Source organism: Triticum aestivum, chromosome 6B (assembly GCF_018294505.1).
Source record: "Triticum aestivum cultivar Chinese Spring chromosome 6B, IWGSC CS RefSeq v2.1, whole genome shotgun sequence".
NCBI lineage: Eukaryota > Viridiplantae > Streptophyta > Magnoliopsida > Poales > Poaceae > Triticum > Triticum aestivum.
Window position 1 is genome coordinate 652,533,345 of NC_057810.1, and position 64,034 is coordinate 652,597,378.

At 45.1% G+C, this 64,034-nt stretch overlaps 2 protein-coding genes across 2 annotated transcripts; both read left to right on the plus strand.

Annotated features, from left to right (window-relative positions):
• The first annotated feature begins 23,288 nt into the window (after positions 1–23,288).
• Positions 23,289–32,537, plus strand: LOC123138519 (protein SEMI-ROLLED LEAF 2). The gene is made up of 20 exons (XM_044558497.1): positions 23,289–23,441; positions 23,668–23,899; positions 24,092–24,166; positions 25,099–25,214; positions 25,549–25,663; positions 25,784–25,912; positions 26,250–26,297; positions 26,737–26,939; positions 27,029–27,225; positions 27,383–27,660; positions 27,777–27,926; positions 28,129–28,560; positions 28,656–28,805; positions 29,608–29,680; positions 29,883–30,010; positions 30,613–30,807; positions 30,898–31,035; positions 31,129–31,254; positions 31,400–31,546; positions 31,842–32,537. Exons 2-20 carry the CDS (start codon positions 23,789–23,791, stop codon positions 31,989–31,991), a joined length of 2,961 nt encoding a protein of 986 aa, XP_044414432.1. The 5' UTR covers positions 23,289–23,441; positions 23,668–23,788; the 3' UTR covers positions 31,992–32,537.
• A 3,101-nt stretch (positions 32,538–35,638) lies between these two features.
• LOC123134706 (ribonuclease 1) lies at positions 35,639–37,356 on the plus strand. Its single transcript, XM_044553901.1, has 3 exons — positions 35,639–35,934; positions 36,027–36,182; positions 36,756–37,356. Exons 1-3 carry the CDS (start codon positions 35,830–35,832, stop codon positions 37,179–37,181), a joined length of 687 nt encoding a protein of 228 aa, XP_044409836.1. The 5' UTR covers positions 35,639–35,829; the 3' UTR covers positions 37,182–37,356.
• Positions 37,357–64,034: the final 26,678 nt, after the last annotated feature.

The window sequence follows — 64,034 nt, forward strand, 5'->3', positions numbered from 1 at the left end:
CATACCGATGACAAAGGGAATGATGTATGTTGTCATTGTGATTTGACCGATAAAGATCTTCATAGAATATGTAGGAACAAATGTGAGCATCCAGGTTCTGCTATTGGTTATTGACTGGAGATGTGTCTCGGTCATGTCTACAAAGTTCTCGAACCCGTAGGGTCCGCACGCTTAATGTTCGATGACGATTTTGTATTATATGAGTTATGTGATTTGGTGATCGAATGTTGTTCAGAGTCCCGGATGAGATCACAAACATGACGAGGAGTCTCGAAATGGTCATGAGGTAAAGGTTCATATATAGTACGATAGTATTCGGACACCGGAAGTGTTCCGGGGGTACCGGGTACGTTTTGGGTCACCGGAAGCGGTTCTGGGCACCCCCTCGGCAAAGATATGGGCCTTATTGGGCCTAGGGTGAGACAGACCAGCCCCTTGTGGGCTGGTGCACCCCCATATGGGCTGATCTAATTGGAGAAAGGAAAAGGGGAGGAGAAAAGGATATAGAGGGAATAGGATTCCCCCTTCCTTTCCCCTCTCCCCTCTTTCCTTCCCCCCTCCGGAGATAAGGAAAGGGGGAGGCTGAATTGGAGGAGGCCCCCAAGTGGGATTCCTCCTACTTGGGACACCCCAAAGGCTGCTCCCCTCCCTCTCCCACCTATATATACATGGGGAGGGGGCGCCTAGAACACACACCAACAATTGTTAGCCGTGTGTGGCGCCCCCCTCCACAGTTTACGCCTCCGGTCATATTCACGTAGTACTTAGGCAAAGCCCTGCACGAATTACTTCACCATCACCGTCACCATGCCTTCGTGCTGACAGAACTCTCCCTCGACACTTTGCTGGATCAAGAGTTCAAGGGACGTCATCGAGTTGAACGTGTGCAGAACTCGGAGGTGTCGTATGTTCGATGCTTGATCGGTCGAAACGAGAAGAAGTTCGACTACATCAACTGTGTTAACAAACGCTTACGCTTTCGGTCTATGAGGGTACGTGGACACACTCCCTCCCCCCCCCCCCCTCTCATTGCTATGCATCTCCTAGATAGATCTTGCGTGAGCGTAGAAAATTGTTTGAAATTGCATGCTATGTTCCCTAACAGTGGCATCAGTGCCAAGTCTATGCGTAGATGATATGCACGAATAGAACACAATGAGTTGTGGGCGATAATAGTCATACTGCTTACCACCAATGTCTTACTTTGATTCGGTGGTATTGTTGGATGAAGCGGCCCGGACCAACATTACATGACCGCGTCCATGAGACTGGTTCTACCGGCGTGCTTCGCACACAGGTGGCTAGCGGGTGTCTGTTTCTCCAACTTTAGTTCAATCAAGTTTGTCTATGGCCGGTCCTTGTTGAAGGTTAAAACAACACACTTGATGAAAAATCATTGTGGTTTTGATGCGTAGGTAAGAACGGTTCTTGCTATAAGCCCGTAGCAGCCACGTAAAACTTGCAACAACAAAGTAGAGGACGTCTAACTTGTTTTCGCAGGGCATGTTGTGATGTGATATGGTCAAGATGTGATGAGATATAAATTGTTGTATGAGATGACCATGTTTTGTAGAAGTTATCGGCAACTGGCAGGAGCCTTATGGTTGTCGCTTTATTGTATCAAATGCAATCGCCATGTAATTGCTTTACTTTATCACTAAGCAGTAGCGATAGTCGTAGAAGCAATAGTTGGCAAGACGATAACGATGCTACGATGGAGATCAAGGTGTCAAGCCGGTGACGATGGAGATCATGACGGTGCTTTGGAGATGGAGATCAAAGGCACAAGATGGTGATGGCAATATCATGTCACATATTTTGATTGCATGTGATGCTTATCCTTTATGCATCTTATTTTGCTTAGTACGGAGGTAGCATTATAAGATGATCCCTCACTAAATTTCAAGGTATAAGTGTTCTCCCTGAGTATGCACCGTTGCGACAGTTCGTCGTGTTGATACACCACATGATGATCGGGTGTGATAAGCTCTACGTTCACATACAACGGGTGCAAGACAGTTTTGCATGTGCGGAATACTTTGGTTAAACTTGAAGAGCCTAGCATGTACAGACATGGCCTCGGAACATTGAGACCGAAAGGTCGAACGTGAATCATATAGTAGATATGATCAACATAGAGATGTTCACCATTGAAAACTACTCCATCTCACGTGATGATCGTACATGGTTTAGTTGATATGGATCACGCGATCATTTAGATGACTCGAGGGATGTCTATCTAAGTGAGAGTTCTTAAGTAATATGATTAATTGAACTTAATTTATCATGAACTTAGTCATGATAGTTTTGCATATCTATGTTGTAGATCAATAGCTCGCGTATAGCTCCCTTGTTTTATTTTTTAATATGTTCCTAGAGAAAACTAAGTTGAAAGATGATAGTAGCAATGATGCGGACTGGGTCCGTCGTCTGAGGAGTGTCCTCATTGCTGCACAGAAGAATTATGTCCTTGATGCAACGCTAGGTGACGGACTTATTGCAGGAGCAGATGCAGACGGTGTGAACGTTTGGCAAACTCGGTATGATGACTACTTGATAGTTTAGTGCTCCATGCTTTATGGCTTAGAACCGGGACTTCAAAACCGTTTTGAACGCCACGGAGCATATAAGATGTTCCAAGAGCTGAAATTGGTATTTCAGACTCATGCCCAAGTCAAGAAGTATGATACCTCTGACAAGTACTTTGCCTACAAGATGGAGGAGAATGGCTCAGCCAGTGAGCATGTACTCAGAATGTCTGGGTAGTACAATCGCTTGAATCAAGTGCGAGTTAATCTTCCAGATAAGATAGTGATTAATAGAGTTCTCTAGTCATTATCACCAAGCTACTAGAATTTCATGATGAACTATAATATGCAAGGGGATAACAAAAACGATTCTCGAGCTCTTCGCGATGCTGAAATCGGCGAAGGTAGAAATCAAGAAAAAACATCAAGTGTTGATGGTTGACAAGACCACTAGGTTCAAGTAAAAGGGCAAGAGAAAGAAAAGGGAACTTCAAGAAGAACGGCAAGCAAGTTGCCACTCTCGTGAAGAAGCCGAAAGCTGGACCCAAGCCTGAAACTGAGTGCTTATACTACAAAGGAAATGGTCACCTATTATGTGTTATGATCCGACAACCCCGAAGTGACAATAGTCGAGATACTTCTTGGTGATGACCGTAGTTTGAGGAGTTCATGTATTCACTAAGAGCTAATGCTTTGGTCCGGTTCTCTATTAAAAGGCCTTAATATCCCTTAGTTTCCATTAGGACCCCGCTGCCACGGGAGGGTAGGACAAAAGATGTCATGCAAGTTCTTTTCCATAAGCATGTATGACTATATTCGGAATACATGCCTACATTACATTGATGAACTAGAGCTAGTTCTGTGTCACCCTATGTTATAACTATTACATGAGGAATCGCATCCGACATAATTATCCATCACTGATCCAATGCCTACGAGCTTTTCACATATTGTGCTTTGCTTATTTACTTTACAGTTGCTACTGTTACAATTACTATAAAACTACTACTGTTACTTTTACCACTGTTACCTTTATTATCATACTACTTTGCTACTAAATACCTTGCTGCAGATACTAAGTTATCCAGGTGTGGTTGAATTGACAACTCAACTGCTAATACTTGAGAATATTCTTTGGCTCCCCTTGTGTCGAATCAATAAATTTGGGTTGAATACTCTACCCTCGAAAACTGCTGTGATCCCCTATACTTGTGGGTTATCAGCAGTTTCATACTGTGCAAGATGTTCCATTGGTAGAAAAGGGCGAATCACCATTTGCTGTTCTAATGCTTGCATTCCTCTACAATGGTGAAAAGTTTATCAAAGACCTGGATGATTTGACAGTAAGTTTTCAATGAAAATCTTCTGCCACACAATACATAGAAAAATATTGGAATATATATTTACTTATATACACCTTTTATGCACCAACTCTAAGAATATACTTCTCTTGTCGGCCAAATTTCACAGGATGAAGTGGAAGGCTGGAGGGCAGAGGTAATGTACATTCTTTTACTTAGCGAGATGAATCAAGTCAAAGCTAATGAAATGGGTGACGAGATTAGCAAGATCTTCAGCAAGAATGAAGACTAAAACTTTTGATTTAGGCAGCAAGCCTAATTCCATCAAAACGTGACAAAAAAGTTTAACAATGACTCATATTTATATGTAATCTAGTTACAAATTGTGTGTTTATGTTGAAAAGAGAACATCATCAGAGAGTGCCACTACACTATCAACAACAGTGCCTCTTTTTAACTATGCGACAGCAGTGACTCCCAAAACGAACTCCTACCCATGACTCTGGAGACCACCTACCCGTGCCTCCAGAGGCTACATGGCCCCGTGCCTCCAAAGAATCCACGCATGTGCATGCACACACATACCTCTAGTGCCTCAACGATGGCTAGCTGCTCCACACACGTGACTGCTCATGCTTCACAGTCGTGCCTCCGGAGGATCCACACATGTGCATGCACGCACATACCTCTAGTGCCTCAACCGTGGTTAGCTGCTCCGCACACGTGACTGCAGATGCTTCACACCTGTGCCTCCGAAGGATCCACACGTGTGCATGCATGCACATACCTCTAGTGCCTGAACTGGGGCTAGCTGCTACGCACATGTGATTGCACATGCTTCAAACCCGTGCTTTTCCATGCAAAGGATCTTGGCTTTTGCACGAACTATATAAAGAATTTCTCCTGAGCCGTGAACTTCTTATAGAATATGATGAACTTCAGCAAACAACCAAATGCAAGAACCAACACGATGCACGACCAACACACACTTCGACCTATGCACCCCCTTCAAGATGTTTATGAAAATTTAAATGAGCCGAAGGCGAGCAGGAGATTCCCCGCACCGGAGGCGCAGTGTGACACCAAGAAGGAGAACGTGCCGCACAGACCAACAAGCTGCACGACCAACACACACTTCGACCTATGCCCCCCTTCAAGATGTTTATGAAAATTAAATGAGCCGAAGGCGAGCAGGAGGTTTCCTTGAAGGAAATATGCCCTAGAGGCAATAATAAAATTGTTATTTTATATTTCCTTATATCATGATAAATGTTTATTATTCATGCTAGACTTGTATTAACCAGAAACTTGATACATGTGTGGATACATAGACAAAACACCGTGTCCCTAGTAAGTCTCTACTAGACTAGCTCGTTAATCAAACATGTTTAAGTTTCCTAACCATAGACCTGTGTTGTCATTTGATGAATGAGATCACATCATTAGGAGAATGATGTGATGGACAAGACCCATCCGTTAGCTTAGCATAATGATCGTTCAGTTTTATTGCTATAGCTTTCTTCATGTCATATACATATTCCTTTGACTATGAGATTATGCAACTCTGGGATACCGGAGGAATGCCTTATGTGCTATCAAACGTCACAACGTAACTGGGTGATTATAAATATGATCTACAGGTATCTCTGAAGGTGTTTGTTGGGTTGGCATAGATCGATATTAGGATTTGTCACTCCGAGTATCGGAGAGGTATCTTTGGGCCCTCTCGGTAATGCACATCATAATAAGCCTCGCAAGCAATATGTGACTAATGAGTTAGTTGCGGGAAGATGCATTCCGCAATGAGTAAAGAGACTTGTCGGTAATGAGATTGAACTAGGTATGAGGATACCGATGATCGAATCTCGGGCAAGTAACATACCGATGACAAAGGGAATGATGTATGTTGTCATTGTGATTTGACCGATAAAGATCTTCATAGAATATGTAGGAACAAATATGAGCATCCAGGTTCCGCTATTGGTTATTGACCGGAGATGTGTCTCGGTCATGTCTACAAAGTTCTCGAACCCGTAGGGTCCGCACGCTTAATGTTCGATGACGATTTTGTATTATATGAGTTATGTGATTTGGTGATCGAATGTTGTTCAGAGTCCCGGATGAGATCACAGACATGACGAGGAGTCTCGAAATGGTCAAGAGGTAAAGGTTCATATATAGTACGATAGTATTCGGACACCGAAAGTGTTCCGGGGGTACCGGGTACGTTTTGGGTCACCGGAAGGGGTTCTGGGCACCCCCTCGGCAAAGATATGGGCCTTATTGGGCCTAGGGTGAGACAGACCAGCCCCTTGTGGGCCGGTGCACCCCCATATGGGCCGATCTAATTGGAGAAAGGAAAAGGGGAGGAGAAAAGGATATAGAGGGAATAGGATTCCCCCTTCCTTTCCCCTCTCCCCTCTTTCCTTCCCCCCTCCGGAGATAAGGAAAGGGGGAGGCTGAATTGGAGGAGGCCCCCAAGTAGGATTCCTCCTACTTGGGACACCCCAAAGGCTGCTCCCCTCCCTCTCCCACCTATATATACATGGGGAGGGGGCGCCTAGAACACACACCAACAAGCCGTGTGCGGCGCCCCCCCTCCACAGTTTACGCCTCCGGTCATATTCACGTAGTACTTAGGCAAAGCCCTGCGTGGATTACTTCACCATCACCGTCACCATGCCTTCGTGCTGACAGAACTCTCCCTCGACACTTTGCTGGATCAAGAGTTCGAGGGACGTCATCGAGTTGAACGTGTGCAGAACTCGGAGGTGTCGTATGTTTGATGCTTGATCGGTCGAAACGAGAAGAAGTTCGACTACATCAACTGCGTTAACAAACGCTTCCGCTTTCGGTCTATGAGGGTACGTGGACACACTCCCCCCCCTCTCATTGCTATGCATCTCCTAGATAGATCTTGCGTGAGCGTAGAAAATTGTTTGAAATTGCATGCTATGTTCCCTAACAGTGGCATCAGTGACAAGTCTATGCGTAGATGATATGCACGAATAGAACACAATGAGTTGTGGGCGATAATAGTCATACTGCTTACCACCAATGTCTTACTTTGATTCGGTGGTATTGTTGGATGAAGCGGCCCGGACCAACATTACATGACCGCGTCCATGAGACTGGTTCTACCGGCGTGCTTCGCACACAGGTGGCTAGCGGGTGTCTGTTTCTCCAACTTTACTTCAATCAAGTTTGACTATGGCCGGTCCTTGTTGAAGGTTAAAACAACACACTTGACGAAAAATCGTTGTGGTTTTGATGCGTAGGTAAGAACGGTTCTTGCTATAAGCCCGTAGCAGCCACGTAAAACTTGCAACAACAAAGTAGAGGACGTCTAACTTGTTTTCGCAGGGCATGTTGTGATGTGATATGGTCAAGACGTGATGAGATATAAATTGTTGTATGAGATGACCATGTTTTGTAGAAGTTATCGGCAACTGGCAGGAGCCTTATGGTTGTCGCTTTATTGTATCAAATGCAATCGCCATGTAATTGCTTTACTTTATCACTAAGTGGTAGCGATAGTCGTAGAAGCAATAGTTGGCAAGACGACAACGATGCTACGATGGAGATCAAGGTGTCAAGCCGGTGACGATAGAGATCATGACGGTGCTTTGGAGATGGAGATCAAAGGTACAAGATGATGATGGCAATATCATGTCACATATTTTGATTGCATGTGATGCTTATCCTTTATGCATCTTATTTTGCTTAGTACGGAGGTAGCATTATAAGATGATCCCTCACTAAATTTCAAGGTATAAGTGTTCTCCCTGAGTATGCACCGTTGCGACAGTTCGTCGTGTTGATACACCACATGATGATCGGGTGTGGTAAGCTCTATGTTCACATACAACGGGTGCAAGACAGTTTTGCAAGTGCGGAATACTTGGGTTAAACTTGAAGAGCCTAGCATGTACAGACATGGCCTCGGAACATTGAGACCGAAAGGTCAAACGTGAATCATATAGTAGATATGATCAACATAGAGATGTTCACCATTGAAAACTACTCCATCTCACGTGATGATCGTACATGGTTTAGTTGATATGGATCACGCGATCATTTAGATGACTCGAGGGATGTCTATCTAAGTGGGAGTTCTTAAGTAATATGATTAATTGAACTTAATTTATCAATAGCTCGCGTATAGCTCCCTTGTTTTATTTTTTGATATGTTCCTAGAGAAAACTAAGTTGAAAGATGATAGTAGCAATGATGCGGACTGAGTCCGTCATCTGAGGATTGTCCTCATTGCTGCACAGAAGAATTATGTCCTTGATGCAACGCTAGGTGACGGACCTATTGCAGGAGCAGATGCAGACGGTGTGAACGTTTGGCAAGCTCGGTATGATGACTACTTGATAGTTTAGTGCTCCATGCTTTACGACTTAGAACCGAGACTTCAAAACCGTTTTGAACGCCACGGAGCATATAAGATGTTCCAAGAGTTGAAATTGGTATTTCAGACTCATGCCCAAGTCAAGAAGTATGATACCTCTGACAAGTACTTTGCCTACAAGATGAAGGAGAATGGCTCAGCCAGTGAGCATGTACTCAGAATGTCTGGGTAGTACAATCGCTTGAATCAAGTGCGAGTTAATCTTCCAGATAAGATAGTGATTGATAGAGTTCTCTAGTCATTATCACCAAGCTACTAGAATTTCATGATGAACTATAATATGCAAGGGGATAATGAAAACGATTCCCGAGCTCTTCGCGATGCTGAAATCAGTGAAGGTAGAAATCAAGAAAAAACATCAAGTGTTGATTGTTGACAAGACCACTAGGTTCAAGTAAAAGGGCAAGGGAAAGAAAAGGGAACTTCAAGAAGAACGGCAAGCAAGTTTCCACTCTCGTGAAGAAGCCGAAAGCTGGACCCAAGCCTGAAACTGAGTGCTTATACTACAAAGGAAATGGTCACTGGAAGTGGAACTGCCCCAAACATTTGGCGGATAAGAAGGATGGCAAAGTGAACAAAGGTTTATTTGATATACATATTATTGTGTACATTACTAGTGTTCGTAGTAGCCCCTGGGTATTTGATACTAGTTCAGTTGCTAAGATTAGTAAATCGAAACAGGAGTTACACAATGAAGAGAGACTAGTTAAGGGAGAAGTGACGATGTGTGTTGGAAGTGATTCCAAGGTTGATAAGATCACCATCGCACACTCCCTCTACCTTCGGGATTAGTGTTGAACCTAAATAAATGCTATTTGGTGTTTGCGTTGAGCATGAATATGATTGGATCATGTTTATTGCAATACGATTACTCATTTAAGTCAGAGAACATTTGTTGTTCTGTTTACATGAATAAAACCTTCTATGGTCATACACCCAATGTAAATGGTTTATTGAATCTCGATCATAGTGATACACATATTCATAATATTGATGCCAAAAGATGCAAAGTTGATAATGATAGTGCAACATATTTGTGGCACTGCCGTTTAGGTCATATTGGTGTAAAGCGAATGAAGAAACTCCATGCGGATGGATTTTTGGAATCACTTGATTACGAATCATTTGATGCTTGCGAACCATGCCTCATGGGCAAGATGACTAAGACTCCGTTCTCTGGAACAATGGAGCAAGCCACTAACTTGTTGGAAATCATACATACCGATGTATGAGGTCCGATAAGTGTTGAGGCTCGCGGTGGGTATCATTGTTTTCTAACCTTCACAGATGATTTGAGCAGATATGGGTATATCTACTTAATGAAACACAAGTCTGAAACATTTGAAAAGTTCAAAGAATTTCAAAGTGAAGTGGAGAATCATCGCAACAAGAAAATAAAGTTTCTACGATCTAATCGCGGAGGTGAATATTTGAGTTACGAGTTTGGCCTTCATTTAAAACAATGTGGAATAGTTTCACAACTCACGCCACCTGGAACACCACAACGTAATGGCATGTCCGAACGCCGTACCATACTTTATTAGATATGGTGCGATCTATGATGTCTCTTACCGATTTACCGCTATCGTTTTGGGGTTATGCATTAGAGACAGCTACATCCACATTAAATAGGGCACCATCTAAATCCATTGAGACGACACTGTATGAACTGTGGTTTGGCAAGAAACCTAAGCTGACATTTCTTAAAGTTTGGGGTTGTGATGCTTATGTGAAAAAGCTTCAGCCTGATAAGCTCGAACACAAATCAGAGAAGCGTGTCTTCATAGGATACCCAAAACAAACTGTTGGGTACACCTTCTATCACAGATCCGAAGGCAAGATCTTTGTTGCTAAGAATGGATCCTTTCTAGGGAAGGAGTTTCTCTCGAAAGAAGTGAGTGGGAGGAAAGTAGAACTTGATGAGGTAATTGTACCTTCTCTCGAATTGGAAAGTAGCTCATCACAGAAAACCGTTCCCGTGATGCCTACACCAACTAGTGAGGAAGCTAATGATAATGATCAAGGAACTTCGGATCAAGTTACTACCGAACCTCGTAGGTCAACCAGAGCATGTTCCGCACTAGAGTGGTATGGTAACCTGTTCTGGAAGTCATGTCAGTAGACCATGATGAACCTACGAACTATGAGGAAGCGATGATGAGCCCAGATTCCGATAAATGGCTTGAGGCCATGAAATCTGAGATAGGATCCAAATATAAAAACAAATTGTGGACTTTGGTGGACTTGCCCGATGATCAGCAAGCCATTCAGAATAAATGGATCTTCAAGAGGAAGACGGACGCTGATGGTAGTGTTACTATCTACAAAGCTCGAATTGTCACAAAAAGGTTTTTTGACAAGTACAAGGTGTTGACTACGATGAGTTTTTCTCACTCGTATCGATGCTTAAGTCTGTCCGAATCATGTTAGCAATTGCCGCATTTTATGAAATCTGGCAAATGGATGTCAAAATTCAATTCCTTAATGGATTTATTAAAGAAGAGTTGTATATGATGCAACCAGAAGGTTTTCTCAATCCTAAAGGTGCTAACAAAGTGTGCAAGCTCCAGCGGTCCACCTATGGACTAGTGCAAGCATCTCAGAGTTGGAATATACGCTTTGATGAGTTGATCAAAGCATATAGTTTTATACAGACTTGTGGTGAAGTCTGTATTTACAAGAAAGTGAGTGGGAGCACTACAGCCTTTCTGATAAGTATATGTGAATGACATATTGTTGACCGAAAATGATGTAGAACTTTCTGGAAGGCATAAAGGAGTGTTTGAAAGGAGTATTTCAAAGAAAGACCTCGATGAAGCTACTTACATATTGGGCATCAAGATCTATAAAGATAGATCAAGACGCTTGATAAGACTTTCGATGAGTACATACCTTGATAAGATTTTGAAGGAGTTCAAAATGGATCAGTCAAAGAAGGAGTTCTTGCCTGAGTTGTAAGGTATGAAGCTGAGTAAGACTTAAAAACCGACCACGGCAGAAGATAGAGAGAGAATGAAAGTCTGTCCCTATGCCTCAGTCATAGGTTCTATAAAGTATGCCATGCTGTATACCAGACCTATTGTATACCTTGCCATGAGTTTGGCAAAGGGGTACAATAGTGATCCAGGAGTAGATCACTGGACAACAGTCAAAATTATCCTTATAGGACTAAGGAAATATTTCTCGGTTGTGGAGGTGATAAAGAGTTCATCGTAAAGAGTTACGTCGATGCAAGCTTTAACACCGATCTGGATGACTCTGAGTCTCAATCTGGATACATATTGAAAGTGGGAGCAATTAGCTAGAGTAGCTCCATGCAGAGCATTGTAGACATAGAAATTTGCAAAATACATACGGATCTGAATGTGGCAGACCCATTGACTAAACTTATCTCACAAGCAAAACATGATCCCACCTTAGTACTCTTTGGGTGTTAATCACATGGCAATGTGAACTAGATTATTGACTCTAGTAAACCATTTGGGTGTTGGTCACATGGCGATGTGAACTATGGGTGTTAATCACATGGTGATGTGAATTATTGGTGTTAAATCACATGATGATGTGAACTAGATTATTGACTCTAGTGCAAGTGAGAGACTGAAGGAAATATACCCTACAGGCAATAATAAAATTGTTATTTTATATTTCCTTATATCATGATAAATGTTTATTATTCATGCTAGAATTGTATTGACCGGAAACTTGATACATGTGTGGATACATAGACAAAACACCGTGTCCCTAGTAAGCCTCTACTAGACTAGCTCATTAATAAAAAAATGGTTAAGTTTCCCAACCATAGACATCTGTTGTCATTTGATGACAGGATCACATCATTAGGAGAATGATGTGATGGACAAGACCCATCCGTTAGCTTAGCATAATGATCGTTCAGTTTTATTGCTATAGCTTTCTTCATGTCATATACATATTCCTTTGACTATGAGGTTATGCAACTCCCGGATACCGAAGGAATGCCTTGTGTGCTATCAAACGTCACAACGTAACTGGGTGATTATAAAGATGCTCTACAAGTATCTCCGAAGGTGTTTGTTGGGTTGGCAAAGATCGAGATTAGGATTTGTCACTCCGAGTATCGGAGAGGTGTCTCTGGGCCCTCTCGGTAATGCACATCATAATAAGCCTTGCAAGCAATATGTGACTAATGAGTTAGGTGTGGGATGATGCATTGCAGAACGAGTAAAGAGACTCGCCGGTAACGAGATTGAACTAGGTATGAGGATACCGATGATCAAATCTCGGGCAAGTAACATACCGATGAAAAAGGAAATGACGTATGTTGTCATTGCGGTTTGACCGATAAATATCTTCGTAGAATATGTAGGAACCAATATGAGCATCCAGGTTCCGCTATTGGTTATTGATGTAGGGTCCGCACGCTTAACATTCGATGACGATTTTGTATTATATGAGTTATGTGATTTGGTGACTGAATTCGGAGTCCCGAATGAGATCGCGGACATGACGAGGAGTCTTGAAATGGTCGAGAGGCAAAGTTTCATACATAGGACGATAGTATTCGGACACCGGAAGTGTTCCTGGGGTATCGGGTACATTTCGGGTCACCGAAAGGGGTTCCGGGCACCCCCCCCCCCTCCGACAAAGATATGGGCCTTATTGGCCTAGGGCGGAACAGACCAGCCCCTTGTGGGCTGGTGCGCCCCCATATGGGCCGATATAAGTGCAGAAAGGAAAAGGGGAGGAGAAAAGGAAATAGAGGGAATAAGATTCCCCCTTCCTTTCTCCTCTCCCCTCTTTCCTTCCCCTCTCCGAAGATAAGGAAAGGGGGAGGCCGAATTGGAGGAGGCCCCCAAGTAGGATTCCTCCTACTTGGGGTGCCCCAAAGGCTGCTCCCCTCCCTCTCCCACCTATCTATACATGGGGAGGGGGCGCCTAGAACACACACCAACAATTGTTAGCCGTGTGACACCAAGACGGAAAACGCGCCGCACGGAACAACATGCTGCACGACTAACACACACTTCGACCTATTCCCCCCCTTCAAGATGTTTATGAAAATTAAACGAGTCGAAGGCGAGCAGGAGGTTCCCTCGCACCGGAGGCGTCGTGTGACACCACGACGGACAATGCGCCGCACGAACCAACACGTTGCACGACCAACACACACTTCGACCTATGCCCCCTTCAGGATGTTTATTAAATTAAACGAGCCGAAGGCGAGCAGGAGGTTCCCCGCGCCGGAGGCGCCGTGAGACACCACGACGGACAACGCGCCGCACGAAGCAACACGCTGCACGACCAACACACACTTCGACCTATGCCCCCCCTTCAAGATGTTTATGAAAAGTAATGAGCCGAAATCGAGCAGGAGGTTCCCCGCGCTGGAGGCGCCGTGTGACACCATGACGGACAACGCACCGCACGGACCAACACACTGCACGACCAACACACACTTCGACCTATTCCCCCCTTCAAGATGTTTATGAAAATGAAACAAGCCAAAGGCGAGCAGGAGGTTTCCCGCGCCGGAGGCGCCGTGTGACACCATGACGGATAACGCGTCGCAGGAACCAACACGCTGCACGACCAACACACACTTCGACCTATGCCCCCCTCAAGATGTTTATGAAAATTAAATGAGCCGGAGGTGAGCAGGAGGTTTCCCCACACCGGAGGCGACGTGTGACACCCCGACAGACAGTGCGCCGCACAAACCAACACGCTGCACGACCAACACACACTTCGACCTATGCCCCCCTTCAAGATGTTTATGAAAATTGAGCGAGCCGAAGGCGAGCAGGAGGTTCCCCCGCGCCGGAGGCGCCGTGCTCCAATTTAGTAAAGTTATACAAACCATGCCTTACTAGTATACACCTGTGCCTATAGAGAATTCACACATTGGCATTTACAGGATTGAGCGTTGCCTTTGCAGTCAGCACGGTCGTGCGTCAAACCATGCCTTTTCTTCGTGTGTATTAAAAAGTTGCTATTTTTTCCTTACTGGAAAGGTCACATTTGATAGTGTTGGTAGCCCCCGTCCGTAACTACCCCATAAATCTCCATTTCCCAGAAATATAATGGGAACAAAAAAGGAAAACAAAAAGGAAACAGGGAATCAATGTGGTTGGCCGTTATTTTGTTTGTGTAATCGCGCGGAAAGAGAAAATGGAAAATTCTAGTAGTTGGAGGGTTAAATTGCAAAACACGCGAAACCACAAACCGGAAGGGAAAACCGGGAACTGTCTTGGGAATGAGTCTGACAGTAAGAGTAGAGGGTATGTAGGAGGCAGTGTCCTAGCTACGACGAAGTTGTACACACAGATTTACGAGTTCAGGCCCCTCTCATAGGAGATAATAGCCCTACGTCTTGGTGCTGTGGAGGCTTGTCGACTGGATATGTGTGAAAGTTACAGGGGGTGCGAACCCTTGTGCCAGAGGGGAGGGGTGGCTTATATAGAGTACGCCAGGGCCCCCATAGCCCTCAGTTACACATGGGTTCAATGTGAGTTAAGACTAGAATGTTACGGGTAACGCCTGCTATAAATGGTCTTTATACGACGGAGTGAATGCCTGACCGTTGCCATCCTGGGGTGACTCTAGGCCTTTTGTACTCCGAGTGGGCTTTTGTATGGTCGAGTGAAGTTATCATGGTCGAGTGGAATTGGGATCTCCGAGTGGAATCTTCCGTCGAGGGAGTTGCACTTCAGGGCGATTTCAGTCGGTATCTTCTGTTGAACCTTGTAGGCCTTGGACTCTAAGGTAGTGTCCTTGGATAAGGTGTCTAGGTCAGGCCTAAGACCGTACCCTAGGTACATGTCATCGTCAGGAACCAACCGCGCCGGCTGGTTTTCGCTCGCGGGAGCGCTCCGCGCGCGACACTTGTCATCCGCGGAGCGCTCCCGAACCGTTCATTCCGAGCGCTCTGAAGGAGCGCTCGTTAACTAATTGATCTCGCTTTTCCTATAGAAGTGGCAATGCCATTTTCAATATGGCCCTTATCACGTCAAATAGAGCCATTTGGTACATGGCGCACATCCCTCTCGAAATCGGGCAGTTCATGTAACTGCAAAGTAGCTGGTTGTTTCTGTTTTTAGGAAGCTTCTAGTAGCTTTCAGTCGATTCTTCATGTTTTCCCTGCTCTGTTTTTATATGATTTATTATTGTTTTTTTTTGCTCAGGTTTTATTGTTTTTGCTTTCTATTAGTTTTTTTCCAAAAAAAATAAATTCTGCATTTTTTATTCAATTTTTTGAAAAATTCAAAACTCATGGCATTTTTGAAATACAGAAACTTTTTTCAAATACACTATCTTTTCAAAAATCATGATATTTTGCAGATGCATGTCTTTTTTTAAATCCACAAAAATTTAAACTTCATGAACTTTTTTCAAATTCATGATATTTTTAAATTCATTATTATTTATTTTGTTCAAATTTTTGAACTTCTTAAAATTGGACACTTTTTTCTAATCAATTATTCTTTTATTTTTTCAATTCAGGATTTTTTTTGTTGAATTTATGTTTTTTTATATGTTTTGTAGCAATACATAAAAAACTGGAAACGACCGACCGACCAAGACAACTTAGAGCATGTACAATGATGCTATCTTAGAAGTGCCACGTAGGATAAATGATGAGATGGAGAAGAGAAAACTCATAAAAAAAGGTTTGTCTTCTCTTATTTAAGAGAAGGCAAGAGATAATCTATTAGCACAATATGTCTCACCACGTTTTTAGGAATTGCTAGTTATTAAAGATAAGGCTAAGAGATGATCCATTGTAGACACTTTTTTATCATCTCTAGATTACATGCAAAACTTAAGATAAAACTATCTTATCAACCATTGTACATGTCCTTAGCCAGCGAGTGGCTAACTGTAGAGGGCAATAGCCGGCAGGCACGCAAGTGAGCATCAAGTCGGCCTTAAGGCGATCAAGAGGGCTCTCGCTGGCAAACCATAGTTGACGGGACCTCCTATGTGCAGCTTGTCGCGACAGAATTGAGCCCTTGCGTCGCCCCCCTGGGCGACTCGGGGGCGACTAGGGTTCCGCGGCTGCCGCCACCCCCCTCCACTCCCTTCTTCCCCTCGCCGCTACCGGAGACGGCCGCCGGGAAGCCTGCGCGGGCGCCGGTGAAGGTGGCGGCGAGGATCTCGGCGCTCCATCACCTCTCGGAGGCCTGCGGTTCCTGGGGCGGCGGCCCCAACCGGAGAGGCGGCGTCATCGGGCGGTGGGCGGCGTTCGCAGGGGTGCTGGCCAGTGTGCCTGGCCGCGCGGGCGGCGGGTGGTTGGTGGAATCCGGCCGCGGCGCGAAGATTCTTCGTCAGATCTGGAGGTTCGAAATCCCTTCCCGGCTACCTCTCTCTCGCCGTCGGCGGTGGCTTGTGATTTGCTCTCTGGCCCTGGCGTTGGTGCGAGTTGGTGGCCAGCTAGGGGACCGGGGGAAACCTTGGCCGGTCCGGCCGGTCCGGCGGCGGCAACGCCCAAGGGCGCTGCTTTCCTCCATGGCGGCGCAGCCGAGGCCCCTGCTTCCACCCCGACCCACCCTGCCCGGGTGAAAACCTTATATCCTCTCGGATTTGGCGGCGGCGGCGCCTTGCGCGCCGTGACCTTGCTGGAGGCGCCGTTAGGGAGGCGGGATGCGGTCCGGAGGCGCTGCAGGTGAGGGACGGAGCTGCCTCCTCTTCATCGTCCGATTCCACGAAGCGTATTTCCACCTAGCTGGGCATGGACCGTGGCGGAGCGGCCGGCTAGGGATATCCCAAATTGAAGTGGCCGCACTATGTCCACCTTCGATGTGAGGGCGGCATTCTTCGAGCTCTAGGGTGAGCTCCTCGAAACCCCGACGGTGCGGCGCCTACGAGCCATGGCGAGGGGGTAGGGTCCCTCTTCGGTGATTGAGATGGAAGATGTTGTTCCCCTTCTTCTCTAGGTGTTCCTGGAGCATGGCCATCTTTGAAGGTCGGATATGCCCTGCTCTGCTGCTCTGCTTTTCCTCATATGATCCTAGTGTGGAGTGCTCGGCCTTTGCAAGCTGTAATCTTAATTTCCTTTGCATTAGCTGCTTGTGGAGGTTGTAGTTAGCGTTTCAGTCCAGTGTTCCCATTGTATCCTTCTGACCGCTGTAATTTGGTTGTTTGCTGTAGCTCCTGGCCAGTTGATGGCTTTGTTAATTCAAAGTCGGGCTCCTCGCGAGCCTTCGTTCTAAAAAAAAATTGAGCCCTTGCCTAGGCCGGCACACTCACACATAGGGTGCTCCCCTGTAGCGACTCGGTTTTCCTATAGTTTTTTTTTGAAGCGATCCTATATCATGCAATTTTTCTAGTTAGTTTAAAAAATGAATTTTACAAATGTGGAAATCTTTTGAGAATACAAACATTTTTTAATAGGGTTTTTTAACTTCTGACAATTTAATAAAATAGTTTTAAAATACCAACAATTATATTGGAAAAAACCCTTTTTTTGAAAATGTGAACGCTTCAGGGAAACACGGACATTTTCGAAACATGTCTTTTTAAATAACCTTTTTATTTAAAGCACACACATTATTTTAAAACGCAAAAAGTTTTTGGAAAATATGTTTTTCTAAATTACGGGGAACAATTTTAGAAACACGGACATTTTTTAAATTATGAACAGCTTCTGGAGACAAACATTTTTTAGATTGTGAACATTTTTAAAAACACGATTTGTTTGAAATACTGAATAATTTTTGAAAACGTGAACATTTCTTAAAACACAAACATTCCCAGGAAAACACCGAATTTTTGAAACATGAAAATTTCGAAAACACATATATTATTTGAAAACGATATTTTTTTTTGGAGAATATAATTGGAATTGCTTTTTGAAACGTTATTTTTTAAAAATTGTGAGCATATTTTGAAAACCCAATTTTTTAAACTGTGAACATTTCTAAAAAACCTGAACATTTTTAGAAAACGATTTTTTGTGCAATTATGAATAATTTTTAGAAAACACAAATATTTTTTAAAAAGAGGAACTAAATTTTTGGAAAATGTGAACATTGTTTTGAAAGCTTGAACTTTTTTTCATAAAGCCATACATATTTTGAAAAATTTACAAATAAAAGTTAAAGTAGAAAAGGAAGAATAAGCGACCAAGGCATGCCGAAAAACAACAACATGAAAACAAAAGAAAAACCTGAACTTGAACCGGATCGGAACCTTTCGAAAGGTTCCCAAAACCAGGATACTAGAAGACGTACAACGAAGCTAACCATGTTGAGTGGATCATTTTTTAGCAAATAATGGCACATGGCAGCGGTAGTGTTCGTTTAATTTAGTGATCTTGGTATCTTGATATTATTTTTATATTGTTTGAGGTGCTTTGTACTTCCGGTAAACCTTGATAATGAATCTGGATTTTTTTTTTCACAAAAAAGGTCCTCCGATGATCAGTTTTAAGACAAACAAGGTACTTTACTCATGCGATGGCTTGTGGAAGATTGAGTTGACTACGAGGTTTACTTTAAGTAGCTCTTTATCTATTGGCCATATTTATGGCTCGTTCAAAAATGTATTTGCACAATATATTGGGCTTACGGAAAAATAAGTATGCTACGTGCTTACTCTTTTAGAGCTCAAAGACAGTAGTAATCCAATATGACACTTGTAATTCAAGCGAAGGTTCAAATAGGCAGTGGTCAAAGTCTGGTCTTACAACACGACCGGTTGAACAATAAATTGATATCAGCATCGAACCCTCGATGCAGACGCACATGATGAGTCATTTAGACTTTCCACTATCTGCCCGGTGCTAAATTTCTGAAAAATATGCCATGTATACATCCATGCCAGACAAAAAACTTTAGGCACCTCTCTCACAATGTTGATAATTTGGCATCGTTGGGTGGGGCAGATGAATTGAGGCGAGCCATCGCGGGGTGGAGGAATTGAGGCGAGCCATCGCGAGGCGGAGGTAGTGAACAGGGGACCTCGCGATGGAAGTTGCTGGCGACCGCTCGCGACGGTGGTAGCAGACAACCTTGGCTCGTGGCTAGAGGACGAAGGTCGCATGCAAATGGTGGTGGGCGCGGTCCGTCGCCAGCCACCTCCATCGCGAGCTCGCTGCTGGAGGTCGCCGCAGCGGCGGCGATGGAGTCAGCTGGAAGTCGACGGGGAGAAGCCGACGCGGAGCGCAGGGAGGTCATGCAAGTCCAGCTCGGTCCCAATGGCGGCAGAGTCCTCACTAGAGATGATGTGGTGAAGCAGAAGAGGTACACTTCGTGGTTGTCGGTTCGCGCGCGAGAAGAACGATATATGGATTTTTTATAGCCCTGGTGAATTTGGCATCGGAGCAGCTACTTGCTCCCGTTTCCAGAAATTTTCTTGTGGCACCGAGTGGGCTATGGATAGCACCGGTGCCAAATGACCCAAAACTAAAATTGACACCATTTTTGGCCTACATAGTGGAGGGCCCTAGGTCAACTCCAACGTAGAGACACGTTTTGGTCCGTCTGTGTCCATTTAGATTGCGTGTCCTTTTAGATTTGAATGGACAAAAATCACGGCCCAACACGGGGACGCAAACGGACGAGTGTATTTTTTTTGTCCACCGTGACCCATTTTCGGATCAAATTTGCGCCGGTTTACGTATGCGCGGACACGCTGCGGACGCTCTCAACACCCTTCCCTTGTCCTCCCCTGGCCTGCTCATTTGTGGCGCAACGGTCATTGCTCATCGAGTTCCGGCCGCTTCGCCACCGCCTCAGCCCTGTGACCGCATCCTCCGGCGACCCCGCCTCCACCGCCGCTGTAAGGGTGTGTTTGGTTCAAGTCACGGGCTGGAATGTTATGGATCGGACCCGTTTCTGGGCCATGTTCCTACGTTTGGTATGTAACTGGAACCGGAACCACATCGTTCCCACCGAGCGAATATTCGTTCTACATCCGGAACATGCCGATACCTCCAAATCGGAGGAACGACGCGGAACGGCTCGTGCTCACCCCTCGTGTCTCCCTCGGCGGCCCGCTTATCTCCCTCTCTCGTCTCTCTCTCTCATCCGACAGGAACAGGCAGGCGGCGCCGGCAGGAGGTGAGTGGCGGCAGCGGGAACCGGCAGGCGGCGGCGCTGGAAGAAGGCGAGCGGCAGCAGGCGGTGCCTGCTCTGCTTGTACTTGTCCCTGCCTCCGCACCCACCATCGGCGCACCAGGCAGTCGCCCCTCCTCCTACGCCTTGAGTTCTTGGCTGCTGGACCACTTCCTCGGCCGCAGATCAGGCCATGAGCCGCAAGCTCCGCCCTTCACCGGAAGATCTGCTCTTCCATGCCCAGTTCGAGCCCCTCCTTCCGTTTTTTTCCTCAGATCAGAAAGAGCGGCGTGATACAAGCATCAGCAAAGGCAAGCAACATCGTGGCTTTTTGGTTGTGCGCAATTAGTGGCGACTGGTGAAAATTGGCTGATGTTATATGTATGCATCGTGATTGTTCGTAAAGAGGATTTCTTTATGACTTAGACAAACTCAATCTCATATTGTAGTTTCCTCTGTTCAGACTAGATGATATATATGTTTTCTGTTTAGCACTCCAATCCGACAGTATTTGTTGTGAATTTGTTTGTTGCTTAGTAGAGTACTGATAGTAGTTTAGTTTCCAAAAGAAAATCAGAGTTTAACTGATATGCAAGAGGTGAGCTGTATCAAATTCATCTCATTTTATCTCTTCAACCAAACACTGAACTAGAACCATTCCATTCCATCAAACTGCACTCTACTAAACACAGGGATGGAACCAACCCATTACACTGGAATGGAACCATGACATTTCATTCCACTTCGTTCCTGAACCAAACACACCCTAAGAGGACTACAAGGCACGCCGAGGCGCGGGTTGCCGATAGCACCTCAATCTCAACTGACACCGCCGGAGGATGCGGGGCTACCAGAGGCCTACTGCGACGAGCCGAGGGCAGGTCCTTTCACCGGCCGCCCCTCGCCCGTGCCCGAGGCAGTCGACGCCCTTAAGGTGTTTGGCCATTTGCCTAGTCGACCCTCCTCCACACCACAAGGTACGGGTATGGATATCTCATATGAGTTTTTTTTGTCAACAACATCCTATGTTCATCGTCCTACGATGATGAATTCATGGTTGCTACTATGGTTGTCAATGAGCACATTTCGAGCCAACGCCCAATGTTTAGGGGATCCATCCTGGGCCATGCTCCGGGTTTGAGTTGTAATAGAGAAAGCGGTCATTGCCTACTCTACGACGTTTTGAGCTCACAAGCCCAGTTTTTAGTGCCAAGTTCTGGTGATGCTTCCGAATGGCGAGACATGTGTTCAACCGTCTTTGGAAGGGAGTGATGTAGTATGATGATTACTTCGATTGCAAGCCCGATGCCCTTGGAAAGGTTGGCTTCTTCTCTTATAAAAAAGGTACTGCAGTTGTTCGGATGTTTACAAGTGAGTATGTTCGCATGAGTGAGTCTACATGCATTGAGGCATTGTATATGTTCCGCAAAACTGTGGTTGCAGTGTGTTGGCAAGGAGTACTTGAGAGAACCAAATGATGCGAATACAGCTCAATTGTTGGTTATCAATGAATCGAGAGGCCTTCAGGGGATGCTTGGAAACATAGATTGTATGCACTGGCCGTGGAAGAACTGTTCATTTGCTTGACAGGGGCAATATAAAGGACATGTTAAGGCTTGCACGGTCAAACTTGAAGCCGTGGCATCACAAGATCTCTAGATTTGGCACCCTTTTTTGGGATGACAGGTTCTCACAATGATATCAACGTGCTTTAGCACTCTCCGGTGTTTGCTAGGCTTTTTGAACGTTAATCCCCATATGTCAACTTTTAGGTCAATAACTACCAATACAACAAGGGATACTACCTAGCTGATGATATCTATCCTCAATGGGCAACTATTGTGAAGACAATCTCAGAGCCCTTAGGAGAGAAGATGGCTAGGTTTGCCAAAAAAACAAGAGTGATAGAAAGAATGTGGAGCGTGCTTTTGATGTGCTTCAATCTCGATGGGCTATTATTTGGCACCCTACTAGAAGATGGAGCACTCAGAAGATGTGAGAGATGGTGACATGTTGTGTAATCATGCACAACAAGATCGTAGAGGATGAGTGTGATGACACCATCTTTGCCAAGGCTTAATTACCGGGGTGAGAACATTGAGCCTGTGTACGGAGCGACAATATGTGCACAATGCACCTAATTTTACCAAGAAAACGTGTAATTGGACAACTCATATTCAACTCCAAATTGATTTGGTTGAGCATATGTGAACTCACATTGGCAACCAATACATGAATCTTCTCTTTTTTCTTTCAATATATTTGCTACAATTTCAAATTCTTCTGGTTGTAATAAAAACTATTTGACTTATTTGTTGCGTTGTAATAGAAACTATTTAACTCATTTGTTTAATCGAGAGCGATGTTTCATTTTTATTTGTTCATTTGGTATATATATATATATATATATATATATATATATATATATATATATATATATATATATATATATATATATATATATATATATATATATAGAACGTCGAAATTGAGAAAAATTGACAACAAAACAGATGAGCTGGACCAAATGGGTCGACCGGGCACCGACAAGGCCGGACAACGGCCAAAGGGCGACCCAAATGGACGAAAACCTGACAAAGCGGACGTCTATTTGGGTTCCTGCGTTGGAGTTGTCCTTAGGCAGGGGAAATGTTTTTTTTACTGGGGTAGTAAGAAAAAAGATGTTGAAAAGGAGGGGGGGCTACCTGAAGCAATTTGATTCAAACAGACTTTGTTTAAAAAAACACCATTTGCTCACTTTTTGATGAACATTTTTTTTGAGACAAACATTTTGATGAACTTGAATGGGCATTTTGCGGTGCCTATGTCCGGCGGGCCCATCTGTCAATGAGACGAGACGTGGGCCCGGCTCAGTGCGCATGTACAAAAGCGCCCGGAGAAGCCGTGGGCGGTGTCCAGATATAGGAAAAGGCCACGCGAGCGCGGCGAGGGCAGCAATTTAGGCGCGGCGACGAAGGAGGAAGGAGCGGAAGAGGAGCGGAGCCCCCTCCCTCGCCCGGAACCCCCCTTCCCTTCCCTTCTCTCTCCCACCACCCCCCACCACCACCACCATCGATCGCCTGCCCCCGCCGCGAGGCGCGGACCAGCCGCCGCGCCCTGCGCCCGCCCGTCCCGTCCCGTCGATCGATCCACCGCCCCCCAGGTACGCACGACCGGACTCTCGGTATCCTCCGCCGATTAGAGATTCGTTTTGTGATTTTGTCGTGATGATCAGCGAGCGAACGTGGGTCCTCCACTCCTCCGGCAAATTTTGCCCCATTTCAACTTTTCCTTGTTCAGCCGAGAATTTTGGGCCATTGTACATGTGAGCGCCTGATTGGTGATTCCGTAATGGTAGGTTTGATCGTTTGGTTAATTTTTTTTTGTAGGTGACGCTGCTTGTTATAGGTGTGAGTGGGAATTGGGCGCGATAGGATTTCGCTGATGGTATGAACCGCGTACGCTGCGTGTACGCCTAATGGTGGAGTTTGAGGCGCCCTGCTGACGACCATGGAAGTGTGCGAGAGCCTATGCTTCCTCTGCCCCGAACTGCGGACCAGGTCTCGCCACCCGGTCAAGCGCTACAAGAAATTGCTCGCCGAAATCTTCCCCAAGTCGCAGGTGATCACGTGCATTATAATGTTCCAACGGATTTGAACTTTGAATTTGAGACCGCAATGCTAGCAAAGTTTTCCTGTTTTTGACAGTATTCTAGATTCGTATACCAGCACATATGTGCTCTGCAAAACGTGTGTCTTGTATAACCTCTCAGGAAACTGATGGCCTCTCGAAACTTTGGTCTCCGTTTTTCAGGATGAACCGCCAAACGATCGAAAGATAGGCAAACTGTGTGAATATATTTCGAAGAATTCACTGCGTGTACCAAAGGTGTGTTTCTCTTTTAGACTCTTATTACTTATTGTTCTAGTGCGACTCCCCGCGGTGTTCGATTGTGACCAACAGGTCAGTGTTGTATTGTTCTGGTGCAACATAATTCTCTGAGGAAGTCTAAAACTTACTTCTTACCGAATCATGTTTGCACCCTTTATATTTCTACCCAGGATGTTGTGCTGCAATTACAATCGTCTGTTTGTGCTCTTTGCTGGTTGTGACAATTGCTGCTTACCTGAAGATCTCTTCCTCTCGTGTTCGCCGCAAAATTGCTTAGCCTTGGCCTCAAACTTGTATTATTTGGGTGCCGCTAGCTGCCTATGTTACTGACCACAGCAATATAGAGTTTAATTAAATTGTGCAAAGAAAATCCACCTAAAAATTAACTATATCATACTCCATCCGTCCCAAAATTCTTGTCTTAAATTTGTCTAGATATGGATGTATCTAACACTAAAATGTAACTAGATACATCCGTATTTAGACAAATCTAAGACAAGAATTTTGGGACGGAGGGAGTACATCAAGCCGGTTTTCTTAATGAAAATAAGATGCTAGTTTTCATATACAAGACGTGAATCTCCGCATATGCACTTTAATGCTTCTAAGTCTATTTCTGCTGGTACATGTTCAATGCAAGCAAGGCATCTGGTAGTCAAAATTGCTAGAAAATAACATCATACTATAAGACAAGTAGTGGAACCCGAGAGTTATACCTCTTAGGGAGAGTTTTAGAAAGTATGAGTTTTTCCCTACCCATGGATTTGATCTTTTTCTCATTCATAATTATGCTCTTGTCTGAAAAACTGGGAAAGAGTACTGCCTTCTGATTAAGAACTAAAGAGAGTTTTAATTACAGATGAACTTGCTTTTCGAAGGGACGAGTTGGAAAGCCTAAATAATGATGCGTGTGCACTTTACTTTCACAGATTACCATTTATTTGGAGCAAAAGTTTTTCAAGGAATTGAGATCTGAGCGTTTTGGCTCAGTGAAAGTTGTCATGGCAATTTACCGAAAGGTGACATGTTCTTGTCCGGAGCAACTGTAAGTTGTTTTTGCTAGTTGCATTTTCTCTTTTGAATATATCACTGAAGGTTCTAGATGCTAAATGTTGGAATTTTGTATATTTATGATAACTTCATTGTATGTTCACTATTTTTCAGTTTCAAGACTGCTATGTCATGCCTATATAGAATAATGTCATTTATGTTACTCTTTGTCCAATTGTATATTTGAGTTATGTTTTTTTTTCTCAAGCTATTTATTTTGGGTAGACTCTGATCTCTTGCAACAATAAAAATTGTACCTGGGTGCAAATATTTTATGTGTTCTGTTTGTCTGAATAATTGCTATAATGAGCGAAGTCACTGTTTTGCAGGCCCCTTTTTGCCAATAGTTTACTGACCATCGTAGAGACCACAATGGAGCAAAATAGACATGATGACTTACGGATAATAGGGTGTCAAATGCTTTTTGACTTTGTAAACCACCAGGTATTTGGACATTCGGGTAGGCAACAATTTGTGAATTAAAATAGTTTCAAATTTTGCTATCATCAAAGACAACTCTTTTCAGCAAATTTTGAGTTGTGTGTTACACTCTTCTTGTTACAGGTTGACAGCACTTACATGTTCAATCTAGAGAACCAAATTCCTATACTATGTCAGCTGGCCCAAGAGATGGGTGAGAAGGAGAAGATATCTAGTCTTCATGCTGCTGCGCTCCAAGCCCTTTCATCTTTGGTACCTTTTTCTTTTGTTATATATGCCTAGTGAATCTACAGCTGATTATCTCATTGGCAGCTAGTCCTTCATGATGCTTTTTTGGGCGGTGACGTCAAATAGTAGGGTTAGAGAGTGTCATCATGCATGATGCATCTCCTCAAAAAGTTATCTCTTTCTGTCTTTTGTGCATCATGCCATTTGAAATATTATTTGATCCTCTCATCAAAAGATTGGGGCTTGCGCTGTCCTGCCAAGGGATGGATTCATCAGTACAAAAACAGGCCATATGTGCCCATATTTGTGTTTCAAATGTATATCGAAATACTCATATATGTCCATTTATGTGTGTTTTCAGGTCTGGTTTATGGGTGAGCACTCCCATATCTCTGCAGAACTTGACAATGTAAGTGCAGTGTTTTCTATTTCCCATTGCATTTTAGTATAAAAACAACAAAGAAACAGTTTTAGTCAAATCCTAGGTCTTACTGTTGATCTTTTAGTCTGTTTAGTTTGAATAAGCTCGCCATGCATAGTACTACCTTCCAATCTTTCCATGTTATAAGTTACTCCCTCTGTAAACAAATATAAGAAATTAGTGATGTAAACGCTCTTATATTTCTTTACGGAGGGAGTATATATGATTATTGAACATGAACCTGTCTGTCTGCTCCTAGTTTTCTCTTCCTTCGAAACATGTAACTTAAAGCTTCTACTTGCCAGTTAGTCATTAACTCTGTTGAGATCATATGGCCAAACGGGCACAACCGTGTATCAGGAATCCAGGATAACTGCTCTTCTGCCAGGCTACTTCTGTTCTCAACCATTATTTTTTGGTTGCACAGGTTGTCTCTGCAGTTCTGGAAAACTATGACAGCCCATATGCAAATTCCGAGACTAACGATGACACCATTGAGGACAGAAGGAATCGCTGGGTGAATGAAGTTCTCAAGGCTGAAGGTCATGACCCTCCTGCTGCTACCATTTTGGCGAGGGTTTCTTCATGGAAAGATATTAGAACTACCAACGGGGCATTGAATTTGACAACGTAAAGAATTTCAGGCTGGAGTTCATAGAATTTTATTTTGTAATATTTTTTCTAATATCTTATCTCTTTAAATCATTTTTCCTGCACAGACAAGAATCAGCAAGTCCTAATTTCTGGTCAGGGATTTGCCTGCACAACCTTGCTAGAATATCCAGGGAAGCAACAACCATCCGGCGAGTTCTGGAGACAGTATTTCGTTATTTTGATACTAACAATATGTGGTCACCCTCTAAGGGACTTGCACTGTGTGTCCTTCTGGATATGCAGATTGTGATGGAGAAAGCTGGTATTTCATTATTTCCTCAGCCTTTTGGATTTAATTGGTGTACACTTTATATTTTCATGTGGTATTCAAGATATCTACACATGCATGCTTATCTTCAGTGATTGCTAGTGTTGACAATTTTTCTATTCTTTTATAAGTTTAAATTATTGGCTGGCAGGACAGAATGCGCATATATTGTTGTCGATGTTAGTTAAGCATCTCGAACACAAGAATGTATCGAACCAACCAGATATGATTCTAGACATCATTGAAGTTACAGCACACCTTGCTGAGAATTCCAAAGCTCAATCTTCTACTGCAATAATGGCTGCAATTAGTGATATGGTCAAGCATTTGGGTAAAAGTATGCAAGATGGAAGTCTTGGAGGCGAAAACAAATGGAACGACAGCTATCAGAAAGGTGTAGATGAATGCATTATTCAAATGTCTAGAAAGGTCAGTTTTCTTTGAAGTTGTTTCAGAAACACCCTTTGCTGTTTGCAAGCTATGGATCGTTTGCAACCACGCCCACCCATCTATATGCTCCTTGAATTTTCTTTTATGCTCTTCAGGTCGGTGATGCTGGACCTATCCTTGATACATTAGCTGTAGTACTGGAGAATGTTTCAAGTACCACACCTGTTGCACGGTCAACCATTTGTGCAGCATATCGTACAGCTCAAATAATTGCTTCATTGCCAAACTTGACATATAAGAGCAAAGTATGTTGATTGAAAATATTTTTTCTTTCCGTTCTCTTGTACTCCCTCCGACCCAAAATTCTTGTCTTAGATTTGTCTAAATACGGATGTATCAAGTCACATTTTAGTATTAGGTACATCCCTATCTAGGCAAATCTAAGACAAGAATTTTGAGACGGAGGGAGTATACAAAATGTTTAACAAGGTATACTACACACTGTAGGCATTTCCTGAGGCATTGTTTCATCAACTGATTATGGCAATGGTCTATCCTGATTGCGAGACCCATTTAGGGGCACACCGGATTTTCTCTGTTGTTCTTGTTCCCTCCTCTGTCGCTCCATGCTCTTTCTCAGGAACTTCACAGACAAGCAAGGTTAATCTGCAGAAGACACTATCCAGGACATCGTCAGTTTTTTCATCTTCAGCAGCTTTGTTTGGGAAATTAAAAAGAAACGTGTCTTCATTTCGTGGAAGTCCACGGCGGGAAAGCTCAAATCTAATGCCCATCATCACTGAGGACGCAGATCAGGGCAGTGAAAATGAGCCACAATTGTTCAAGTCACAGACTATCCAAAGGATGACTAGTGTAAAAGATCCTTCTTTACCGTCTGCAACACAAATAAGTAAATCAAGTGGACCTGCTCCAGAAACAGTATGTATTATACTCAGCTTTCTTGTGGCTAACAGGATCATTCAGTGACTGCCTATTTCTTAGCAGAACAGAAGTTTTATTCTTTTACTTTGCAGGAACCAGTCATCCTGATACTGAGTGCACGTCAGGCAAATATTCTGCTTTCATCGCTGTGGACCCAGGCATTGTCACCTGAAAATGTTCCACGAAACTATGAAGCAATTTCACATACTTACAGCTTGATGCTACTATTTTCTGGAGACAAGGTGAGGAAGCACATTGCCCAGATCTATGACCAGTTTTTTGTGTGTTTCCTGCCAGTACTCTATCCAGTTCTCAAATAAGCGACGTTTTAGACCTTGAATAGTCTTGATTTTGTTTTTATCAAGATGCAACTATATTATATGCTATAACCTAATTTTTTTTATAATATTCTAAAAAAAATTTGTGCACAAATCTACACAGAAGATTTTCATGTTTCCAATCTAAACAGTATTGAAAATGATGTTGGCAGTCAATTAAAAGTTTGACTGAAGGTATGTCCAAAATGGCACGTATTTGTGAACTGGAGGGAATACATAACAAGGAAAACATATTTTGATATAAATCTATGTATATATATTGGATGGTAGTATTAAGGATTTCATTGAGTATTCACATAATAACACCGTTTACAAAACCCAGTTGTATGCGCAATCACTATAATACATAAGCTCTCAGCATAATGACAATAATCTAGGGTGCTATCATATCTTGTTTGGTTTGTTGCATTGCCGATTATACCATAATTCATAGGATCTTGTCTGGAAGACAAAGACTGCAGTTGATAGGAGCATGATTCTTATCTCCCATTTCCTTATTATATGACTGATTGCCAGATTATATAGATCAATGATGGTCATATTCAGCTATTGCACTGTTATGATAATTGACAACTTTTTTCTTTCTTATGTGGATCTTTATTCTTTATGTAGTTTTAACATTAAATTCTACGACTCTGAGCTGCAATATTTATTTGACATTTGATTCCATCACTCTCTGTGATTTGACCTAATTGATCTACTGCAGAACTCACATCTAGAAATTCTGGTTGGCAGCTTTCAGCTTTCTTTTTCTTTAAGAAATATGTCATTACAAGCAGGTACTTATTTCCATGATTTTTTTTTCAGAATGTTCTACATGAAACTTATTTTGTTCCACTGAATTGTGATTCATAGAAATAACAATTATTTTGGCAGCGTTATCTGCTCTTTTCTTCTTATTCTGGTTTCACTTATGGCTATATGCAGTAGAAGTCCTATGTTTAGGCTAAAATATTTTCTGCAATGTAACATGTTTTGCAGGTTTTCTGCCACCATCACGCAGGCGTTCTCTTTTTACTCTGGCGACGTCTATGATTGTGTTCTTTTCGAAAGCTTTTAGTGTTCCAACACTCATTCCAGTTGTGAAAGATTTGTTGATTGAAAGTACGGTAAGTGAAACAACATATCCTTGTTCATTACGTTTCTGTGGTGAAGACTTGTTTGCAATCCAGAAAATCCGCAAAGAGAACATTATTTCTAGGGCACAAAGAGAGCAAATGTTGACAAGAACTGGGCTCCTATTTCTTCTCTATTAGTAGAACATGCTTCTCCTACATTTTCCTTCTTATTTTTATGAGATATTTGTGTAGTCATGCCCCAACAACAGCATGGAGCAATTTCTTAGTCAAAGTTAATGAATGAATTATTTAGTTTTTTTATCCCTAGAAAAAAATGGTGCATGGTACAAAAGTATCATTTGTTTAGCCGAATACCTGTGCTACCGACCAACAGCAGCCGAGTTTTTGTTACCAGTTTTGGTGTACGGCCAATAATTTTTGGAACAGTACCAGATCAACGTTAACAAGTACAATATCGTCTCAAAATACAGTGGCCGACATGGAATTAATATGCTTGGTGGGATCATTGATGACAAAAGTATATAGTTCACTATTCTTTTTACATGTTTTTTGCTTGTACCTTTTGCTTTATAGAAATCATATGTTGTATAACTATGCAGTTTGTGCTGATTTTCGATAATTATGTTTACCAGGTTGATCCATTTCTTCGTTTAGTTGATGACCTCAGATTGCAAGCTCTCGACAGTGGTATCGAATCTGTCTTTAGAGACTACGGTTCGAAAGAAGATAACGATTTTGCTACGAAATCCCTCTCTAACATCAAACTGAATGATCAGTCAAAACAAATAGCAGTTTCTCTTATTCTTGAGAGCTTGAAGCTATCTGACGTAAGTCACAAGGATCCCTTGCATACTCGTGCTTTGACATTTTCTGTTTCTGTAGCTGTTAATTTTCCAATATGCTGTGTTTTTCTGCAGCCAGAGTTATCTACTGTAAGAAACCAGTTGTTTGAGGATTTCTCTGCAGACGATGTGTGTCCTATCGGTTCGCATTTTATTGCATCACCTTCAAAATCCCCTGCATATAACGCGAAGATGCACCAAAAATCCTTGGAGGTGACCAGCCATGTTTAGCAATAGAGGAAATATCAAATCCTGTAAACCATTAATCTTTGTTTTTCTTATATTGCGGTGGGACTTATTATGCAGGTTATTCCTATGGGATTTATTTTCGAGGATGATACCATTCCTGAACCAACTGACACCTTAGCAGAACCGACGTCGCGACAACCATTGGATAACAGTCTTCTTGATGTCGATCAGCTTCTGCAATCAGTATGAATTTATCTCCTAGTTACCTCTTGTACTCTGGTTAATGCATAACCAAAGCTGAATAGCTTTCATGAAATATGGAGGTGGTAATTAATAGCCTTTTAAGATGCAGCAATACATGCTAAAAAAGAGGTTATCACTTCTGCAGGTTTCCGAGACATCTCAGAGTGTTGGAAGATTGTCCGTGTCAACAAACCAGGGTTTGCCTTTTAAGGAGTTGGCCAGCCAATGCGAAGCTCTCTTAATCGGAAAGGAGAAAAAGCTATCTGTCTGCATGAGTACCCTTCAACAAGTGGTTAGCAACTTGAGCTCACTATACATTCAAACATGTCTAGATGGTACTCCCTCCGTCCGGAAATACTTGTCCCCGAAATGATTGTATCTAGACTTATTTTAGTTATAGATACATCCATTTTATTCATTTTGAGGACAAGTATTTCCGGACGGAGGGAGTACATTCTATGGAATGAACCGTTGGACATGTCAATCACATCACATATAGTTCTATTACTTCTATACAGCGCGGCGGTTCTTCTTGCTGTTTTGCGTGGTCATCGTATCAAGCTCACAAAGATTCCTGGGACTTGCAGGTTGGCACTGGGATGCCCGAGTCATCTGAGCCAGATTCTCCAATAGCTGGGATAATCCTGCACACAGACGATGACCAGTGCTACTCCAATTTCTGCAAGCTACCAGTCCTGAATCCCTATGACAAGTTCCTCACATCCGCTGGTTGCTAAGACCGCCTGCCGTAGGAAATGAACACAGCGACGTGCAAATATAGGGTCCCACAACACCATGAGAAGCTACCAGTTTCCAGCAAATGGTGGCTCTAGCTCCATGCATCAAGCATGACGCATTTGTTACTTGCAACAGATCGAGGGGAGTCACCGGTATGCAAGATGAGATGAGTTTGTCCTGTCATAAGAATTGAACAGTGCCTTGACAGCACTAGTCGGTTGCCTACTCCTTGCTACCGGTCGAGGTCATATGGGGGATGTAATTAATTCTGCCCAAGAAGAACCAGCTAGTCGTTTTGTGCAATCTGTTAGGGTTTTATCTTATCATTCAGTTGTTAACCAGCTATCTCGCAACTGTAATTATGCAAGCTGGGCTCATCATGCCGTGTCACATGTTGGTATTCATGTGTATATGGTCCAGGAAATTCATCTGCTCAGTGTTTTTGTTCGAGCTGAACCCGTTGATCTTTGTTTGGCTCATCAAGTTTGTAAATTAGGTGAGCACAGAGAACATTTCCACTGCTTGTAGTAGTGCACCTGGTGAAATGGACTTCAGTGCACTCATAGAAAATGAAAAGTAGTTCCAAAAAACAGCGAGCAGACAACATATCTTTAAATTCACTATGCTCCCTAATTTTAGAGCTCCCTCAATCAATTGAGGTGTCCAATTTTGAATTTTTGTCCCAATTTTGACTGGGTCGTTGGCTGGGTTCTGTGAACGGTGTGGCTGCTGGGTGGGCCCCTTTGTAACTCGGTGGGTGGTGTGGGCTGGGGTTGTCCATGAGGGAAGGGCTGCCGTGCAGGGAGCACTCCTGCCTCTGGGCGTGAGGCGGGCCCTGTTGGTCACTGGAAGATAGTTACGGTTTGAGGTATGGTTACAGATTTGGTCCTCGAACTTGCTGGCGCACAACACAACTGTCTCGGAACTTGAAAAATGCTCCAATAGGTCATCACCACATTCGTAGAGTAGACATGTTTTTTATAATTGTATTTTGTATGCGTTGTCATCATATATTGAATGTGTGCATTATTTAATGTTAAGCTCTTGAAATACAAAATTGTGAGTAAAAGAGGTGGGTGGTCGGAGGCTTCAGGTGGACCATAGCTGAGCTATATATGAAATTATGGTTGTGGCACCTTCACCATTGTTGCGAAGTGCAAGGGGACTGATGTTAGCATCCCCTTGCCTATACATACTAAGGGGAAAAAGGACATAATAAATATTCTAGTTGAACAAGACAATTTCTAGTGATGGCCAAATTGATGGGAAGTGGAGTGAGGAACAATGGAGTGGATTGGTAACATGGTGACGGATCACGAATGAGCCTGGGCACAAACCAAGAAGTGGAGTGGAGTAACAATCCTGGAGGAGGAAATAGTTCGCTTTCCCGATAGAGGAGTTTGGCCCTTCCCTTTGTACTTCTTCCCTTAATTGAGATCCCTTCCCTATAAGAAGAGTTGGTCTAGAGTGTGGCAACTATTGGATGAGCAGAGTGGATTTTCTGTTTGATCCAAGGGAAGAAAGAGAGGTGGAAATTGTTGCTAGAGCAGAGTGGTGAAGTTTGAGCCATAAGTGAGGGTGGGTGGGGTCGATGGAGAAGATGGGGAGGTGGAGGCAAATGACACGGAGGCTAGTCTCCGAGCGCAGCCATCAGGGAGGAGCAAGGGAGGTGGCGGTTTCGCTTGAAGGGAAGGCTGGTTGCGCTTAGGATGGAAATAATCAGGGTAACCTTAGCGGGCGTCGTGGGTCATATGAGAACTCGTGGATCATGCTTGATTTTTTTTTCAAGACAGATGCAGTCGGCACTAGGTGCAACCCCCATCTTGTGGGTTCGCATCTAGACATGGTTAGGGAGGGTTTGTTTGCTGAAATGGACGTAGCTTAGGAGACCCCAGACGCCTCAGAAGGGATTTGCTAGACATGCCTTTAGGGGATGTCGAGTTTCTAACTGAGCTCAAATGCTCCTGGTGTGAATAGTAAAAAAGGAAATAGAAAAACATTTCAAGAAATTCTGAAAAAATTGGCATACTTTAAGAAATGTTTGTTGTGCATGCAAAATTTCATCATGAAACGACATTGGTGAAAGGTGTGGTAAAAAACAAAATTGATGCTCTTAAAATGTTACTCTCAAACGCATTTTGGAGCTTTGATTTTGTTTTTGTTGTCATGACTTCCAGCAATGTGATTTCGGAATTGTTTGAATTTTTTTTAATTTTACTGTTCACACCAGGAGCATTTGAGCTCGGGTGTAGAAAGGTACTTTCAGACCTAAACCTTTTATTTTCAAGAAAATCCCTCACTTAGAAGAGATATGCTAGAGACGACCTTACCGTACACAAAAATGATCAAACAAGAAATATCTAAGTCTATCTGCTGGCTACTAAAACAAGTTTAGTGGCGGAGTGGGGATTAGAGCGAGAGGCGGATGCATGAAAATGACGCGTTGGTCTTCTTTGATGTCTGAAATGTGAACACCGCCGGCTCCTCCGAAGTCTGTTTTTTTTTTTCAGTGTGCTCACAATGATAGTTCAGTACTCCATTGACACGCTATTGTGACACGTATTTTCATTTTGTCCTTACGGTGGCAAGGCATCTATGATCTGTCCTGGAATATCCCTACAAAAAGGTTCCTCCGATGTGCCACAAGCTCATGATTAGGTCCCCATCAATAATCAGTCCTTCGTTGATTCAAACGTGTATCGTTTGTTTTTATTAATTAGAGAGAACCCGTTCCGTCCCGAATTGAAGTTCTTCTACACGTCAATAGTTTATCAGTTTTGCTAAAGCATACTTAACGCCATATTTGCGGCCGCAAATAGAGTGCATAACTAAGCATAACTAAGTTTGCGACGAACTAAGCATAACTAAGTTTTCTCTTTTTTTCTTTTTGAAATTAACTAAGCATAACCAAGTTGGTTAGGCTATTGCTGTCAAAAAAAAGAGTTGGTTAGGCTATTTACGGTGGAACCTGTCCATCTGAATTGAAGTCCTAAAATCACGGGCGCTTGCTTTTCTTATTTATTTGTTTATGTTAGACTCATCATTCTTTTATAGTGTTGTATTTGTCACCTAAGAGTTGCACGCGGCGATTTGGCTAATCCCAAGATCTGCTAGCCTAGGGTATTCATGTGCTTGCGTGCATGTGAGCACATGTGCCCGTGTTTTCAAATAAAACTCTACGAATGCAATGCCAGCACAGGGGGGAAAAGTAGAGTTTTTTGCAAGAAAAGAAAATGGAATCGCCATTAATCATGTACCTGAACGTAGGTACTGTACTGGCAGTTTGGCATTGACCAGGCGAGTGAGGGAGTGAACGGGCCGCAGAGTCGGCACGCCACGTACATGCACGGACCACAGGTAGGCTTGCCGTTGGCTCTCCTCTTTCTTTTTTCCCACCGTGACAAGCACCCCATCAACAGCAACAGCAACAGCAACAGCACGCCGCTGCCGGCAATACGAACGCCCCTAATGTACACAGCGCAGCAGCGGCTCTGCTCCTCCTCCTCAGGTCCCTATCCGCATCAACCACACACGGACACAGTTCGGGGCCGGTCGCTGTCGAGTCCACCGTGCCGCGCGTCCACAGCCATGCATGCGCACACGCTTCCTTCCCTGGCGCGCGCCAAAAGGAGCAAGCAATTAACCCCGCGCTCCCAATGGAATATGCCCGTGTCGTCCGCTCGTTCGCCGTCGACGCGGGCGGCATCCACACCTGCCTAAACCTGCCTATAAATCGAGATCCTTGTCGTCCCCAAGAACCATCAAACCCACACAGACAGATAGCTCTGCCTCTGCAACGACTACCAAAGAAATCGATCGATCCAATCCAAGCCAGCCATGATGAGGTCCTGCCTCCCCCTCGCCCTCCTGGTCGCCCTGAGCGCCGTCGGGTGCGCCGCGGCGCAGGCGGCGGACTACGACTTCTTCTACCTCGTGCTGCAGGTGAGTCAGTGCGCCCGGCCGGCGAGTCCAGTTCGTTGTCGATTGGTTTGTAGTATGTATTGGTCGCTGATGGTTCGTGCATGCGTGCGCAGTGGCCGGGGTCGTACTGCGACACGAAGCAGAGCTGCTGCTACCCGCGGTCGGGGAAGCCGGCGGCGGACTTCGGGATCCACGGGCTCTGGCCCAACCGCGACGACGGAACCTACCCGCAGAACTGCAACCCCGCCAACGCCTTCGATCCCTCCAAGGTCTGTCGCTCACACCTTGTTGCCAGCGCCACTAGTAATTTATCTTAATTGTCTCTGATCGCAAAGAACAAAATCCGATGGGACTTCACTTGAGAGGGACAGGGAAGAAACCCGAACCCATGCTTTGGTAGTACCACACCACACGGCACGATCCCGTCTCTCATTTGATTGCACATACATTTCATACGCAACATGAAACTTATTTTCGGTGCCATTGTAAATTCATGCGGATCTTTTCTAATAAATTCATGCAGGATTTGTTTTTGTCCGAAATCAATGCCTTCTATTTTATAGATAGATTGAAAACATTCCAAAATCGACGCTGCATGCGACTGCATAAATTTATTTCCCGTGCCATTTATCCAAATAAATTCAAATCTTTCCAAGATCAATGCCTTTTATTATTGTAATACTTCTTCCGTCTCAAAAAACTTATTTTAGATTTGTCTAGATACAAATGTATTTAGACACGTTTAATATATTGAAAGCAATCCAAAAACAGAGTGTCCAAAAAATGAAGCGCGGGCAGCAGCGAGACCTCCGCGAGAAATAACTCTCTAATTTCACGTGCAGGTGAGCGACCTCCTGAGCAGCCTGCGCACGGAGTGGCCGACGCTGGCGTGCCCGACGAGCGACGGGCTCCAGTTCTGGGCGCACGAGTGGGAGAAGCACGGCACCTGCGCGCAGAACCTCTTCAACGAGCACGGCTACTTCCAGACGGCGCTCCACCTCCGCGACCAGCTCCGCGTCCTCGACGCCCTCGCCTCCGCCGGCGTCTCCCCCGACGGCGGCTACTACACGCTGAGCGCCATCAAGGGCGCCATCCAGCAGGGGACCGGGTTCGAGCCCTTCGTGGAGTGCAACCGCGACGAGTCCGGCAACAACCAGCTCTACCAGCTCTACTTCTGCGTCGACGCCAACGCCTCCGGCTTCGTCCAGTGCCCCGTCCAGCCCGGCGGCAGGCCCTGCGGCAACAGGATCGAGTTCCCCACCTTCTGATGCGTCCATTTCCCTTTTTCTTTCCCTAATTCATTCACTCCCTGCGTTATTATTTAGCGAAGTTCAAGGGCTCGTGATGTTAATGAAGACAATGTATATCATGAAATTGTGTAAACATGTGGAGGGAGCCGGTTGCTATTTCATATTCAGATAAACAACCAGCAATACTTTCTTTTTTCTCTCATAAAATTCGGTTTAGGATGCACATGCAGCCTCTGATTGCTTGCTTGAGAGTGGACTTACAAGACATGGCGACATATGATCCTGACAATAAACGGTCGATATTATTTTCCATATATATGCCACAGTGATTTTCAAGTAGGATTCACCGACTCACTCTAGTCTTCACATGAAAATCAACAAAGATCAACAAAGACCGGTTAATTGCGCTTCGCTCTCAATGTGCTTGGCTCAGACGATAACGTATGCAATGCTGGTTATATAGGCATACTAACAACTACACATGGTACAATACCAGTACTAAACAGATCAAACCTTGATTGATCGGCTTTGTTGATTGTGGAAGGCAGAGCTAACTGCACCTTAGATGATGTAGATATTTCTATACTTTGTATGAACGAACTAGCCGCGCTTGAATAATGAAATCCCTTTTAACCCCGCCAAAAAGAAAATTGTTCACTGTAAGGAGAGAAAACCCCACTGATGAACTAAAAATAAAAGCCCATGAAAGAAATAGAAAAACCCACAAATAAGCATGAAGGCCCAGATACAATACAGTCCCACCTTATGCGGTTGTACATGCACACAACATATATTTCTCAAAAATAAACATGCACACAACATACAGAAAAATCGCCCAGATTCCAACCACTGCACAGTGGACTTAGATTTAGCAAGTCCAGAAAAGTATACATGATCTCTTTGTTCGATCGTGCAATCGAAAATTAAGTTGCCATGAGTATACATTCGAGAGATCAGTTTTTTTTTTTACGAAAGGATTCTAAAGAATGTCACTGCGCTATCTAATGTTCAAACGGTTAGTTTCCACAAACATGTCATTGTGTTTTAAAAAAAATGCCATTGCAATTATGCATGCGCATGCCGCTAGCTTTTGCAATCGTTAGTAAAACCAGGTGGCTATAAAAACCCTCTACGCCATTGCCAAGTAAGCACAAACATGTGGGACAGATTAGTTGGAATATATATATTTTTTTAAAGGGTCGCGCTATTCATCATCCTGGGTGAGAAATAGTTATTCTTCAACCCCCCCCCCCCCCCCCCCATCTATTTTAACATCAATACAACGTATTTTTATGTTCTGTAAATCTAGTCTTACTTCATACGTAAAAGGAGAACTTAAGAAAGTTATAATTGCCGTAAAAAATATTTTATGTTACCTTAAATTACAAACGTAAAAACATAGTGTAAAATATACATAAAATGCAAAAAATTTAGACTTAAGACCTATATATTTGTTTTGTTATGTCAAATTTTACGTAGTAAAATTAATATGAATGTAACTTTTTGTATACGAAATGCAATTTATATATGAAACGATCGTAAGATTACGGGATAGTTGAATATTCTTTTTAAAAGGGTAAACAGTAGCAATGTTTTTTGTTACATTGAGTAAACTGAAGGAATTTCTGTTGAATTGGATAAAATCTACCACAACCCTAAAACTTAGAGATAAAAATGGAAATAACACTTACTTCAACTCAAACATATAGCAAAGCATGAGTTCCACTAGACATGCTCACTATAAGAATGAGAGACATAGCATGATAAATAATATGCAGCATCATCTTTCTTAAACTTGGCCTCGGCGCCTCCACCCAAAAGAACATCAACGGCATAATCAGTAGCATCATAATTGCACTTGGGCTTTGACCAACACAGGTATTTGGAGTCAGCATTGATGGAGGGGGACACTCCAGGAGCCACCAGGAGTATCTTCTTGCCGAGAAACAAGACTTTTCCATCGAGGCCATGTTGGGGCACCGTGTTCTTTGCGTTCCAGTTCACCCGATACATGCTGACATTGCAATCTCTGACGATTTGGGGCGTACAACTGTGAGCACGATGACACATGATCAACTCGCCATTGTTCTCCATCAGGAAAATCCGGCTACCCCCCATGAACAATTGGTATTCGAATTCCTCGAGCGACTAGAACCCCGTGTGTAGTCCATGGTCGGCGGCCACCACAAGCCACGGCGGTTGGTTCGGTGTCGCGGTTTGAGCTAGTTTGAACCGACGAGATGTTCTTTGACGTGGCACAGTAGACGCGGCCTGCGAACGGCAAGACTGATATGATCCTGTCGTGGGAATGGACGTGCGTCCAGCGTTCGTCGCCGAGCTTAGCTACAGCTACGTAGAATGAGCGAAAATGAAGCACAACCGTGTCATCGTTGGCAAGGCCCACACCGCTCACCTCAAGATTAGTTAGGGTCTGCCCGAAGAGCAGCGTGGCCGCACTTGGAAGCCCGGCGACATGTCCGGTCAGCGGGTTAAGGAGCTGGCCGGCGCAGGTGCCTAGTTGAAGAATGAGACCCTCAGATGTGGTCGTGAGAACATACTCGCTGAGGAGATCTGCATACGGGAGCTCCTGGTAGATGGACTTGCCGGTGAAGACATTGAGGAAGCGTCGCCGGCCGCGGATGTCGAATTCTTTTGGGAGCATTATCCACCGCCGGGGGTGGAACCGCCGGTCCAGGACGCCCTGCGCGCGCAGGTGGGCGGAGCTCGCGCGCCACGACCTGCACACAGCGCGGAGGCGGACGAGGTCGACGACGTCGTTGCGCAGTAGGTGCTCGGCGACAAGCCCCACCGGTCCGGCGTCCAGGTTCGCCCAGTCCTCTCGGCTGCGTGGACGACGCTCATGAGCACCGGAGGACGCCATGTTTCGATCGTCTTGGTGTCGCCGCGAGGTTGGGGAATCGTCGGAGTATAGATCGATGAAAGCTTCGATAAGTGAGGGAGACTCGAGAATCCCTTATTTATGGCGGATCTAATCTACCACGGCAACTTTTTGCTTCGTTTTTGAGGATATATATATATATATATATATATATATATATATATATATATATACGTATGCTACATCTTGAGCCACGCCCCCTGGTACAATTGCGTTTTTGTTTCTTTAATTTGAGGATATCTTGCATCTATCTACAAGTTTAAAAGGAGACTCAAGAATCTGCATGCGATAAGAGTCCCTTTGTTTTTGTTTTTTTGTTTTTTGAGTTGGACTCATGCGTTCTCGAGAATATGGTGTGGGAACGGAAGTTGGGAAGTAATGCTAGAGACGACCAGCATGTTGCCGTCAAAACGGATTTTTTATCCAAAAGGATCACCTGCCCAATGAAATTGCCAGAAAAGACTCCCTCCGGATAAAATTGGCAAAAAAAAGCCCCTTAGGCCGTGGCGGCAGGCGCGGCAGCCGACACGTGGCGCCTGCCGCCACGCCCGGAGGCGGCAACACTGTTCGTTGTACTGTTCACGCAGGAGACGGAAAAAAAACGATGAGGCGAGCGAACAGTACCTGCCGCCTCATGTAGTGGCGGCAATACTGTTCATGCATGAGTGAAGAGTACTTTCAAAAAAAAGCACAAAAATTCAGAAAAATCTGGAATTATTTGGCAGCAAAGACAATCAAGTGTTCTAAGAGGGTGCAAAATTTCAGATTTTTTTGAATTTTTCTGCTATTTTTTATTTTTTTTGAAATTACTGTTCACTCGCGCGTGAACTGTGCTGCCACCACTATGTGAGGCGGCAGGTACTGTTTGCTCGCCTCGTCGTTGTTTTTCCCGTCTTCCGTGTGAACAGTGCAACGAACAGTGTTGCCGCCTCCGGGCATGGCGGCAGGTGCCACGTGTCGGCTGCCGCGCCTGCCGCCACGGTCTAGGGGGTCTTTTTTGCCAATTTTATCCGAAGGGAGACTTTTATGGCAATTCCGTTGGGCAGGTGGTCTTTTTAAAAAAAAGTCGTCAAAACGATCACTCCAATCCCATTTCTCCCTAGCATGCACCCAAATTCTCTGACCATAAATTCTGAACCGGAAGCTGATAGCTGAAGAATAGTTTCTAGCATGTGGCCAAGACGGTCTTTGATTCCTATGTAGTATGATCAAAACATTTAGGAAACGTATCAAGTGAGAATCCAATTTATGTGCAATTCTTACGATTAATTTGCAGCCCTCAGTGCGTGGGTGAGAACACGACCTGCATAAGCGCAGCAGAGTGGAAACATAGTTTTGGAGGGTGCTGCGGCAGCGGATGAAACCGTCTGGATTTTGGGGAAAATATCTGGTGCTACCAAGCCTTAAGTGCTCCCATGATACGGGCTTCTGGGCCGTCGGATTCTCAGATTGAACGGCTCTCAATTACTTCGCAACACTTGCATAAAAGCCTCCGAGAAGTCCAAAATTTGCGCATAGGTCCAGCAGATCCAACATCTCCCGGATGCCGTCCGATCTAAGAATCTGACGGCCCAGATGTCCGTATCATGGTAGCATTTAAGTGTAGGGAGCACCAGATACTCTCCCTTGATTTTGGTAGTAGCAGCCGAAAAATGTGGAGCAGATTACTAGGGCTCGGGAGCAGCGAAAAAAAGAAAGAGGCCTAGCTCAGACTAGCTCGATTCAGCATTTCAGCTGATGATTCTGGTGGAGATGTGACGACCCTAAGAGCATCTTCAACAGCCGCACTATATAAGCGCCGCGCTGAAAAATTAGTGTTTTTAGCGCGCGCTACTGCTCCGGGCGCTACAGCAGACACGTAAAAACCGCGCACGCGGCATATCTAATTCAGCGCGCGGGCTGAAACGCCATCGCGCGCCGCTTATTTGCTGCCCGCTCCCGCGTGCTGGACTCTCGAGCGCGCGCTCGCAAATTCACCTACCCATCTAGCCGCTGGCGCCGCCGCCGCCCGCGCCACCCCATTTCTTCTGGCGACCGTTCCGACGCTTTCCCGGTCTCTCCCCGCGCGGCCGCGGCTTCCTCCTTCTCCCTCTAGTCAGCGCCGCCCGTCGCGCGCGGTAGTCCTCCGACAAACAGCGCCCGGCCGCCCACTGCCGCTCGGCGTCCGCAAGGTGTTCGACAAAACGGCCGCAAGGTATGTATTGCTTCCAACTTCACATTTTTACATGAATTTGGTGCATGTTGTTTGTAGTTTTTTATAGCCTAGTTTTGAACATTGTAGATGAGTGTCATATGATTCTTCCGAAGAAGAATTTGATATGGAAGAGGAGGAGGATCTTGCAATGATCCTAGCTATGCACATCAATAAAAAACCGAAGCACGGTGGTTCGGTTATGGGTCAACAGAAAATTTGGAGGGATAGGATCGATGCCCACAACAGATTGATGAGGCACTATTTTGTGGAGAATCCCACATATCCCAAGTCGTACTTTCGTCGCCGGTTTAGGATGAGCACCGAGTTGTTCAGGCGCATTGCAGAGAAACTAGCGAGCCATGACTGGTTTTTTCAGCAGAGGAGAAATGCCGCCGGAAAGCTCGGGCATAGCACCTTTCAGAAGGTGACAGCCGCTTCGCATATGTTGGCATATGGTATCCCCGCTGATCTAGTTGATGATCACTTGGCCATGGGTGAGAGCCAAGCCATCATGTGTGTCAAGCGCTTCGTAGTCGGAATTGTGTAAGTGTTTGGCCCGGAGTACTTGAGATCTCCCAATGCTGAAGACGCCGCATGGCTATTGGAGATGAACAAAGCTCAAGGGTTCTCAGGTATGCTTGGCTCAATAGATTGCATGCATTGGAGTTGGAAGAATTATCCAAAGGCATGGCATGAGCAATTCCACGGCCAAAAAAAGGGTTTCACTATAATCCTTGAAGCGGTGGCCGATCAAGAGACTTGGATTTTGGCATGCTTTTTTGGAATGCTTGGATCTTTGAATGACATCAACGTTGTCAACCGATCACCACTGATGAATAAGATTGCAAATGATGAACTACCACCGGTGCAGTTTGTAGCTAATGGCCGTACATACAACTATGACTATTATCTTGCGGATGGCATCTACCCAAAGTGGCAAACATTTGTGAAGCCATTGAAAAAACCGGAAGGTAAGAAAAATCTTGATTTCCATAATGCTCAGTCGGCGGCTAGAAAAGATGTGGAGAGTGCTTTTGGGATTTTGCAAGCCCAATTTGCTATTGTGAGAGGATCGGCTATATTTTGGGATCAAAAGATGCTTTGATACATAATGCATACTTGTGTGATCATGCACAACATGATCATCGAGAATGAGCGTGGCCAAGATATAGACTACTCTCACTATGAGCTCTTGTGACATCCCGTGCGAGTGCGGCGGAGGGATGAAAGGATGGCCCATTTTGTTGCCTCCTATCATGCCATTCGACGTCCAGCAACGCATGATGATCTTTAGAAGGATCTCATTGAGGAATGGTGGGCTTGAGATGGCCGTCAAAAAGCATCATGATTTATGCGTTTGATATTGTATTGTTGAACTATTTGTTGTATTGATGAAAGATACTATTTGTTTGAGTTGTAATAATAAATTGAACTATTTATTGTTGATTTTTTTGTTTGTGTTTGATCTTCTTGCTTGTGTTTGGAGCGCATATGTTGTTTGTGCGAGAGCGCGCGCGCTTGATGGAGCTACGCGCGCGCTGTATTTTACCGCGACTGCTGAAGTCAGCGCTGCGCGCCGCACCAAACCAGGCGATCGGCGCGCTGCAAACTGGTTTTTAGCGCACGCGCGTTGGAAGGCTGTTGGAGATGCTCTAATGGGTCAGAGTCACATAACGGCCGAATTTCGTGTTTTGACCCTTTTTGGAAAGGATTTCAGGATCTGACCCCTGTTTGAAAAATTTTCGTGATTTGACCCTTTTGCTACCGCCAGGGCCTACGGCGGTAGGGTTAGATAGCCTACCGCCACGGCCCATGGCGGTAGGGGTGCGACGGAGGGGGACGGCGGCCATTTGACTGCGCTGACGTGGATAAGTACCTACCGCCAGGAGGCCTGGCGGTAGGCTGTCCAAACCTACCGCCAGAGCACCTGGCGGTAGGTTCCTGTCTCAGTGTAACGATTCTGTAACGAAGAATTGAGTTGCCCTGGCGGTAGGCTGTCTGACCCTACCGCCAGGGGCCTTGGCGGTAGGGTCTTGTTTTTTCAGTGTAACGATTCTGTAACGAAGAATTGAGTTGCCCTGGCGGTAGGCTGTCTGACCCTACCGCCAGGGGCCTTGGCGGTAGGGTCCTGTGTTTTATGAATTTAAGTTCATTTGCTTGCTTCTTTTCAAATTCAATATGACAATAATATTATAGCAATTTTCACAAATATGACAACAATATCACAGATCTCAAACAATTAAACTTGGGCATCACATACACATTAACAAATTTGAAGTGCATAGAACATTTCAAACGAACTTCAACTAATTTGTAAACGGAGTTCCACATAGTTTCACAAATAGCAAACACATAGATCCACAAATAGCAAACACATAGTTCCACGTAGCTTCATAACCACCCGAATAGTTCAATCAAACGAAGTTCAACGAAACTAAAAGAGCCAACTATCGAAGAGCATAATCAGTTGCTCCTTCCCCTCTTGGAGGTAAGGTCCTCGTTACTCTTTGAACGATTCTCTTCGGTCTTCTTCTTGGGCCGTCGAGGAACCGGTCTCTGGAAAGGGTCCGGACTCAGCAAATCCTTCCTCTTCGGCAGCTGAGATGCTTGAGACGTTTGAGTTGCTGGAGGTCCATAATCTTCATCGTACTCCTCCTCCCCGTTGCTCTCATCCTCCTCCTCCCCTTCTTCATATATGGCCTCCTCCTCCTCCTCCTCCTCCTCCTCCTCCTCCCCCTCCTCTCCAACCAACCTAGACGACGAGGGAGCATGGCTCGATGAGCCGATGATACCCTGTGTGGCTACAGGCTGATGAGCTTCAACTGACCCAGCTCCAGCACACCCAAGCAGCCCTACCAGCTTGCGACAACGCTGCACGAACTTCTGCACTCACAATGAAGCAAGGTCATAATAAGTTTAGATCGACTGACTGCAAGTGAACAAGATGCATCTATTCCGAGGAGACTGAAATTGTACCTTCATCGTCCCCCTGACTCTGGTCTCAAATTGTACACTCCCGGGAAGATGACCTAGTGCATCTGAGGCTTCAAAGATGCATCTGTTCAGCTCACCGGACTGCAACGGCATAAGTCAGTCACGTTGACGAATAAAATATTTTAAATACGACCGTCGGTTCAAACGTACCACTCTGTTGATGAGGGGTGCAAACTCCCTAAATCCACTGTGCATGTCTCTGATGCCGGTCTGGTATTCCTGTTCATCGGGGTCAGCCCACTCCAGCTCCGCGATGTCTTCCGCCGTCCATCGAGGCCTGAGACGAAGACGGTGCTTCTGGCCATCATCGTACCACCTCATGTGTCGGCCCAGGTAATCATCCCAGTTAGTCACTCTCCTCTCCACGTCTTTACGCCACCTCCATCGGTTCCACTCCGTCACATGAGTCTTATGCTCCTCTCCCCAGTCTGTGATCGACTGATTCTTCTGCGGGCTCATCCTGCAAGGCATAAGCAACAAGAATCATCATAAGCGCAATGAGATCATCATAAGCAACAAGAAACATGATAATCTCACGGAGAACAAAGAGCTCACAGGTGCAGCGCGTGGCCGCCGGTATCGGTGGGCTGGCCCGGTGGGGTATGCTGATAAATCCCAAACTGTGTGGCCACGCGTTGTGGCAAATGCCACTCGACAGCGTACACACAGATCATGGGCACGATGCACCGCCAGATACCACGGTTCACATCGCACATCACGTTCAGATCAAAGGCCCACTCTCGTTCTTGTCGATACGGGCACCAGATTACCTATTACATATACCTTGGTAAGTTCGCACTCTCAGTCAATAGCGGAATCAAAGAGAAAGGTGTTGTGCGAGTTCATATACCTGCGTATGCGTCAAAGCGTCCAACTCGTTGGTGTAGGTCTTGTACAAAGTCTTGTTTAGGCCCGTGTAGAGTTTGACAACGTCCCACTCGTAAGCTACGGTGGGGTTTCGAGTCTCGTCGCCTTCTTCGCCATAGTCTTCCCATGGGCGTCCTGGCAACTTCTCCGGACGCCCCACCGGCAGCCGCTCCCACATCCAAATGGAGAAGGCCCAGACAAAGCCACCCATATTGGACTTGTCTCCCGTTCTCTGCGTTGCGTCGTCAAGCTGCAAAACATCAAATGAGGATCAGATATAAGAAAATGTCATGGAAACACTTTCGTAGGTAGGTACGCAATTAGACACTCTCTTACCGAACGGTATAGGTAGGCGAGAGATGCCGTCCCCCAACTGTCTGCATCCCAGTCCGCTAGGAAGAACAGATACGCCCAGTTGGCAGAGTTCCCGGAGCTGTCTGGAAACACGACCTCCGAGAGAATATACCACAGATAGGCCCTCGCGTACAACTCCATAGTCGCCTCATCTGTGCCTTGGGGGCATGTCCTCCGGTGCTCCGAGAGCCAGGGCAACGGCACACCGGATGTACGGTTACTCTTCGCACCGGGGCAGTCGCCGATGAGGGTGGTGACCCTCTCCTGCCAGTTGGCCCTCTCTACTCGACCGGTGAGTGCATGACCCTCGATCGGCATTGCAGTAATCATCCCCCAGTCCTCTAGGGTCACCGTCATCTCCCCGCATGGCAGATGGAAAGAATGGGTCTCCGGTCTCCAACGGTCAATCAGAGCTGTGAGAGCCGCGTGGACAAGCGTCGGCGGCTGACGCTTGAACTGCAGCACGAAACCCAACAGACGGGCTCTCTTGAAGAACGGCGCATAGCGCTCGTCGTAGTCCATATGCCCATGAACCCCGTGACCCCTCATGCGCAGTGGCTGGAGCGTCTGTTAAAAAGTGAACGCCAAAAAGTTAGGAAATCATTTTCATCAATCCGAGAACTTTGATCAAATTTTTTTTCATATCACTTACCTCTCCGTTCTCTATGAAACGGGCACGATGACCCTTGTCGAATGCCCAGTCCAGCATGCAGTACCGTGGGCCGATGTTGTCCGCAAGAGGTGGCCGCCTTAATAGAGTTTCATAAACAAAAGCACCATAAGCATAAGCATACATAAACAAACAATGAACTCAAATCATATCGAGATCAAATTTTAAGCATATTCCTCCAACAACATCTACTACACATGATGGATCAAATCATATCAACATGCATCATATAAAAAAAACCTCCAACATACATTATAGCTTCATATTTTTAAACAAAATTTTCCAAACAATATCTTCATATCATCATATCAACATGCATCATCAAACTAGGGTTCATCTTCACACTAGAGCATATCATCATATCAACATGCATCATCAAACTAGGGTTCATCCCTTTATCAACAATACATCATAATTTTTTTAACAAAAAAAATTATGAACTAGGGTTCATCTTCACACTAACATATGAACTATTGATTAGAGTACATATCCAATACCACTACTTACTAAAGAACTAAGAACTACAACTACAATCAATCTTAGGTGAAAAAAAATCAATCTAAGTTCAAAAACATGAGGGATTTCAAGCAAATAATGCGTCGAATCGGTAGCAAGTTTGCAAAAACTAATTGGAGGGATCGGAGGAGCTTACGGTTCTCTCCTCGGGGCCATCTCGATCCGCCAAAACGGTGAAGAATCGGTGAAGATCCAAGTGGAGGAGATGAGAGAGGAAGAGAGGGGCGACTTGGGGGAGAAAGAAAGGAGAAACTGCCGACTTGGGGGAGGGGAGGGGTGGGGAGAAGGGAAGGGGCGCGGTCTCGGGCGAAATAACTGCCCCGCACCCTACCGCCAGGGCCCCTGGCGGTAAGGTTAGACAGCCTACCGCTAGGGCCCATGACGGTAGGGTGCGACGGAGGGGGACGGCGCCGTCTCCGCGTGCTGACGTGGATAAGTTTCCTACCGCCATGGGACCTGGCGGTAGGCTATCTAACCCTACCGCCAGATGCCCTGGCGGTAGGCAAAAGGGTCAAATCTCGAAAAAAATTCAAACCGGGACCAGATCCTGAAATACTTTCTAAAAAGAGTCAAAACACGAAATTCGGCCTCACATAACATCACTACACGGTCTTTTTTCTATATAGAGAGGAAAAGAGCTCCAGCGTCGGCTCCATTTCATTACCAAACGGTTCACAGCATAACACCGACGGAAGACAGCAGTCACACTGCTCCAGCACACGCCCAACTGAAGTACTGAACTATTATGAGGGCATCCCAACACCGTCCATCAAAACGAACATCCTAAACATGAGCGGACACGTTCTCCAACACCGTTCATCAAACCAGACATCCTAAACGCCCGGACATGTGTGTGGACAGTGCTGGAAAAGCCGATCATCCAATCTTATACATCAAATGCCTGTCTTTTTTTAATCCAGTATCCGAATCACTTAAAATAAATATCACCCTTTGTTTATAACCATGTTGTGCAATGATCCCAGTGCAAGAATAATTCAAATATCAGTACAGTTTCTAAGCTCCCATGAAATGCAGCGATCTGGGAGGTTGCAGGTTTAACTTTGCTTCTTCTGCCCGATGGTTCCCTGTATCACACTTCTTTTTTACGGTCCAGCTCGGTAAGCCATCGGTTTGGATTAATCGGTCACGACTCTGTCGTGCGGCCTTGCACAGTTAGGCGGTATTGCGGTATAGGTTGTCACGGAGGGGATCAAAGGTTCCACCGAGCTGCTTGCCCCTGTTTATGGCTATTCGAGGATTTGGCGGCGCATCGCCAATGCTGGTGGCTGTCTGGTGGTCGCGTTGGTGCTTGCACAACATCGGCCCGCTCAGTTTGCGAGGCGTTGTCCCCTACCCCCAGCCTCCTTTTGCTCACCCGTCATGGCCTCTTTCTCTTGCCGCCGCCGGCGCCTCACCCTTCCATCCCGCCGCCCTCTTTCCACCTTGCGGCTTTCCCAAGACTGATGGACCACCATGCCCGAAGCAATGGAGACCCCCGCTACTCACGCCACACATTGTTGCTACCTCCCTGCACATCGGCATCCGGGACTGGAGGACTTCCCTTGAGATTTCTCTATTTAACAGGCTCCTGCTCCTTTTGTATCTGTGCCTTTGCCGCTCATTCACAGCTCCTGCTACAATCGACTATGGTGGTATGCCATAGGCAACCACGCCACCACATTCAGAAGGATATGAGCGGTTTGTGTGGGTTGCAGCCAAGTGCACTAGATTCAGAAGTACTTTATTTTTTCCAGTTTCAACACCCATTCATCATACCCACTAATGAATTTTATTTTTAATGCCAGCAGGTTGGGAGAAGAGGTGTAGAATGGTTGCTCACAATTCTTCATACTTACAGTTTAATGCATGTTTTGTTGTGGTTTTTCTTTCCAGCAGTGCCTGAATCGAATTTGCAGAAGAATATGTTTTGTACCGTGTCTGTTAGCAGATTGGAGGAAGGGTTGATTAAAATGAGTTCGTATGGTTTAGTAAAGCAAACAATTACAACTTCTTTCTATTTTTTTCAATATTCTTCATCCTTTGAATGTTTCACTTCAGTATAGAATGTAAAACGATCGACATTTCCGTTGCTGGTAGACCTGATTTAAACAAAGTACATGGATGGTCTTTTAAGCCTTCAACCGTGATGTCAACAAAGGTAATCTTAATAGTCAATCCACATATCTTAAATTACTGAATCTTGCATCTGAAGGTGTGCTTCGCCTTGAGCGTTTACCTATGTTCTGATAATATATAACAGGTTCAGTTGGGGGGATTTTTGTGTTTATTATGCATTTGATATGCCATCTTAATGTTTGTGGTGCCTTATGTACATCATATGACAAAAATAAGTTCTTCAGCTGTTAAGAATCTTAGGTAATCAATCATCAAGTATTAAGTTTGCCTTTTTTTACTTCTAATATTGATGCTTGGAGTTATAATGGGACCCAGCAACAATATTCTCTCATTCTACCAAGCACTTTTCCCATAGAAACATTTCAGGGTTCCGAGATGTGTTGTAGATATTGTCTATGTTTGCAACAAGTACCTAGCTGAAAAGTTCTCGCGGGTGATGTCTAAAGAGAAAAAGGAAGTGTCAGAGAAGAGCTCTCCAGAAAAGAGGCAACCACAAAAGATTTTAATGAGGAGAAAGCAGATTGTTACCAACTCGAGAAGAAATCTGGCAGGAAGGATGTAAGAGTGGCCGTCCTAGAAAGAATCCATTGAGTGTTTTGAAGAATGAATTGCTAAACATGCCTGAAAGTCAACCATCAAATGAGGCCTATAAAGATCCAGCAAAATCGTATATCAAAAAGGTTATATGATAAGTACATGCAAAGCAACTTAGATATATCCAAGCATGCGTCAAGCTATCATAATAAGATGAGGACTGCTTCGCATTACTCTTACTGGTTAGCTGGTCTTTGATGGATGCAGAACAGATGTGATGAATATGCATGCAACAAGTTTAAGGAAAGCTAGAATTGTTTTTCTATATGAAGATGTTATGATTTCATAAACCAGTCCAGTCTGTTGTCTTTGTAAGGAACTGATGCCACTAGTAGAAAAAGGGTTTTTAGTCCCGGTTCATAAGGGCCTTTAGTCCCGGTTCTGGAACCGGGACTAAAGGGTCGTTACTAAAGCCTCCCCCTTTAGTCCCGGTTCTTACACAAACCGGGACTAAAGGCTCTCCACGTGGCCGCTGCCTGGAGGTCCACCTTTAGTCCCGGTTGGTGTTAGTCCCGGTTGGTAACACCAACCGGTACTAAAGAAAATTTTATGAATTTTTTGAATTTTGTTTGGATTTTTTTTTATTTTTAAATTTCTGAATTATTTTAACCTCTCATCTCTAATCACCCCTCATCACTGCTCAATTTAACCTCTAATCACCCCTCATCATCTAACTTCCCGGACGGTCACCCATCCTCTCACTACTCCAGCCTAAGCACGCTTAACTTCTGGGTTCTATTCTCCCCCGTTTCCAAGTCTGCACTTATTGTTTTCCTAACAATAGTAAGATGTCAATCCTATTAACCTCAGGAATTTAGCTTGAGCATAAGGTCACACATTTCACTGTTTGAGTTTGAAACTATTGTTCTAAAAAATAACACTAATATTTAGTAACACTAATATTTCTTGAATAATTAGTTTGACCATTGTTTGACCACAGTTTGACCATAGTTCGACCAGATTTGACCAAAATTCAAAAAAACTGAAATAATTATTTAATAACACTAATATTCTTGAATAATTATTTAGTAACACTAATACTTCTCAAATAAGTAGTTAAAAAAATGAAATTTGAGCATAACTTTTTTTCCTTTTTCATATTACGTATCATATTTTGAAAAACAATTCCCGAAAAGCAATTTGAAACTATTTTTTTCTGTTACTAGTGGCGCACCTAGCAAACGGTGCGCCACTAGTAAGTTTGAAATTTTTTGAAACTGAAAAGGCGATCCACGGGGGGGGGGGGGGGGTAGAGTTTGAAAATGGGACCTTTAATACCGGTTCGTGTCATGAACCGGTACTAATGCCTCAAACCCCGTTAGTACCGGTTGGTGGCTCGAACCGGGACTAAAGGACCTTTAGTACTGGTTGGTGCCACGAACCGGTACTAATTGACATCGCACCCTTTAGTCCCGGTTCATGGCACCAACCGGGACTAAAACGTCCAGACGAACCGGGACAAATGGCCCACGTGGCCCGGCCGGGCCCCCGGGCTCACGAACTGGGACCAATGCCCCCATGGGTCCCGGTTCTGGACTGAACCGGGACTAATGGGCTAACCCGGCCTGGACCAAAGCCCTCTTTTCTACTAGTGTGCTATGGTGGCGATGCCATATATATTATTTGTGATAGCTGTGAAGGTCAGAAGTTTACTTTGAGTCTTTGATGGTATGTTTCACAAGAGAACTTCCTTTGATCACACATAAATTTGTTAACTTCCTTCACAACACATCGATTAGTTTCACTGTCCTTAAAATCAACTAATAGGATTATAACAATGGAGAGAGCCTACAACTTTTCATGGTTAGTGTATTAGTGGTTTTCGGTTACCCCGTGTCATTATTCAGTCTAGATATTATTTTCTTTCATATCTTTCCAGGATGAGAATTTTTTTTTGCAGACAAACAATGGCTTATGAGGTGAGTTGCCTTCTTATAAATCATAAATATACCACTCTATATGTATTTTTCATTCCAGAGGTAGTATTTTGTAAAAAGTCGGTATTCAAATATATAGTGAAGTTTTATCACACATCACTCATGTACCATGCACCACAGTCTTGCGTTGGACTATATATGTTTGTCATGTGTTTGATAATTTGCACACAGGGATTTGTCGTAGCCTACCAGTCTGCAATGTTTGCTATGTACGATCTAGTAGGGATCGATTCTTCTGCATGTGCAACCCTAATAGCATATGATCAAAATAAATGATCAAGCAGAAGTTTGGTCCCCAATTTATGACCAAATATTTTATATCGCATACACCAGCATTGTTTGCACAAACATGCTTATCCTTTGTCAATCATAGAGGATCTGCTTCAGATTTTGTATACGTTGTTAGTTTGTTACATTCCGAATTGACATGTTCTGTACCAATAAAATCCGTTCATGGTTGCTTACAAACTTTGTCCGGTTTCACCAGAAACTATGATTTCCATCAACAATATGCGCACATGCATATGTAAACACTTCTGAAATTGGTCTATTTTTACTTGAAGCTTCAAGACAAATGAGTTTGCGCCGGTACATTTTGTTCACAAGATTTGTATGGTCCATATTTTGCAGGGAAACATATATTCTTTATTATGACCTGTTGATTTGAGAAAATGGTCCGCGAAAGGAAAAAGAATGTGGAACCCATGACTAAAATATGGCGCAGAGAAGCGCGCGTTAGCTTCTAGTAAATATTGTAACCCAAATAAGAAGGTTTGCAATTTCAAATTTGTAATGAACACTAGTTCAGGATCCCTTACTAGCCACGTGCACGCTGGGCTACTAGCCGCGTTCAGGGGCACGCCACTAGTAGGACACTTGTGGATCGATATGGTTGAATTACAAGCTTGTACTCCCTCTGACCGAAAATACTTGTCATCAAAATGGATAAAAAGAGATGTATCTAGAACTAAAATACATCTAGATACATCCTTTTTAATCCATTTTGATGACAAGTATTTCGGAACGGAGGAAGTATTTGACATGCCGAATGTGTAAAACACATTGTCTAGCTTGACTGCGGCAGCATTGTCGTGTGGCGACGGCTCGGCCTTGTTGAAGTTGCGGTCGGCGAATCTGTGACGTTTGATGACGAAGAGAGCAAATATCAACACGTATCACTCATACACAGAGCAACATATAGATGTACATACGGAAATCATATCTTATACTCCCTCCGTTCCTAAATATTTGTCTTTCTACAAATTTCAACAAGTGACTACATATGAAGCAAAATGAATGAATCTACACCGTAAAATATGTCTATATATATATATCCGTATGTGGTGTCCATTTGAAATCTTTAAAAAGACAAATATTTAGGAACGGAGGGAGTACTAACTTAGATAGCAAACATGCATAGCAAATGCAAATGGCAACATATGACAAGATTATGACACCGTAATTAAACCTAGGCATGGCAGCCTGCTTTTTAGCATTGGGGCTCACATTTGCTGGCTCGACAACAATTCTGAGCCGAAGGCCTAATTTAGCTGCCATGGCATCACTTATGAGCTAAATGATACATTTAGTTGGCACGGCAGAATTATTGGAACTTGGGGCTCATTTTGGCGAACATGGGAGCAGTTGTGAGTAGAAGGGTTATTTTATCTGCCATGAGACCTATTACGTGCCAAATGGCTCACTCAAATACCATGGCTACATTGTTGGTTAATTTGCTGGCGTTCCCACCCTACCACTACCGGACTCGCGGTCTATGCCTACGGCCACGGGCCGTCGGCATAGATCTATGCCTACGGCTGCCGTCGGCATAGACCCGTCGGCGTAGTCTTGTCAGACCGTCGACATAGGGGTCTATGCCGACGGCCTAGCGTCAGCCGTCGGCATAGTATAGCCGTCGGCAATGTTTTCCGTCTGACGGCCACGGACGGCGCCGTCAAAAGCGCGGACGAATCGTGCAATGCCGTGTGGCAGATGTATGCCGACGGCAAAGCCGTCGGCATATCTCTGCCACGTGGCAACCCGTGGTACTCCTGGTGGCAGGGCTATGCCTACGGCTTTGCCGTAGGCATAGCTCTGCCACGTGTCATCTCCTGGTTACTCGTGGCAGCAGAGATATGCCTACGGCTTTGCCGTCGGCATAGATTTCCATCTATGAATCTATGCCGACGGCTTTGCTGTAGGCATAGTTTTTTTTTCCCTGTTTTCTCTTTTCCAATTCATTTGACAGCATTTCAAAACAGAATAATATGAAATTATGCAGAAATATGACAGTTCATCATCTAAACATACTCAAGTTCATCACATCATCTAAAGATCATCACCGACTCAAGTTCATGAACATAAAAGTAGTGCAAGACATGAAACATCATAGAAGTAGGAATATGAAAGGCATGGCACAACGGCCATTCCAGGTGCCGGGTAGCGGTGGCACCGCTCGTGAGGCGGGTCACACCGCTGTGTACAGAACCGAAAAATAATGTATGTATGCTTATTAACACGTACTATATGTAAGTTAGTCAAATAATAATATTTAAGAAAACATAAAATATAGCTATGAAAAAAAAGAAAAAAACTAACGAGTGGAGGGGGTGACCGGGAAGTGGATAAGGGAACTATGAAAAAAGAAAAAAAACTATGAAAAAAATATAGCTATGAAAAAACGGCAAAGCGGCATAGGGCAGATGGCCGGTGCGCCGCGGATCGGTGATGTGGCATCTATGCCCGACGGCAGCCATCGGCATAGGTGGTGGTCGGTGCGCCTCGGATTGATGGCGTGGTAAGGGCATCTATGCCGACGGCCTCCCGCCTCGGCCGTCGGCATAGATCGGACGCCGTTAGCCGCGCGGCACGGCGGGATCGCCAGACCCGCAACTATGCCGACGGCCCATATATGCCGACGGCCGCTGTAGGCGTAACTTGGGGTAAGCCGACGGCCGATCTGGGCCGACGGGGGCAGTCAGCATATCTCTGGATAGCCCGACGGCTTTATTACGCTGACGGCCTGGATATGGCTGTCGGCATAGCCCAAACAAGGCCGACGGGGGCCGTCGGCATAGATATGGCCGTCGGCATAGGGCCCTGTTCCGGTAGTGTACGCTGGCCGACTACATTCATGTTGTTGTAGAGCGACCGCTTCACATTGAAGCCAACCTAGAGCGGACGCGACATCTCACTGGCTCCACCTCTAAAGCGGTGCGCCGACCGAGGGCGTCGGCTACGATGCGTCTTCGGTGTCCGCACCTGTTTAATGCCAGAGACGTGTTACTAGACGGGACGTGACGGATATCTACAATTCCCGTTCAATGCCTCATCCGTCCGTATACCGCCATTAAGCAGGCTCGCCTGAGAAACCCACTCCGGCGCCGCACATTGACACACCCGGATGCCTGGCCTCACCGGAATCCTCTATTTAAAGGCAGCCACACCTGACTTACTCCACGCCACAACATAAGCCTCTCCACATTCTCCTCCCTTGCATCGCATCCATCATGACTGCAACCGGCAACGCTCCATGGGAGAGTCTTTCCACGAAGATGAAGCACGAGGTAGCCGCATGCCGGCCAGCTCGTCCGAGGTCTCCGGCGATGAGGACGACCCCACGATGGAGACGGGCTCCGACGACACCGCACCGGAGCCCACATCTGTGCACACCGACTTTACAATGGAGTAGGCGCAAGCGCACTACAATGCCACCATTGCGGAGGAGCAGCCTGCGCCGGTGCCTATTTCGGCATTTCAGTAGGCGTAGGAGGAACAACGAGACAACCTGTTCCGCCTAGAGCACCACCAGCTAGCAGAGGGCCGGATCGACGGCAAGCACGCGAGCGAGGAGGCCGTGGCTGTCATGGCCGCGACGAACCCCAACTTTGTCGCGGAGCAGCATGCGATCTACGAGGCCGTCCGCGCTCAAGCCGCCTCTCGCCAGAAAGCAACCGCAGCGGAGCGCAGCTGCATGCGATCATGGACGAGAACAACGCCAGTTGCACCTCCTACCACTAGTACAGAACCGGCCTTTAGTGCCGGTTCGTGACGGCCTTTAGTGCTGGTTCGCCAACCGACACTAAAGAGTGGGGACTAAAGGTCCCCCCCCCCTTTAGTACCGGTTCGTCACGAACCGGCGCTAAAGTGCCACCACGTGGCACGAGACAGGCCCGTTTGCGTGTAGGTCATTAGTACTGGTTGGTAACACCAACCGGTACTAAATGTTTGGGTGTTTTTTAATTTTTCTTTAATTTTGTGTTTTCAATTTAATTTAGTGATTGTTTTACATTATAATGAGTTGTTAAATCATTAGGTGAAAGTATCGTGGATTAGTTTCGACTGGATATGCATTAGCTACTATAGCTAGCTATATATAAGTGATCAAGTGCCATATCCATATTATACTTGATCAACTATATAATATATACGGATATGGCATATACTTGATCAACTATATAATATATACGGATATGGCATATACTTGATCACTTAGGTAGGATCCATCCAGCTGAAACTAATCTACGATTTCTTTCATTAAATGATATAATAACTCATCATCATCATCATATTATAATCATCATATATAGTCGTAGCTATCTAATCACCACCAGCACTACTAGCTTAAAGAAGAAACATTCACTTGTACCAGAAGCAAAAATATCATCGAGTTCAACATGATTGTCATGATATTATAAGCATTCATATATAACACCACAAAAGCAAATCACTTAAGTTTAGAACGAAGAACACAGACAAGACAGGACAAAGTACTAAGAGCGCAGCATGAACTAGCTAAATCACTCCCGCTAGCTACTCTCTCTCTGGTAAAATAGCATAGAACATGTATAGCTCTCCTGATTGATCATACTGGAGCATGCAGATGAACCTGTCTCCTAATCGTCGGCTGCGTTTCTCATTGCTGCCCCCTAGTACTTCTCTGCGATCGTTAACAATTTTTCTCCAATCTTTCACTATTAAGCATTCATCGCTTCTAGAAATCCTGAATGCATTCATGTGCAATGCAGGATATCTTGGCCGTAAGCTAACAATTGACATGCGACCTTTAGTCTCGATCCCCTGAGGCACAACTGTCATCGGGAGTCCCTGTTGAAGAACATCATATAGTACTTAAATAATATACTTAGCAATGAAAGCTTAGCAAAAAAAATTATGTATGCAAAATATGCACTAAGGACAAATAGTAAATATCTTACCATCATCCCTAAATAGATGTGACCGTAGTTCAATACCATCACTATTGGTTGCACGTTTTGAGTACTAACATTTCTAAGTGCAGGAAGAAAATTTGTCTTGACAGTATGTAGATCCTCAAGCCATGTAACATAATGACTTATCTCCTCGCAGTTTAGTTCAGCTCCGGAACAGTAGTAGGTCCTGTCTATCAAGCGCCGGACATGTTTGGTTGAATGGAGATAAGCTGTCAATAGAAATTAATTGTCAATTATTTTTGAATAAGCTATATCAAAGACAAAAATATAGTTGAAAAGAACTCACATAATGGTAGAACTGGAGGCATCTGCACATCGACCCATATGTCTCTATTACCTTCAATATCATCTTCCGGACGAATATCAAAGGTGATAACCATACCGGGCTCAAATGCATAAGCCTTGCATAATGTTTGCCAAGTTTTGCATTCAAAATAGGTGTACATGTGTGTATTGTATACTTTGACGTTGTAAGTATAACCATCATCCTTAGTTTTCAGGTAAACTCTCTTTACCTCCATAGTTTCCATATCTTTGAAACCTATCTTATCCAAGACAAAAATTCTTGCATGGCAGGGGATGCGCTAGTAGAATAGTGAAAATTAAAAATTATAAGTCAGGCAAATATGGCATATATAAGTCATGCTTAATTACGAAAACAGACTTGTCGTTGTGACTTATTGTATCGAATTCGAAGGTCTCATCCAGCTTGATGCTGAATCGCCTACCATTAACAAGGAAATTTCTGTCGCACTGGCCGCGCTGGTCTTCACAGTATTGTCACATAATAAAAAAAAGTCCGTCGTCAGACGACATTTCCTATGTTCATATTAGGCGAAATATTAAACACTTACTAATTCAATTAATTCAACTACTTCTATTAATTCAACTAAGCATTTACAAAAACTAAACTAGTTATATTAATTCAATTAGTTCAACTAAGCATTTACTAAAAATAAACTAGTTCTATATATTAATTGAACTAGTTCAACTAAACATTTACTAAAAATAAACTAGTTATATTAATTCAAGTAGTTGAACTAAGCATTTACTAAAAATAAACTAGTTATATATATTAATTCAACTAGTTCAACTAAGCATTTACTAAAAATAAACTAGTTATATATATTAATTCAACTAGTTCAACTAATCATTTACTAAAAATAAACTAGTTATATTAATTCAATTAGTTCAACTAAGCATTTACTAAAAATAAACTAGTTATATATATATATATTAATTCAACTAGTTCGACTAATCATTTACTAAAAATAAACTAGTTATATTAATTCAATTAGTTCAACTAAGCATTTACTAAAAATAAACTAGTTATATTAATTCAAGTAGTTCAACTAAGCATTTGCTAAAAATAAACTATTTATATATATTAATTCAACTAATTCAACTAAGCATTTACTAAAAATAAACTAGTTATATATATTAATTCAACTATAGTTCAACTAATCATTTACTAAAAATAAACATTAGAAAACAGAAAATAAGTAAAAAAATATGTGTGTGTGTACGTAGTGTGTGTATGTGTGTACGTGTAGTGTGTGTGTGTGTGTGTCTGTGTGTATGTGTGTGTGTGTAGTGTGTGTGTGTAACGCCCCGGATTTGATGCGCCAGGTGTCTGCCAGTTATTCGCCGTTGCTGCCATGTTATTTGTTTGCGTGTTGCATTTTGTCATGTCATCATGTGCATTGCATTGCATTGCATACGTGTTCGTCTCATGCATCCGAGCATTTTCCCCGTTGTCCGTTTTGCAATCCGGCACTCCTATGTCCCCCGGTGTCCCCCTTCTGTCTCCTGTTATGAGTGGGTGTTAAACTTTCTCGGAATGGCCTGAGGTTTGCCAAGCGGCCTTGGTGTAGCACCGGTAGACCGCCTGTCAAGTTTCGTGCCATTTGGAGGTCGTTTGATACTCCAACGGTTAACCGGGTAACCGAAAAAAACCCTTTCCCTTTGCAGCCCAACAGCCCTCAAAAAGTGGCCCAAAACCCATCCTAACCCCATCCATGCTCTCGGTCATTCGATCACGATTGCGTGGCCGAAAACCGCTCCTCATTTGGACTCTTCTAGGTCCCTCTATCTATATATATGTGCCCCTCCCCGATTTTTCGCGCAGATGAACCCTAGCGTCTCCCTCCTCGCGCCGCCAGACACGTCCGCCCGCGCCGGACGCATCCACCGCCAGCCTCCACGTCGTCCCAGCCAATCCCGTCGCGACACGTCAGCACCGCCGCCTCCCTCCTCCACTCGCGTGCAGCCACGTCGCCCTCTCTCTCCCTCGCCGCCGGGCCCTCTAGGGCCCAGATCCGGCCCGCCGTGGGTCGCCCGGGCCCGAGCCGCCGCCGACGTAGCCCGGGGCGCCCACGCCCCCGCGTCCGAGCCCCGCCGCCCATTCTCCGCCACCGGCACCTCCCCGTCGACGTCCGGCCGCCGCCGCCCTGCCGCGCCCGGACCTCCGCCGCCGCCGCCCTCCCGCTGCGCCCGAGCCGCGCGGCCAAGGCCCACGTGCGCAGGCCTGAGCGCCCATGCTCCCGCGTCCGAGCCCCGTCGCCCGTTCTCCGCCGCCGGCGCCTCCCCGTCGACATCCGGCCGCCGCCGCCCCGCTCCTCCCGCGCCGGCGCCGGCGCCCCAGCCGCGCCGCCCCGCTGCGTCGCCCGACCACGCCACCCGTCCCCGCCGGCGCGCCTTCGCCGCCCCACCGCCGTCCTCCCCTGCCGCGCCCGGCCTCCTCCTCGCCGAGTGCGTCGCGCCCGCGTCGCCGGCCTCCGGATCCGCGCCGCCCGGAGCTCGCCGGAGCCGCCCGCCCCTCGCCGGAGTCCACTCCGGCCAGATCCGCCGCGGGTGGATGAGATCCACCCGTTTGCCGATCCAAACGCCGTCCCGCGACCCGGATCCCTCCGTCCCGCTCCGTCCCGTCCCGCATTGACTTTTCGGAGGGTATATTTTCGTCTAAGTCCCCAGATCTGCAGTATTTTCATGCCCTGTTCATCGCATCATAACTTCATGTGTACTGGTCCGTTTTGGGCGTGACAAGTTGGTATCAGAGCCTCGACCGACCTTAGGAGCCCCCTTGATTGATCGTGTAGTTTGGCCATTGTTGAGTCTAGAAGAAAACTGTTTTCGGAGTCTAGTTATATCGGAGAGTAGGAATTCTTTTTACCCCTCAGCCCCTTCGTCGCTCTGGTGAGAAATCTTGACGTAGGTGTTTTAAATTACTCTTCTTCCCCTTCAAATTTTCTTTAGGTTCACGCAGTTGGTTTTCCGATCGTTGTTCCTCAGCTCTTTTATCCGGTGCATTTCTCGTCAAGTTGACTCGAGCCTCTTCATCTTTGCCAAGTTCAATCCTCAGTTGTTTTCTTTTCCCACCCGTCCACCCTTTTCCTTCTCAGAGCCGAAGTACGTAATCGAGTATCCATCCTACTCGTGCGAAGTCTTTGCTTTCTTTCCTCAATTATTTCAACCGATGTCTTCTCTTCAAGTTATTCGTCGGTTTCCCCTTGCAAGTTACCTTTGTTTTTCCCGCCCTCCCACCCTCTTCTTCCCGGAGCTTGAGTCTGTTTCGACCATCAATTCCATTTGTGTGGAGCCTCTTCAGTCTTCCCTCAATTATTTCAACCGGTGAATTCTCGTTTCGTTCGTCATTCTTCATCTCTTTTTCTTCTACGGTGGTTTCAATTCAAGTTTTTTCAGTAGTGATTATATCCTTTCCTCGGCTCAAATGTTTTCCCCTTGCTCGTTCGCCTCTCGCCAAGTTTATCCTTTCGGAGTGCTCAAGACATCTCAAGAGATTGGTCTGTGTTCCAATTAATTCGAGGTTGCCACCTCATTCAAATATTTCAATTGTTCCGGTGCATCTTCTATCTGTTCAACATACCTTTCCAACGGTGTTATCTCTTCAGTGGGCCCTAACCCACAGGTCTCTTCCCAGGATCTTACCTGACTCTTCTGATTCCCCCGGAGTTATTCTAAATTCTTTTCAAGTGTGACGTAAGAAATAGAATCCATCAGTCACATGCCTTGTCAAGATCGATTTCAAATCATTTCATGTTGGCTCAACCTCTTTGTTTTTCATTCTCCCGGAGTATCTCAGTAATTTTGGTGGTTTTTCTTGTCGTCAGTTGAAGATCGAAGAAGAGTTTTTCCTCTTAAATCGTGCCCGTTCTCTCGAAGTTTCGCGGTTCTAGCTTCATGTTATCCTCCCATATTATTCCGATTGTCAGATATTCTTTCTTACCCATCCAGAATATGTCAGGAGTTGTTTTCCATTTATTTTTACCGGAGGCCATCATTCCAGTTATTGTTCTCTATTTATCCCGGTGCTTCGTTCAAGTGTTCTTTCATCAGCTCATTATCTCTTTGTTCTATTGCATCTAAATCCCCTCAAGCATATTTGTTCTTCTAATTCTTCCCGATGATTCATTCTCTTTCATCACCCATTTTCGAATTCTCACGGTGGTTCGTTCAAGATTTCTCTTCCTTTGCTACCGTATAATTTCATTCGTTGTTTCCAATCCCACCGGTGGTCCCATCAATAACTTCTCAAGTTGGCGCTATATCTCTTCTCAATCCTTTTTCAAGAAGAATAAGTAGTATGAAAAATCCATTGCTTGTCATCAATTTAATTTGATGAAGGATGAGCATACAATAAATCTTATTCTTATTTCATCCAAGTGAGTAATCCCATCCTTCGGAGTTTGTTCTTGATGAATAAATTCTAGTTTCAAGTGTTTCATCTTTTCTTTTCCGGAGTTCAAATTTCCTCAGCCACTTCGTCGGAACCTCCATCTAAATCGTCACAAGATTTAATCTTATTCTTTCATCCTTCATTTTATCTCGTCATCCTTTTGTTACCAGAGTTCTTCACGGTGGCTCTTCATGATTTAATTCATTCTTCAAGAGTTCATCAAGACTTTGTTGGGGAAATTCAAGTATCTTTTCTTCTCCGTTCTTTCCATTCAACTCTTCCAATTCTTCCGGAGGCTTTGTGTTGTTCCTCTCGTCAAGTGTCATTCCATCTTATGAAGTTCGTGTTCTATTCTTTCCTTGTTCAACCGGAGTGCTGCCTAAATCCTTTCGGTCTTATTCGTTTCTTATCTCGTTCTAACTGGAGTGGTTTTATAGTCTATCTGATTCCGTGAGCATCCAATTCTCGTCATTCTCGTCATTCCTCTCTTCTTCTCGAGTGCTCTCCATTCTTTGCTTCTTCTCTTGAGTTCTTGTTTCACCTCATCCTTTTTCTCTTCCGTCTCGGTCCTAAGATCTCGGGACGAGATCTCTTGTTAGTGGAGGAGTGTTGTAACGCCCCGGATTCGATGTGCCATGTGTCTGCCAGTTATTCGCCGTCGCTGCCATATCATTTGCTTGCGTGTTGCATTTTGTCATGTCATCATGTGCATTGCATTGCATTGCATACGTGTTCGTCTCATGCATCTGAGCATTTTCCCCGTTGTCCGTTTTGCAATCCGGCACTCCTATGTCCCCCGGCGTCCCCCTTCTGTCTCCTTTTGTGAGTGGGTGTTAAACTTTCTCGGAATGGCCTGAGGTTTGCCAAGCGGCCTTGGTGTAGCACCAGTAGACCGCCTGTCAAGTTTCGTGCCATTTGGAGGTCGTTTGATACTCCAACGGTTAACTGGGTAACCGAAAAAGCCCCTTTATCTTTGCAGCCCAACACCCCTCCAAAAGTGGTCCAAAACCCATCCTAACCCCCTCCATGCTCTCGGTCGTTCGATCACGATCGCGTGGCCGAAAACCGCTCCTCATTTGGACTCTCCTAGCTCCCTCTATCTATATATATGTGCCCCTCCCCGATTTTTCGCGCAGATGAACCCTACCGTCTCCCTCCTCGCGCCGCCGGACACGTCCGCCCGCGCCGGACGCGTCCACCGCCCGCCTCCACGTCGTCCCAGCCAATCCCGTCGCGACACATCAGCGCCGCCGCCTCCCTCCTCTACTCGCGCGCAGCCACGTCGCCCTCTCTCTCTCTCCCGCCGTCGGGCCCTCCAGGGCCCAGATTCGGCCCGCCGTGGGTCGCCCGGGCCCGAGCCGCCACCAACGCAGCACGGGGCGCCCGCGCCCCCGCGTCCGAGCCCCGCCGCCCGTTCTCCACCGCCGGCGCCTCCCCGTCGACGTTCGGCCGCCGCCGCCCTGCCGCGCCCGGACCTCCGCCGCCGCCCTCCCGCTGCGCCCGAGCCGCGCGGCCGAGGCCCGCGTGCACCCGCCTGAGCGCCTGCGCCCCCGCGTCCGAGCCCCTCCGCCCGTTCTCCGCCGCCGGCGCCTCCACATCGACGTCCGGCCGCCGCCGCCCTGCCGCGCCCGGACCTCCGCCGCCGCCCTCCCGCTGCGCCCGAGCCGCGCGGCCGAGGCCCGCGTGCGCCCGCCTGAGCACCCCGCTCCTCCCGCGCCGGTGCTGGCGTCCCAGCCGCGCCGCCCCGCTGCCGCCCGGCCGCGCCACCCGTCCCCGCCGGCGC

Bases quoted from the DNA above. Each gene is read 5' to 3' on its own strand.
- LOC123138519 (XM_044558497.1), top strand. From the start codon at position 23,789: ATGGAAGTGTGCGAGAGCCTATGCTTCCTCTGCCCCGAACTGCGGACC. The intron at 27,226-27,382 runs GTATTTCATTAT...ATTGGCTGGCAG, and splicing joins GATTGTGATGGAGAAAGCTG to GACAGAATGCGCATATATTG. The intron at 31,255-31,399 runs GTATGAATTTAT...TCACTTCTGCAG, and splicing joins TCGATCAGCTTCTGCAATCA to GTTTCCGAGACATCTCAGAG.
- LOC123134706 (XM_044553901.1), top strand. From the start codon at position 35,830: ATGATGAGGTCCTGCCTCCCCCTCGCCCTCCTGGTCGCCCTGAGCGCC. The intron at 35,935-36,026 runs GTGAGTCAGTGC...ATGCGTGCGCAG, and splicing joins TCTTCTACCTCGTGCTGCAG to TGGCCGGGGTCGTACTGCGA. The intron at 36,183-36,755 runs GTCTGTCGCTCA...TTTCACGTGCAG, and splicing joins ACGCCTTCGATCCCTCCAAG to GTGAGCGACCTCCTGAGCAG.